General features: G+C 38.7%; 1 long non-coding RNA gene across 1 annotated transcript; it reads right to left on the bottom strand.

The window, feature by feature from the left end:
* Positions 1–17458: 17458 nt before the first annotated feature.
* Positions 17459–55942, bottom strand: LOC142056955 (uncharacterized). Its single transcript, XR_012660493.1, has 3 exons — positions 55889–55942; positions 36585–36665; positions 17459–18200 (listed from the first exon to the last, which is right to left on the bottom strand). It is a non-coding gene; the product is annotated as an uncharacterized LOC142056955 (long non-coding RNA).
* Positions 55943–72089: the final 16147 nt, after the last annotated feature.

The following is a 72089-nucleotide window of genomic DNA, read 5'->3' as shown; positions in this document are numbered from 1 at the left end:
CAAAAATTGGTTTTAATTTTTTTTTTTTTGCTATATTTATGTTTGCCCTTATTAGTCATAGCTCATGATTTTGCTGTTCTCTCTTCTGAGCTGCAATCTCTTCTCTGACATGCTCTATCTCTGATTTCTGAATCACCTCTGTTGGCGTTATTTTTTTTGCACTTTTGTCCTAACCATGCTTCTTAAAAAAAACCAATTAATTGGCGGGGCCAGCTCTTGCTGCCAAGGTAACACACTTCTATAATATACTCAATTGATCACCTTTTGGATGTCATGTTTTAGTACCACACTCTGAGTGGCTTACATTAACTGTATAAATGGTATACTTGCTCTCAGAAATGTCACTTGGCTGCAAGGCTAGCCATGGCAGCATTTTAGTTGTCTCAAAAATGTACCAGAGTGTTCTAACAGAGTCTCTAATTTTACTAAAAATACTTACAAAATTGAGTCCATACAAACGTCTTCTAATTTTCACTGACAAAAAATGGTGAGCCATGTGTCACAAATGCCTATCCAGGCATTCTGTAATCCGCTCACATAATGTGGTTGGTAAAACAAGCATTTAAAATACCTGGCATACGTAGTCCAAAAGCATAAGGCTAAAGAAAATAATAATACTATGATATCTAGCATAAAATGACTTTCTCATGGGTTCCAATATGTTATTAATCTTTCTAGCTGATATTCATGGCATATTTTCTTCTTTATTGCCTTCTATGCATTTCTTTATAGTCCAACTCAATGTTATTCAGTTTTTATAATATCCAAAGTCTTGAATATGCCAGATTCAAAATGTCTGCTCTTAGTTTTCAGAGTCCTGCTAACAAAATAATTTAACCTATACATTCATTTCATACTGCTGAACCCTGGGTTTGCAGCTTCATTTGCAGTCACTCTTCTGTCTGAACACATCTCCTCAGTTCCACCATTTCATAATTTTCTTCTCCCTGTCCCACTTCATTTGTGCTCATTTCATGAGGCATAGCATATCTTGTAATGCAGTATATATTCTTCTGCCCCGACTTGTTTTGTGGCAAGCATGCAAATGCACTGGTTTTGGTGAGCCGCCTTGATGTCTTTTCTGAAGTTATCATTGTAGTTGTAATCTTGGTCATTTTATATTTGCAGAAATTAAAATGTTAAAGAATGCAAGATTTCTGGTTACTTTGTAATTTAATCAAAACCAGTAATTTTACAGAAACAGGCAACTGATGTGTATCCACACTGATACAAACTCCCTTTTATTTCCTTAACAGAGGCAGTAATTTCTCACTAGGATATATTTTGCAGTCATGATTATTTTGGCATACAAAGACTTTCTTAATGCCACAGAGAGTCTTTGTAGTAACCCTTTTTTAACCATCTATCAGATTTTTTTTTTTTTTTTGGCCAGTGATTGGAAGGTGTGTGAATGTTTTTAATCTTAAAATTGTGAGTCCTTTAAAATCCTGCTGGTGTGATTTAGACTTATGGAGACTCCATTATTAGCTGAGTACTGTCAATTTGACTAAGGTATGGTAAGTGTTACATACAGAAAAAATAAGTTTTTTCTCTCTTCCTCCAGCTAATATGTGCATTCTTCCATGCTATTGTTTCCTTTTGTCTTAATAACTTATTTTTTATACCTTTTTTTCTAGTCTCAGTTGCAGCATACCAACCTTCTTACTTTCTGCCCAGATTCTGCTCCACTTCCTTGTCCCCCCTAAGTTACAAAGTTCCAAACCCAGTTTTTAACAAACCTGTTACAAACTTTTCTAAAGGTTTACTTGTCCCACAGGAATTTAGCTTTCATATTACTTTCTCTAATACACACTGCATACCTTGTCACTTCAGTTCCATTATGTCCTGTCATTTATATTATAATAAGTTATTCCTGAGTTAATCAACATCCCTACTTACAATGCTTATTAATGTGACACATTGTGGTGTTCCTTCTTCTGTGACCACCAAATTTTAAAAGCATATTCCTACTCCTCTCATACCTCTCCCTCTTTGAAAGTGATTTTTGTATTTTACTCTTTGTTTTCTCATTATTTTCCCCACCCTCCATGCTGTTTTAATTTCCTTTATCTTACATACCCTTGTCAAATGAGTTTAATATTATGGTACTTGTTTTCTATTTTTCTTTCTTTTTTTTCTTTCTTTGGAAATAATTTTCTTAGGTGCTTAAAAGACCATTTATCCTAATGGTACCAATAATTATTTCTATGAAGGTAAAGCCCGTGGGACCCAATCAGATGAGCTCCTATTATCCTAACTGCTGTACAAAGACAGTCGTTGCCAGAGGTCAACAGGACACAAAGTTATGATTTCTGTTGCACATTTAATTTAGAGAAAAGATGCAACAAAGGATCACAACAAAGGACAAGATAAGGAGGGTGAAAGATACCACTCCAGAGCAGTACATACACTTTGACCTGAACTCATATTAATTTTCAACACCTATCTGGGACATTTAGTTAGGCCTAGTTACACCAAGTCTCTGCAGAGTCTACAGGGAAAGACAACTGGAATGAAGCACTGGGAGCTATCAGCCTCCGCACTAGGCTCCTGTTGCCAGTGTGACTTGACACCTTCTTTTGGTCCCTCAGAAGACCTGGAACTCCTGGAAATTTACACTCAGACTTGACATAACTTGGTGTCTCAGTATAGGCAAATACTTGCACCAAGCCAGTATCAAAATCTCCTTCCTATGGCTAGTGCCCATTGCCATTTGGAAAGCCTCTTTGTCAGTATAGATCCAACAAATGTGGCATGAGGAAACACCAGTTGTTCAGCAGTCCCATACTCTCAACTGGGATATATGATGAGAAAAGTGGGTTTTGCCATGTTTTCCTCTTTCTTACAACACACAATTGCATTCAAGTTCTAGTTTAAGCTTAGTTTTAAAGGCAAATCATGGGTCTTTTTATCTTTTCTTGTGGAGGTTGTTAGGAATATTGCCTGATACTGAGATGAAACATTTGCCTGAATTATCTTGTGAACAGTTGTAACTATGGACTCTGTCATTTAAAAGAAACCTACCCTTTTCTTCTACCAATATTCTTCAGATATTGGCAGAATGTCAACACATCTTCTCTTCTCTACACTTTACTGCTGTATCTGAGTATACAAAGGACACTTAGTGAACTTTGCAGTTATAGTACTGCATGCATTTTTACCTTCTTCCTGCAGAAGTGGCAAAAAGAAGAAATTTCTTTGTTTCAATTTCCATTCAAACCACACCAATACACCAACTTGCAGACCCCGTTAGCTGGGGAGTAAAATACCATTACCACACCTACTTAGCTCTTTCTTCACAGGTCAGCCCATCCACATTACTGGTATCTTGTTACTTATCTCTGAACTGCCAGCAGCTTAATGACATCATTTTTATAATGCAGTGCTTACAAATAAATATCCAAATTCAGGGCTAATGAATCAGAATCCAACTCACAAAACCTACATTTGCATTTGCTTTTTCACTAACATATACTGTAGGCTTGTATCTACAGGTCTGGTCCATACTTGAAAGTTATATTGCTACAATTTGAATGATGATCTTGTTATTTTAAAATAGTGTGCATTTTAATGTGAAGATGTAAGTATAGATGTACTTTAGATAGAGATTGCTTAACTCCATTCCTGTGTAGAATATCCATACTATTATATAGCACCTTTATATCTATATGATCATGAGTGCTCAAAGAAGATTGCACAACTTTAAATATATATCTTAGAATTAAAGTCAGAGAACTTGCTGTTTAAGATTAGCTTCTTTGGTTCCTCTAATCACTCAGACTTTTTCAATCCTAAAAACTTCCAAGTTTTCCCTTCTAGTTAAATATTTGAGCTGCATATCATTTTTTCCTGAAGTATATTAGCTTTCATTTTTCCCATGTCAAATATCATGGGCAGTTAGCCAGCTTCTTTATTACTCCTCCTATAATCTTTTAACCCTCCCTTCATTTTCTGCTTTCTGAACCCTTTATGCTAGAACCAAAGTAAAATCTGGAACATATATACACACAGCTACATACATTTTAAATGCACCTTTTTTCCTGAAGACTGGGAATAGATTTGTTTTCTTTGTAGCTTTACACTGATGTGGTGTCACTGGTTTCCACAACATTGCTTAATGTGAGAGAAGATTCAGGCAGCAAGGTCCTGATTTGAAGTCTGCTATTGAAAAGACCCTTATTGACTTCAGTAGGCTTGGGATTCAGCCATAAATCTGTAAAATCAAATGCGAGGGTCAATGGTTTAGTACTCTATAAATTTTGTTTAATAAATGAATGCAAAATTTGATCCAAAGTGTCCCCATAAATTTATATCTCTCTTTTCTCATTCTTTAAATCAATATAGATGCAACACAAGGAATGTATCAGTGTCAAGCTATCAATATCTCTGCCACTGTTGTCTTTTGTTTTATATGCTGTTCTCTTTAAAAGTAGGAATACAAATATCTCTACATTGTTCATTTTTTATAACTATATAAATTCAAATTCAGAATTATTTTTCTGGTGTTATTTCAAATATAGCTTTAAAAAAAAAATATATGAATCCAAAATCACCTACTAAGAGAAAAAGAATCTGTCTGCAAAATTTTAACCACAATGTGATGTGTCTTAATGAAACTGTGTTATAAACCCAGAGAAAGAAAGCGCTGTAACAGCAGCAATGACAGTGTTAATGGTGCTACTGCATCATACAGAGACTGCAGAGGGCAAATAGGCCTTCTTCAGAAAGATATGGAAGGACGTTGATGGATCTCATAAAGCTGACAGGTCATTGCTATCCATTGTCTTGCAGAACAGATTAATAGATTCATTGGTTCTTACTAGACAAAACTGTGCACAGCAGATAGAATTTATCCTGAAAAGTTGCTAGATTCTGCTTGCTGGTACAAAATGCTCTTCAGTTTTCCATCTTTCAGTTGTTGGCAGGTACTTAAATAAGAAACACAGAGAACCCGTTTACAGTTATGGGTCTCTGTCCTCACTCATAATTATAGTTATTAGATAGATTTTAAAAGCTCTTTTTGTTCAGAATAGAACATTACATAGACCCCAGGGGCACAATTAATCACCCTCCAGATATGTCAGCAGCATGATACAAGAGTTGGTAAATTTAATACTTTTTTTTGTGCTGGATGGAAATCAGAAAGAAACTATTTGGCAATATGCCTCAGATCATTACAAAGTTGTCTGCTGTGGCACTCCAACCTTGACAGCCACAGACCAGCTCTGGAGGAAACTTGCAGAGCCAAAGGGGACTTGTAAAACCAAACCGATCCACTTTCTGTTATCCTGAATATTTTCACCTGAGGCACTCCGATGTATTTGTTATAATAAAGAGGGTAGAAAAGAAAGAAAAAATCTAATGCCTTTTCCATCAGTGAACCAAACAGAGCAGTAGTTTGATGCTTACTGATATTGGCGAATAGCTAGCATTTGTGTGAGTATTCTGTTTGATGGGATTGAGTGATGGCTCATCAAGGGCATGTGTAGGTTTCATAACCTGGCTCTATATCATCTTGGAACTGATCTAACAACTGCTTCATCATACTATCTGTGTCCACTACCTTTCAAACTACATGCAAAAAAATTACAAATCTGAAAAGATGATAGCAAACATTCCTAGTTTATACCCTGCTGTTATAAAGCAAATGTCAGGAGAATATATGTGGGCTCACAAGTTAATGCCTTTTACAACTGTGATTTTGTATTAAATTGCTCATTCCAGAATACTGGGAAATGTTTTGCAATGACTTTCTTATGGTATTACCAGTCTCACAGTGTTATTTGAGATAATGCCTCAAGTAGGCTTGATTACTATGATTGCTCCTTGTTCTTCTCTTTGTACTGTATCTCCATCTTCTTTCATTTAACTGAAGTGTGTTTGCAAGTCACAGTCTGAAACTGCTTCACCATACAGGTTTTTTGATCCTTGACTAGCAGGGGCACTAATGTTGGCTTAAATCTCCTGTTTTCAAGTCCATAGGGAAATCCCGCTGAATCATGAAAACAGAACTTCCTTGGGTTAAAGAGAAACCAAAACAATGCCAACCATATTTCCTTGTCTTTCCAAAGCTGAAGGAGAAACAAGCATGTATTTGCAAAAGCAAAATAATAATCTGGTTTCTGGACTTTGTTGCGTACAAAAATGACATCCACGAACATCATACGGGAAAGCTAGATCTTTTATAGATTACAGCAAATGGAAAGGCTTTGTGACAAAAGTATTGCTTCAAAAACTGGTGAGTCTATGGATTTTCTAAAGGAAGAGCATTCATCTTAAATTCTCCTAAGGCTATTGGCAGGTGACTAGCTAAGTGGTTGTAAACCAGGGTGAAAAATGGCTTCTGTGGAGGTAGAAGGTACTTTTGATGTACTTTGTCTCTCTTGAACAGTTCCATTTTGATGCTTGAGAGTGACACAGCAGTTTTTAAATGCTGTTTCTGTTTTGGTGAGAGATCATGGTCAAACTAAGACCATGCATCAGTGAATTGGAATATAGTCTACTAAATTTATGAAGACAGAAAATCCTCAAGCTGCCTTTTACTATTATTCTCCTGGGTGGTGGGTGTGAAGAAAATAAGATGTCCTCACTTGTAAGGGTTTGGGATAGAGCTTAGAGTATCACAACTGTGTGCCTGCATGTCGTCTATATTGTGTCCTATGGACTTATATATCCAATATGAAAACTGGGATGAGAGTATCCCTCTGATGCATAGTTGTATTTCAAGACTAAGTTATGATACTCTAATGCACTGAAATGCCCTAGATAGGGGCCAAATTAATGGTAATAAGGTGTGTGGATGGAGTGTAATTTCTTACTGAGGGATTTTGGTGCTAATTTAAGTTTTAGGTCAGGCAGGCTCCAGTAAATACATACTCAGTCTCCAATCTGCCAGTTCTGACCAGCGTGCATTCTTCCCACCAAAATATACAGTGCCATGGCTAGTCAGAGCTTCTAGGGCTTACCTTAGGCTCTAGTGCTATTTTTTATTTCCAGTGCTGCATCTTGCTCTCTGCCTTTAGGAAAAGAGAATATATGATAATTGGTTTGCTGTTTCAGAATTACGGGAGAAAAGGGGAGGGACAACTATACCTTGGGGCTTCTCTAGTTCCTTCTCTTACACAGAAACACTAATCTTTTAAACAAATCCAAAAATATGAGTTTCTTATCACTGAGGGCAGTAGCTCTCAAAAGGTCTTTTGCTATCCAAAAAAAATTTTAGACCAAATTTCTACATTTTAAAAAGAAATATAAAATCTCCTTCCTCCTGTACTCTAGCCTTCAAATTACTGTAGCTGTACAATAGCTCAATTTATATAAGTGTTCCAGGTGGTTTATAGGAGTTTAAGTGCTCTTTGGAGTACCCTGTCCATCAGGCTGGGCTACAAACCTCAACCTCAGTAAATCCAGGTTTAGGGTATGCAGAGTAGCTCATTCTTCAGATTCATTCTAGGTTTCTGGCTCTTCAGTCTGTACCTGATGATATCTCCGAAAGTTGTAGGCAGAGGTGTACTCTGTAAAATATCTGATAGAGGAAGGCTTTTAGTGATCCCAGCTTATCCATCATAACTCTTCTGCCAGAAAATATTCCCCTTGGATCCACTGTCCATGGCATTCTCCCTCACCCATTTCAGTTACAGCAAGTCAGATAAGCAAGCCCTGCAATTTAAATAGTGTAAGCCAACCTGGCTCATCTTCACAGAAATGTCTTAGGGAGTGATTATATGAGCAACGGAGTCAGGAGACATTAGGCTGAGCTTTGGGGAGGGAGGAAGAGGAATAATCTCTAGGAGATAGTCAGTAGTGAGCAGCTGTGGACACACTGGGGAGGGGAATTTGTTGTTCTGGCACAGCTGGACCTGGATGGCAACAGCTATCCAGTCCTGAGAGGCCACTGAGGCTGAAGCAAAAGATGTAGAATAGGTACCAGGGGGCACCAAAACGATTAACAACTTCCCTAGTTTAGATGCCAGGATTCAGGACCTTTCCAAGATTCAGGAAAGGTCCTGTAGTAAAGGATAATAGAATCATAGAATCATTTAGGTTGGAAAAGACCTTCAAGATCATGAAGTCCAACCATTAACCTAGCACTGCAAGTCCACCACTAAACCATGTCCCTAAGCACCACATCTACATGTCTGTTAAATACGTGCTGTGAGAGCAGACAGTGCCCACTGTGGAACAAGATGAGGCAGCTTTAGCTGCTCTCTTCATGGCCCTCTATCCTAAGCTGCTTGTTCTTGTTGCTCTGGCAGAAAGTCCATTCCACTCATAATACACGAGAGGGAAGGGGGTTTATGCATATTACTGATCCACTTTGCCAAAAAAGGACATTTCAGCCAAATTGTTTGACTTTGTACTGAAGGACATAAGAAATGCTCATGCAGCCACGTCTGCTGTCTCTGTTATGGGTGTTATGTTCTCCTGTAGATACGTAATAACATGAGGTGACATTTTAAACGCCCTGGCTGGTTTTTTTTTTTCAGTGAGCAGCTGACTAAAGCTTGACCCATTTATTTCTAAAGTGCTTCCCTGCCACTGATGCAGCTACAAAGTGATCAGCTCTTTGGTGCAGACAAAACCCAAACTGATCTTGAGGGCTTTTACTGCTGCACTTCAGAGTAGACTCTTTCTAGAAAGAACTGGAATGCAACTGGGACGCTGGCAGATTTGCCAATGTCATGCAAATTATGCTTTTGCAGAGGGTAATGTGAAATGAAAACATTTGCTCAGAGAAGTTCTGTTTTCTGTGTTTCCTAGTGCCCAAGGTGAGCAAACATATTGCAGGCCTTTGCCTGGGTCTAACCCCAGGCAGGTGGAGGCTGTGGGATGATTCTCTGGTTGAGTCACAACATTCTTGCATCATGAACAAGGTACTGCAATGCCAGGAGTCTGGATACAGTGTGCCAACATTTGAGATTTCATTTTCTTTAAAGACTGAATTAAAGGAAATATAAGCTCTTTCAGTCTCTCTCTCTCTCTCTCTCACCTTTTTTTTAAGAATAGAAAAAAATAGAAGCATTGCAATGTCACAGTATTAAAATATTTGCATTTTTATCTCATTTTCTTCGTACTTTCCCTTTGCCATATCTGTGCCTTCTTATTAGTGTCCCCTTTGCTTCCTAATTTTGTTTCATAAGTCCTTCTTCCCCTTTTCTTCCTCCCTTCTTTGCTTGCCTCTGACACATGACCTTTATATCTTCCTTTTCCTTGCAATTTATGAAATTCTAGTTTTCCATAAGATTTCTCATATTACAGGAGCACTATCTAAATGCAAATATTTAAGGAAAACCACAAGACGATAAAGTGAAGTACTTCATCACTGAAGCGTGTATTCAGCTGGCTTCAACATTAAGATGGTAGCTGCTAACAAAACACTTAATAGTTATCCTTAGTAAAAATTTGTGAAAATTACTGAATTTTCATCAGAAAGTTTTCCTTTCTATATCCCTTATGAATTGTTGTTTTCTTACGGCTTTTGGGAATATGCTTCAAAATAATATCATATGTATTCAAAAAGTATCCAACAATGCAACAGGAAAATACAAATGCATCTGTGAAGCCTCACTTGATCAGTGTGTTTCGAGTGCCAAAACCACCACTGTCTACTCCTCCACAGAACCCTCTGTTCAGGAATTTATTCATATCGCCTGTTTATGAAATGCATTCAAATTAAAAACATCATAATTAGGCCTTTATGCCAGAATTTCAAGAGAATTAAAGTTCAACCTTTTCCTATAATTTTAGGTCTGGCTAAAATCAGAGGTAATTGCTGAGCTGAAGGAGCTTTTTTTGCTCCTAGGATCCAGTTTGGATAAACCCTTTGATAATGATATGTGAGACTAGTTGATATCAAGAGATTTCCAATACAGGACTGGTAGTAACAGTGATAGGCACCTGGAATTACCTATGACAGATAGATAGGTCGGATAAGCAGTTTTAACTAATTTTTTTCTAGGAAATTAGATCTTCCGCTCCTAATATCTCCAGAGTAGTTTAGTTTCCACTGTACAGTTTCCATCTATAACAGCACCCTTTACTCCATGAGCTGTGATTTAGGCAGCCAGCATTTTAATAGGAAGGAGTCATTCCCTTACCACTTATGTTTGCAGAAGCCCTCTGATACCCTGGCTCAGCTCCCTTTGGCTCTCATTCCATGCCCACCCCAGCAGTCACAACAGCTGAGGCTCAGGATAGCACTGCTCCTGCTGCCCTGCAGCACCCTCCCACCTTGTTGCCACATATGATCACTAACTGTGTGCAGTTCCCTTTCAAGCAGAGTCATCCCTTTTGGGTATCTGCAGGTGCTGCTGAGCGGCTTCCCAGGCTGCAGCAGGACTATGGGAGCATCTGTGCCAGTGCAAATGTCATGCTGTGCTAGGAAAGCCGGAACCGGACCCAAGGGCTTTCTGCAAAATAACAGTACAGCTGGACCCCAAAAGTTCAGTGGGTAAATTGGAGATGATTGTGCCCAGAGGCACAATCTCTCATCTTTCACTACACCTTTGTCTGATGGACTTATTTGCTTCCACATGGTACTTCACAGTGTTTCCCAGATTCCTGTGAGTTTGGGAAGTGTCATGATCCCATTTCAAAGATAATGGTCTAAGGCAAAGGTGCACCTTCTCCAAGACTGCACCTACCCTGCCAAAGTCAGATGTCTTGGCCAGTGGTCCCTTGGCATAAGCTAAGTGACAGACTGATCATGCATTTCACATTGCTCAGGTCTTGCTCCCTCTAGAACAGATGGGATACATCCACACTGCCTAGCCAATGACCCTGTGTATCTTTTTGGTTCCAAGTGGTGGCCATAATGCATACACCTTTTTTGTGTGTGTTTTACACTTAAAAGTGCCTAAACCTGAGAACTGTCACAGGTCACTAGAGTGATGTTTCTGGCATGCCCCAGGCATTGAATAAAAGCTTAATATGGCCTTAGATTTATTGCCTTGGATATTTTACACAGATATGTTTGAAGGATTTCATAAAAAAAGATGAGCCAAACCTGGTAGTCTTGTCTACACTGGCTATAGTGAACTGCCACTTGAGGGAGGCTCCCCCACATTTTACCCAAATTAGATTTTGGAGAGAGCAAATTGAATTAGTCCCAAGGAGTAATCCAAGGACAGAATAACACACACATGCAGTGTTGCTGATCAGTGGACCAGGACCTGCAAGTGAACAGGTAAACCAAGTTATTTGAGAGTGTAGCTGCACTACAGGTATTAAGACACTTTATTTCTGTCATTCTCAATGGAAACCTAAATCCACATAAGGATATTGGTCCAACTAATTGTTTGAAACAATGGACAAGTTAACTTACTCTCAGCCTGCAAAGTATAAAGTCACTGGCTAGCTGAAAATCAGTTTTATGCTTGTACTCTGTTTCATTGGAAATACCGAGACAAAGCTCAAGATCAGAGTCCTGATGTTTCGCATAATGCTTTGCAATCCTAAAGCTAGCTAGAACTTGAGGCCTGAGCCAAAACATCATCTAAGCACACATGCACTCAAATGAAAGACTGAAAAAACCAGCCTCACTTCCATTTCTGATGGACAACAAGTACTTGCACTTTTTCTCTTCTTATTCTATCTGAAGTGGAGACAGACCAGGACAAAGAAAGCAGGTTAACACTGGAGTACTTTCCCGCTACCTTCCCAGGCTGACATTCTATGAGGAAGATATTCTTGGACCTTCCACTTGTGATGCTTAGTCCCACACCAAGATAGGCTTTAAGTTCATTCTCTGAAAGAAATATTCTCAAAAAGCAATATTTCTTCAGTTGTAACAGGGATTAAGCATTTGTCCTGTGTGCCCCAAGCTACCATTACACCTCTCGACTTTAAAGGGCAGTGGAGGAGAAAACAAACTTCCAGTCTAGTCTTACTTTGCCAGTTAGTCACTCAAAGAATATATCATCAACACACATGACTGAATTACAGGCACAAAGTTGGAGCATTTTACCCAGCTGTGGGCAGGGTGGAAGCTAACAAATCTGTATTTTAAGCATATCCTAAATCAATAAAAAGTGCCAGAAAAAGTACATGCCTAAGTGAAAAACCAAACATAAGGGGGCTGGCCTCAGGATATCATTATTTATTGAAACAGGTTTTTTCTTTTCCTCATGGTTTTAGAAACAAATGGCAGGTGCAAACAAAGAATAAAATTAGTCATAATTAGTTCTGCAGACTATTTTGAAACACACAGCTGAGATCTGGATAAATTATTCAGATTTTACTCGGTAAATCTAAAACCAAAATCCATTTATAATCTGAGAATGCTTATTAATCTATAGCTCTCAGGTTAACAGTTTGTGTCAATTACCCAAGCAGCCTTGCATCACTGTTAACCTTAAACATATGCTGTGTTTCTGTTCTCCAGTACAACAGAGAAGGTAAGAATTCACAATTTCTCTGTTTCATGCCAGTCAAGTTCTTTATTAGAAGATTTGTGAAAATTAGAAGCTGGGGGCTAAATTAAAACAAGTTGCTTTTTAAGGTCAGCAAATTTCCAGAATTTACCATGTTGTCTTTCCTGATATCTGTGCAGTTCTTGTGGCTGACCAACACCTTCCCAAGTGCTGCCTCAGAAATCAGGACCCAGGTTTCAGCATTTCAGCAAACTTCTATTGTAATTTTTGGCAAGTTCTGAAGTTTTAGATCCCCAAAACATTTGGAGGTATGGATAGTTAAGCACACTCTGTAGTCTCTGCTGAGCCAACCTGAAGGTCTTTGGAGACCATTGTGAGTACCTAATACAGGTATTCTTGACTGGAGAGGCATTCCTTAATAATGAAATGATACAATAGGGGTGGATCATCCTGTGCTGGGCTCAGCAACTCTTTCCTCCTCATTGTAATACATTCCTCCTTCATAGCTGATGAGGGTATGGGATGGAGGTATATACAGGTCAAGTAGAATAAACAATGGCAACAGACAGCACATCCAAAGTGTCTTCCCCACACAGGTTTGGTGAGGATCACACCTTCAGAGCAGGATGCTTGGTCCCACTACCTACTCTCAGCACTCAAGTCTCTCCTCTTCCCAGCTGAATATCCAGGGAAGGCATTGCTTAAGGTTACTCAGAATATTATACTTCCATCTAAAAGCAGAGTTAGTCATGCTGGTTTACCTGAGTGCAATTAGGTAGCTTGCTGAAATATTGAAAGGAACCAAAATTAGTTGCTGAGCTGCTTGGAAAAAGCAAGCCAGTGACAGCTTAGGACACTGGAAGAACAAATCAATCAGCTGTATGCTGGATACAATAAGTACTAACTAATAATAATTTGTGATAATAGATTTAGATGAGAACAATTTTTCTTGGTAACTTCTGTGTGGAACCTTTAACTTCTTTTTCAACATATCTTTTACCAGGAAATTTACTGTTGGATTTAAGACTCCAAGTGAGTGAAATTCATAGAATCATAGAAAGGTTTAGTTTGGAAGGCACCTTTTGAGGTCACCTAGCCCAACCACCCTGCAGTGAGCAGGGACATCTTCAACTGGATCAGGTTGCTCAGAGCCCCATCCAAACTGACCTTGAACGTTTCCAGGGATGGGGCATCTACAGCCTCTCTGGCCAACCTGTTCCAATGTTTCACCACCCTCATAGCAGAAATTTTTTTCCTTATATCCAGTCTAAATCTACTCTCCTTTAGTTTAAAACCATTACCCCTTGTCCTGTCACAACAGGCCTTGCTAAAGAGATTGTCCCCATCTTTCTTATAGTCCCCCTTTAAGTAGTGTAAGGCCACAACTAAGTCTTCCCACAGCCTTCTCTTCTCCAGGCTGAACAGCCCCAACTCTCTGAGCCTTTCCTCACAGGAGAGGTGCTCCAGCCCTTGGATCACTTTTGTGGCCTCCTCTGGACCCGCTCCAACAAGTCCATGTCCTTGTGCTGAGGGATCCAGAGCTGGACGCAGTACTCCAGGTGGGGTCTCACCACAGCGGAATAGAGGGGCAGGCAACTCCACCAACTGGTAAATTATTCCACAGCCCACTGAGCCTTGTGGTTAAAAAAAGCATGGAGTAGCTCTACTTTGAATCCCTTTTGCTGCAAGTAGTAATCAGTGCCTCTTTGCATTACATTTTCTGCTCCGTGTCCAAAGATCAAAAAAAATTTCTCCTTTTAAATATTTGTGGAACACAATTAAGTTACCTGTTCATCTGAACACAGGAAATGGACAAAGCTTCCTTAATATCCTGCTAAATATTTTGTATTTTAGATCTTGGAGTGCTTTGTTTTGAACCTTATCTAATGTATCAGTCTGTCTCAGCCTCTTTGATCTTTCTGAGGTTTGGGCCTAGGTACCAAAGTATTCACAGTAACAGGCTGAGTAAGGAATGATACATTCAATAGCAATAGCACTTTGTATTACAAGCTGCTTTTGCCCTGGTATCTACCCCAAAACCACATTCTTTGCTGCTTGCATCTCACCTCATCAGTCTTACTTTCACCACCAAACCATCACATGGAAATGTCACCATTAAAGATATAGTACTAGCTGCAGATAATTGACAAATATACAGAAGAGCACTAGAACTAATATAGGAACGGTCTTTAAATATGTGTGTTTTTTAATAACTATATATTTAAGGAGGTTCTGGGTGTTTGGGGGAATAATAGACCAGGAAGCTTTATGGATGAATGTAATGAATTAGTTGAAATAATAATTTAAAATAAAGTAGAGAAACACTTGGGACACCAGGGCCAAAAAGGGACCAATCAGCACGGTTCCTGCAGAGGGAAATATTGTTGTGTTAATCTCCTAGAACTCCTTGAATACGTTAATAAAGAAGAGCAGCTGGCGTAATTTATTCTAACCTCTCTGGGCCACTGACAAAATTCTTTGTAAGAAGGAAGCTAAGTAGTGATGGATCAAGAAGTGGTAGAGGGAAAAGAGGTGAAGAGAAGGATTAAATGGTCAATTTCATCGTGTCAAAGGATAACAGCGGTGGGCCCCAAGGTTCCTGCTCCTCTACTTATTTATTAATCATCTAGGAAATGGGAATTGCTATGAGGCAGCAAAATTTGCAAGGGATAAAAAATAGTTCAGCCTAAGTTCAGAGATGATTGTGTGCAACTTCTGAAACAAACAAAACTGTGTGACCTACTCACTCTGACAAATGAATTATCAACAAAAGCAAAGTAAGGTACACCGGGTGGAAAAAATATGAATTACTCAACACCTCACAGAGCTCTAAATTAGCGTACCAACTTTAGAAAGGGACCTAGTTATCCTTGTAAATTACTTTGGTAAAGACTTCTGCTTAATGTGCAGCTGTACCAGATAAGCAAACATATTAAGATGCATAAAGAATGGGAACTAATAGGGAAAGGATTAAACTGCCAATGCTATAGTCTGATCTGAAATACTGTGTGCAGTACCAGTGAGTCCATCTTATAAACAATAATGCTGATTTAGAGAGGGTTCAGTGAAGGACAATGGGAATGATCAAGAGCATTAAAAAGTTCTCTCATGAAAAAAGATTGAAGACACTAGAGCTGTTGACCATGAAAAAAGGGATGTCAAATTTACAAACTGTAGCGAAGGCTAAAGTGAAGGTATGTCTTATAACACACACACAAAGGGAGAGGCAAAGCAATTAGAAAGAGTAAAACGGAAGAAGAAATACTTCTTTATATAATTTGCAGTTAGATTCTGAAACTGAGGAAATCACTGGGGCCAGTAATTGAAGAGGATTCACAAAGAGACTGCTAGACAGAAATAGGGGTACCCAGAATTTTCAGAGGTAACGACTGATAGAAACAGCTCTTATCTGAGCCGAACGGCATTAGGGAGGGCTACATTGTCACAGATTATCCCACATCCCTACCCTTAGGTTTCTCTGACCACCTCCCTCTGAATCATCCTAAGTGCTGTAGAAGACAAAGTGTTAAATAAGACTGATTTGAGATGATTCCTACAGTTCCTATGAATCAGTTATAAATGCCCTCATTTTATATTTTATCCCACTGGCAATTTCTAATAGTGCTTTATTCATTAGCAGATTTTTAACCTATTTCATTAATTTTTTACACTGGTCTGCACTGAGTCTGTACAGTGTTATTTTTAAAAATTGTAATGTAACATAAACGCGGTAAAATTTATCACAGAAATCTAAGTATATTATGTCAACACTTTATCATCCAGACTTAGATGATCTTATGAAAAAATGATAACAAATTTTCTTGATCAGACCTATTTTCCATAAAACCGTATTAACTGGCATTATTTATGATAAAATCTTAATTTTTTTACAGACTGTGTCCCATACAAGCTTTTCCATGGTTTTAAGAGAAGCTGATATCAGACTAAGTAGCCTGTAGCTCCTCATACCACCTCATTTCACTATTTTTTAAAACAGTGACACTCTTTACTAGTCCTCTGGGACATTTTTTCCACAAATCAAGATTTTTTCAAAATCAACATTAATATTCAGAGACCTTCTAAGCCAATTCTTTAGTACTACTGGGTACAAGTTATCAGGCACAGTAGATTCTAAAATGCTTAATGGTTTTTGTTTCACATCCTCCCCAGTTACTAATGGAATAGAAAGTATTTAATTAGTCACTGTAAGAGATGAATACATCATGCTAATGATGAATACTTCTGTTTTTCCTGCATAGTGATTGACAATTTTGCAGTGCTGGTCAAGTTCTGGATCTGTGCCATTTGAAGGTTTTCATTTGTTTCTGATTTAGTTAAAACATTCCTTCTCAACCCCGTCAGTCAGAAATTATTCTTACATGCCTTCTAGCTGTCCTTGTTAATTGCCTGCTTCTTCTGACTGCTGGCTTGGGCTCACTGTGAGGACCTTCCCTGTGTTCCCCTCTTCTGTGTGTGTTACTGCTTTTGTGGCAGCTGCTTTCACCTTTCCTGTAGTGAAATGCTTTCCTTCATTGTATTCACAGAGAGTTCTGTAGTCTTCTGGCTACATCAAGGGGAACAAGTAGAGAGATGCAACTAGAGCAGACCTATGAAGAGAAGCGGGCACTGAGAATCCAGCATTCACACCACATTTCCCAGGGGTCTTTCCTTAGGACTAGCTCCAGCCAGGGTTCCTGTACTGAATGGGACACAGCAAGGTTTAGTGAATGGGAACCATCAAAAGATTCACTCCAGGAGCGCATTACTGACCTGAGCTGATATACTAATGTAGATGCACCTTGTAACACATAAAATCCTGACTGGGTTTTTACAGGATCTCTCTGACTCTCATTTATCAAATAACCATTAAAAAGAAGCAGAGGGATTATCTTTTTTTTTCCCTAATTGCAGTGTGGTGAAGATATCTTGCTATTTCTTCTCAAGAACCATGTTTATTCTTGCATAATGCACCTCTAAAACACCACTGAATCCAACAGAAAACAAAAACATCTGCTGAAATAACGGGACAAGAATATGGCTAATCTGCAGGAAAAATCAAATAGTCTTTCAAAATTGCAGGTTTGGGGTTTTTTTTTAATTTTTAATTAAGGCGGCTGAAAATTATCAAATGGACCTAAGTACAGGAAAAGTTTGAAGAGGTTGTAATAAGCAGCTTTTGAGTCAGAGGTAACAAAACATTAAATAAGCAAATTTCCAATCAGGGTAATTTTTAAATGACCTCTAAATAAAAAATAGTTTGATTATACACTGTTTGAAGAAAATTAATTATCCTTCTTTTCCTTCAAAGTATGGAAATTTTTAGGCCAAACCAATTTCCAAGCCAAAGTTAAAGAAGGGCAAAAATAGGACTTTAAAAGCTAGTTGCAACCTTAACCATAGGGAGAATGCTGCTTTTCCATTATAAAGAGAAGGCAGACATGACAAAACTGCCTGAGGGTTATAAATTTGATAATAAGAGGGGGTGAACCAAATTTTTTTAAAAAAAATCCAGCACTTGCAGTGTTTAGCTGAAACTTCTTTCATGTGTGGTGTTTAATAGAGTCTGAAATGGGACTAACACAGAGAGCTGCTCCTGGGACGTGCTGTATCTCCAGAAGGAAACTGCAATGTGCAAATATTAGCTGGGAAAATGGACGCCCCTAAATGCGGCACTGCATTTCCTCTTCTCTGAGACGTTACTCTGTAAGTAGAACAGAAACCCAAATGTTTTCTGTTCTTATATATTCAGCAATGCAAAGCTTGTTTCACACATGGAGCCACTGCTTCTCAGTCCAGCATCTTAACTTCTTCTGTCAGTTGGTGGTGGACCTGTTGGATAAAGATAAGATGACGAAGATTCAGCCAAGGTGAAATAGCATGCTACAGCTTAACTCAGGCTTCCCTGATACCATCAGGGCTGAACTTAACTGTTGGTTGCACTTTACTTTCTGGATGTAGTGAAGAAATACAGTTTCATTGAATTACCTTGAGTCACCCATTTCCTGGGCAGTTCAGGTTTCTAAAAATAATTTATTATATAGCTGAAATACTGGAGAAAGTCATATATCAGCAACAGAGCTGGATGAGTGATAATTCATTTGTGATGAGGGGCCTTTTTCTTAATTTTCTATTTGTCACTTTCACATGCAATTATTTGAATTTTTTGTTAAATAATTTCTATAAATATTTTTCATATGCAGGTTATTGGAGGCAGTTTAATCAAAGTGTCTGATATTAGAAATTCAAAAGGGACTCCTTTGATTGGACGTATCAGTCACATGTTTTTTTTCTAATTGGTTGAGGATATCTCCCAGAATCTGCCTGCTAGTAAAAATAATAATAATTACAAATGCAAAGTCATTACTGCATTGATCATTCCTGCCAATAAACTGATATGCTGGAATATTTGTGGAAAGCAAACACAAAACCAATGTGAATAGTTAATTACAGCTCATTCATTTGAGCAACTATTTGCAAAAAATGCTTGGGAATATTCCACCAAACAGTAGTCACTGTTATCTTGTTCCCTCTCTTGTCTTTGAGCCTCTTTGTCTGTGAAGGACAGATGCTGGCATTCAGTTGTATTTTCAGGACTTGTCAGAAAGCCATAGCCAATGTAAAACCTCAGGTTAGAATATTTAAACGGAAGGTTTTAATTGAGGATTCCCTGTCCCCAGTATGATCCAATGTAGAGTAAAGAATAATGGTTTACATTGCCCTGCATTTATTATCTGCATATAAAAAATATTTTAAAGGAATGAAAAATACCTGTTAGCTAACTTTTACAAGCTATAGATATTTAACTCTGGATGGATTTTCCCCAAAGTACATCCCTGGTGACTACTTATATGAATCACAAAAACTGAAGTGTGATTTATAACAACTGTCTCGTAGTTTGGGATTCCCAGCAGAAGACATATATCCCTTTATTTCAATGCATAGATACATGGCTCCTCTGATCCTCTTTACGGATGACTTCCAGTTAGCACATGGCCTAATTCAGAGAGTTACTCACTCTGCTTCAGTCATTAAAGTAGAACTGGAAGGAAAACTACTTGATCTCCATCCATACCCAAATGCTTCTGCCTCGCCAGCAAGAATTCACTGATTCCTTCTGGATAACTATATTACAGACCTGACTACACTGGGCATCAAAAAAGCTGAAGATAAAATCTGCATTACATTTACATATATTTGCATACATATGCCTGGCCAGAAAATACAGCAATTCACATTTCCACATCATAAGAGGGCTAATGGAAGTATTTTCTGTTCCTTTGGTGTGCCTTTCACTTTTTTTTTTTCTTTTACAGGCATCTGTTTTCCTCACAAACTCTCTAAGTTGTCCCTGTGCCCCAGGGACAGGGCTTTTGCTCAACCATGTTCAGAGATGACACTTTTTCAATTTTTGTTTTTACTCTGACTCTACCCACTCCACAACTTTCTCATCCCATCATGTTTATTTAAAAACATCTTATTTTGCCATTATTAAGCTCTTTGAAGCGTTTCCACTGCTAGCTTGTGGTAAAGTCCCCCAACTTTGTCTTTCACCGTCCCAGACCTTCTCTCCAGTTCTTCCTGCACAGCTCCTCACACGTTTTACAACCACTGTGGAAGCAGAACAGAACAGCAGGATGAGGAGAACAGTGCTGCACTCCCTGGGCTTAGGTTGGTGCCATTTAGATAATTTCAGCAACTTCCCCGTTTTCTGTTAGGCTAACACAGCTATCACAGACGGTGTGCTCAGTGATATTCGGCTACCATCCCAGGTTTATTGGTCTGAGCACAAAAGCTACAGAATTTATTAGAGAGATGCTGGAGAATGGAGATAGAGTTTCCAAGTCTGACTATGTAGTCAAATACATTTGGTGCAGTTTTCACCACTTAAATTTCCTAGTTACAGTCTGGTCAGATGAAGAGATTGCTTCAGCAAGCATGACGACTAGCATATTAAAGGGGAAAAAAGTAGGGAAAGGTTCCTTCTTAAAAATAAACTCAGAAAAAACTCAGGATTTAGATATCACTGAAGTCTACCTCATGTGCAGTCTATGACAAAATAAGGAGAAAGCTGTTCTTAGGTGACTGTAACCTTCATAGGAACAGAAAGGCAAAAAAATAACCTCTGAGCCTTTTCCCTTGGAGTCAAAATTACACTGCAAAAGATTCACTGATTTCTGTAAGGACATCCATACCACAGTTAGAGGTGTGCTCTCAGTTAGGCCAACAGCAGCAATATTCTTTAAGGGAGTCTGTTTTCTTATTCAGACTTTCAGCTGAGCCTAACTGCCAAAGCTAATCATGTTGTTTTTCCCCTAGAGCCCTGATTCAGTCAATTCTGGGGCAAAGATTTTGTATAGAATTTCTTCCCCAATTAGAGATTTCCACAGACTCATTTCAAGTGGCTAATGAGAATGTACAGGGATTATAAACACACTTTCTTCTGGGTATTTTGGGTATGATTAATCCTGTTTCCTGACTTCAGAACACTAATATGTATATAATGAATTCTTTCTACTGTTGTCCTCATTTTCTTTGGACTTCAGGTATGAAAAAAGGGGTAAAAAAAGGAAGTTGATTAGAACTGCTTTTGGCATTAAACAATTGAGTTGGAGTTAGGAAAATGCTTTTGAAGGGATTTTTCTGCCACTGTTCACAAGTTGCTTGAACTTACAAAATAGCCAATGAAGGTTTAAGAACCTTGTGGTAAATTCTCTGCTAAAAGCAGTTTTATATATTCCATTCCTCATACTGTCGCCAAAAGCAAGTGTATGTATTCTTGTATTAACAGTTTAAAGGTAGATTGAAGCACAGTTGCAGGAGAAGCACTTATCAAAGCTATAGTTAAGTAGTTCATTGCTGCTAGCTGTGCAAAAGAGGCTGTGCAGAGTGTTTGCTCTGTTTTTATTTAAACAGTATTTCTTAATTAATTTAGAATATGGACTGTCCTGGGGAAATCTAACAAAAGAATCCTGCAGATAACCTTCATATAAAGAAGTCAAACCTTGTAAACTTGATACTATGACTAGAGCAGAACCTTTGAGTGAAAAATTATTGTGAAATTACTGAGCAGTGTATAATGGGTTAACAAAGTCAAGAGAGGTATTGGATGAGTGACATATATTCTGCCACTAGTGAATGTATCACCTGCCTAGGAAAAGATACAAGTGTATACAGGCACTTCCTTCTTCAGAGTGATTGGCTTCCTTAAGGATAATGTAGGAGGAAGTGTGTAGATTTTTTCCTTTGAGGAAATGCATTGACACCCTTCATTATATTCCTCCTGCTTTGGAAGAAAACCCACATTTTTTGTTTGTGTGGATATGCTGTGTATTGAGCCAAAATAAGCGAAAGTTTTTTGCCACCTATTCTACCTGATTTTTTTCCACGCAGATATAACATCGGTTAGTACCTTCTCCCAGTCTCTAGTCAGGACTAAGTGAGTGAGGAAAAGGTTTTAAAATGCCTTTTAAAGTGCTATAGCTTTTTGTTCAAGGCAAATTCTTTACCAGATCTAAGCCTTCAAATACAACTGTTCTGTTTCTGTGCACATATGTTTCTATTTTTCTCTGTATAGTCAATGCTACAATTACGATCCTTGGTTACTGTCACTTTAAAAAGTTAAACTGAATCCATGGATGTACTCAAATTTTTCCAAGTCTAAAACTGTTATCCAGTGCTTAAACTGTAAGTTCTACCTTAAACAAGTGCCCTTTTATGAGTTACATTACCCAGTGGTTCACATCCATCTTTAGAGAACAGAATGAGAGAATTTAACTGATTGCAGAGGTTAATTTGGTCCATATACTTTGTCAATAGCAGGTCTGAGGAAAATTAGCACCAATAATTATAATACTGGTGTAAGTCATGAATCTTATTAGAGTGATTTTTAGCAATTTAAGGACTGAAGGATCACAAATGTCAGGACTTCAGTAATATCCTTGACTTCTAATAAATGGCAAACGTTGTTAAAATTTAGGCTGTTTCTGCTTGCAAGCTTAATCACTATCCAAGAACACAGGAGATAGAATATTCATTTTTAAATAAGTATTACAAAATTAAGAGATTCAAGCCAAATTGAACATGGATATTATTAGACTGTATTTATTATAAAAGGCAAACACTTAGTGATTTTCTGTACTACATCAATCAGAAATAATTTTCCTTTATTATCCTTTTGAATGACTGTATATGCTACCAAGGCACAGGGATTGCCACTTCTCATACAGGCCCACAGACAGAAGAGTTCTGTTTTATTATGCCATAACTTGCAAGCAGTAGGTGATTTAACGACCCAAGTATCTGTTGTGAAAGCAGTATGTCAGAACACAAGCTGTCCAGCAAGTCCATGAATGCATTGGAGAGACAATTTTTACGTGGAAGAATAGGAAAATAATGGGAGGGATGAGGTTTCTGAAAATGCCTCTAACCAACAGAGAATTAAGAAATGAGCATTGGCATGGACTGGTAGAGTTTAAAATGCTTGGGCTGGGATAGCACAAATAAAACCAATCGATTTCAAAAAAGACACGGTGAGGTGTCAAGTGATGCTGATTTCAGGGAGTGATGCTCAAGGAGAATCAGCAGATGCTTCAGACATAATATTACAGCACAAGCACAGAGGAAAGCTAGCAAGAACACTACAGCACTAATTTGATTGAAATATAAAATTCAACATGATATTTCAAACCTAATCCTCAGAAAGAGAATTTAGGTTAGGAAGTAAATGTAAGTATAAAAGTGCCGCACAAGTTTAGGGCTAAAAATGAGGAAAGCATGGAAAAAGACTGAAATGCGCTTAATAAGGGACATGTGGTATAAGAAGATAGCATTCTTTAAGGACCTGAGTATTCAAAGGCAAACTACAAGAACAACTACTCTCCCACTGAGCAAAATAAAAAGCTACTTGTTAGAGATGCCAAGATGACCAAACACAGTTTTTCAGCTTTCTTAGGTGGCTCTTCTGCTTATTTCCAGTGAAAAAGACCTAGAAAAGATGGATATTTTTGAGGAAATCTCAACACCTTCTTGACATATTTGTGTTATACTTCTACAAGGGTTTGTCCTCTGTCCAGTACCAGTCAATATTTCTATTACTAGTGACTGAAAGTCTAGAAAAATTATAATATTTATATGGCACCAAGTGGGGAAGGAATTCCAGCATGCTGGTGACCTGTTTTGAATCCAAAATAGACTAGACTAGACTAGAATAAAATGTTCTAAAATAAGCTGTTCTAATAAATAAAATGTTCTAGATACATTAGAAACATTTTATGAAATCAAGTCTCATAAAATTTGGGTGTTGAAGTTGCAGCACTGTAAGTTCTTATGAACAGATTAGGCTAACGTCTGCCCAAAACCACAGATAGGTACCACTGATCCTCCCATCCTGTGGCAAAACAGTAAGTCTTGAAGGTATGTGATTTGTTCTAGTTTCAGTCATGGATTTATGAATACATGAATGGAGTAAAGATGATGAGTTCCTCTTCTTGTGCCAGCAGAATCCTTATAGGCTTTCCAGAGTTGTTCTAAACATAATAAACAATTTTAACTTTTCCAAAATCAGTCCTTCAGGCACAAATGGTTCATTAGTATACTAGCATTTACCTTCATCAGATATCTGTGGAGACTGCCTCAGTCTCACAGCAGGGCCCTTGCATTTCTTCTACCCTGCCAGGATTTCAATCTGTTAGAGGCTAACAAAACTGATTTATTTTTATTCTGAGTTTCAGGCTTCTATCTTACTGGCTTTTCTAGCTTACTCTTCCAATTTATAGATGAATTTGCTGCTTCTAAACACACAAGCAACACTGTTGTAGACACATACACCTAAAATTTACAGCTACATGTGATGTCAAACATTGGTTTTGATTTGTCCACAACAGATGGAATTCCTTGTTTCATTTTCACATACAATATTTATACTAGTACCTTGCCCTACCTATAATTTCTATATTTCTACTATTCTAAGTTTGATTTAGTGCTATGCTTGAATTTCTTCTTGCTTTTCTTTTTTAAATACATCGACTCTTTGACTACACACTGAAGTAAAATTTTTCTGCTTAACATTGTCTCACGTGTGGTTATGATACATAATATAATACTTTTCTGGTATACAGAGCCTTAAATTTTGGCCTTTGCCATTGAATACCTCTTGCATTCTCTCAGTCTTATGGGATTTGGGCTTATGCAATTTACACCTGCACTTCAAGGATTTGTATTTCTTTTATTTCCTGATACAGATTTGATGTTATCTCTAATGTGATCTTGGACTGATGTCAGATCTTTCCTTGACAGCTGTAGAATATATTTACAGTTGTTACAGTTCAGAGCTATCTCTTACAGATAAGACATAGAGTTCTTTAGCTCTGTGATTTGACTGGACTCAGGAGTCTTTCAATAACTACTAATATTAAGCTTTAGTGTGATTTCTTGAAACAAAAAGCATTCCTTAGAGAGGCAATCCCTTTTATGTGTATAAAACCAGAATGCATTGGTGTTCAGATATTTGGTGCACTTGTGGAATTACAGAAGCGAAAATGGAGACAATGAATCATCTGGCTGAAATCCACAATGTAGTCAGTATCAGAAAAACATACTTTAAACCTTCTCTTTTTCTATTTATTTCTATTTTTCTTCCAAATAATATGGTTTGACCCAGACTTACAGATATTTGTTTAAAAGGTTCCCTATCAGAGACCTGCACCTGTACTGGGAAGCCACCCTGCACTGAAATTTTATGTGAGAATTAATGCTCTGTTTTGGCAGTTGTTACTGCAGGAACGAAGGTTATATGTGAATAACTGCAGTCCTAGATTTATGATTTAATGAAGACGGTAAGAAGGAAAAAGAGAAAGGTAAGGAAGGAAGGGAAGGAAGGGAAAGAAGGGAAGGAAGGGAAGGAAGGGAAGGAAGGAAGGGAGGAAGGAAGGGAGGAAGGGAGGGAGGAAGGGAAGAAGGGAGGAAGGAAGGGAAGGAGGAAGGAAGGGAGGAAGGAAGGGAAGAAGGGAGGAAGGAAGGGAGGGAGGAAGGAAGGGAGGAAGGAAGGGAGGGAGGAAGGAAGGGAGGAAGGAAGGGAGGAAGGGAGGAAGGGAGGAAGGAAGGGAGGGAGGGAGGGAAGGAGGAAGGAAGGAAGGAAGGAAGGAAGGAAGGAAGGAAGGAAGGAAGGAAGGAAGGAAGGAAGGAAGGAAGGAAGGAAGGGAGGGAGGGAGGGAGGGAGGAAGGAAGGAAGGAAGGAAGGAAGGAAGGAAGGAAGGAAGGAAGGAAGGAAGGAAGGAAGGAAGGAAGGAAGGAAGGAAGGAAGGAAGGAAGGAAGGAAGGAAGGAAGGAAGGAAGGAAGGAAGGAAGGAAGGAAGGAAGGAAGGAAGGAAGGAAGGAAGGAAAGAAGGAAGGAAGGAAAAGAGAGAAAGAGAAGAAAGTGAGAAAGAGGGAAAGAAAGAGAGAAAGAGAGAAAGAAAGAGAAAGAGAGAAAGAGAGAAAGAAAGAAGATGTGATCCTGTGACAATGTGGGGTTGCTGTTGTGAAGTAGCCTGCCAATGCCACTGCCATTTAGATTTCCCAAAATACTTGTTAACATCTCATACCATGACATCTTAAAAGGCATCATTACTGTTTTTCATGTTATGATTTGTAGAAAAATAGTATGTGACAGATATTTCTACGGAGATCATAATGACCTTATTGTCAATGGGAAAATCACAGGCCTTTCATGTGTATATTCTCTGGCATAAACAAAACTTAAGGACAAAATAAGACAGGAAATATAAATTGTTCAGTGGACTAAGATATAAACCTCTATTCAGATTTGAATTTTTTTATAACACCATTCTTTTTAGAGGACTCTTTCGTGTGTGTGTGTGTTCTCAAACATCTGGGATAGATACAGCAAAATGGATCACTGAAGTCTGAGTTGAACCAGTCCTATTGGATCACTGAACTTGTGTCATTCCGCTGTCAAGATATTTACTCATCTGTTCATCAAACCGCATGCCTTTCTGCATACAAGTCACTTGGATATGCTCTTTATTCTTATTTCACATTCATTGTTCTGCAAACCAAAAGTTTTCTAAGAGCAATTTGACAAGTAACTGGCTTTAGTATTCCCTTTTTCTAGCTTTTCCCCCTTGAGAAGGCTCCTGTGTGTAGAGCTAGCTAAGCCATGTGCTGTTGCTCCTGAAGAGGTGCTCCAGTAGTATGCAGCCTAACAGGATTGTAGGCATTTGGGGGTAAATAAAGAATTAATTGACCATTTTATCTTTATAGAAGTCTATAAAAATTAAGCATTCTGTGGGCCTCTGATGCTTCCAGCCTCACCATGTCCTGTTCTGAGTTCAGTGGAGGGAAACACAAAATTTTGTTCACGAACTGCATGTTACAAGGCTGAGACAGCCATTTTAATGAGCATTGACTGCCTTCATTTTGTGTTTTCTGGAGCACTAAACTGGCTTTAGTACCAACTCTTACGGAATAATTTGTTACACCTAAGGTTTGTCATAAGAGTAATTCACCTCCCTTTTGTGACGTATCTCATATTCTTTAAAAAATGTTAGAATCTTAGGAAGCACCAATAGGACAAAAAAACATGAATGCCTGATCGAGACGTGCTCTTCAGCCAGCCAAAGAAACTGCCTTGGAAACCTATGGGCTATTTTACTTGTCGGTTAAAACAAGGCTTTGCATTTTGGAGAGGCATGTGTGTGCCTCAGTTGATGCAAGCTTCTTCAGTGTGAGCGAAGCTATCTCCTCTTTTTCTACCTTTTACCTTTTTAGCTAGCGTTGTTACTGTCTCTAGCTTTACCAAATGCCAGAGAAGATGTTGCAAGAAGACAGAATGAAAAACATGAGGCAGTAGTTCAAATGCTGAAGGATGTGGGCAAAGCCAGTGGTGACAGATAAACAAAGGAGGAGTTCCAGGAAGGAACCGAATGAAAGAGCTTTTTGAGGAATAGGCAAGGGGGGGGTGTGTGCTCTGCACATGATTTGCACTTCCTTACTTCATTCTATTCATTGCTATATTTTCCTTTTCTGCTATGGAAAAGTACTCTGAACCCATTGTCTCAGACAATAACCTTTGTAAAAACTTTCATGCAAAATTATCCTTTATTATTGTTAAATTCTGTTAAATACTTTTTAATTATTTCCCAGTCATTAACTATCTGAATCAAACAATCTATGTGGTAAAATGCAAATAAGGGAGTTTCAACCCATAGACTGCTTCTAAGGGGCTCAGAAAAGCTAACTCAAAAAGGCAAGCCTGTTGCCAAAGGGTTCAAATTTGTTATACAGCAACTTGCACTTGAAAATATTTAGGGATCTGCGTGCAGAAAAAAAGATGAAAATCATTGATGTAAATGATACCAGAAGAAGCATTAGTCTTTTTGCATGGTTAGGGGCATATCCTTTTTACTTATTATTCCAGGTTCTTTGTGAAGTGCAATAGCTGTACTTGGCATTGTGCAATATTCATACAGCCTCTAGAGAAAAGAACATGCTTTGAAAAGGAGACAGTTGCAAATAGACACTGTGCCTTGAGAAGCACAAAGGAAGTTATAAGTAGGAGGGCTGACATTTTTTCTCTTCTTTTATCTTTTCTGGACATCATCAAAAAAGGAGGCCTTCATTTTGAGGATTTACAATAGGGCATTTTAGAAAAGATCGCTTCACATTGTGACACTGTTCAAGTGAGTCACCATGTTACGGCTCTTGCAAAAAAACCTGTGGCTCAATTTGCATTATTAATTATGAGTAAGCATAAACACACAATTGCAGTACATTGTTGGTTCCACTAGAGGGGTCAATTGTTCCTGCATGATAAATGCTTAGCCAGAGGACTGGGAAATAGATAGCCTCTTAATAATACCTGTCAGATACTACTTTTTTCCTATCTCTAATAAACAAACAAAAAATTATTTGCCTTAGTGGCAGATGAACAGATAGCTACTGGACTTGCATACTCCGCTTGTTTTACAAAGCCCATAGGAAGATTCTAAGTCTTATGGCTTGTGCTCCCATTTGGAGTTGGCAACTACAGCGTCACTTCAGGATATGCTATAAGCTTAGAATCTCCTTCCTTTGGATCTGAGTTATTTAGTATTGGGGTAAATTGGAAGATCTGCTGAAAGAACTATGATATTAAAGGCAGAATTTGGAGGATGCTGCTCCAAAGGGGATTTACCTGGCTCTAGAAGCAGCCCCGCAGAAACCAAGGTGAATGAAGTGAGCGCAGTCTGGCTGAAAATCTGTACATGCAAAAGCTACCCAGGATATCGCAGTCGGAAAACACTTCTGATTGTTTTTAACTTATGGGATTTTCAGTGGTGTTATTTGCCTTCAGAAAGCTATCAAATAACCCTTAGTTTATAATTACAACTTTGCTTTGAGAAGCAGTCAGTTATAAAGCAACCTGGTAGACAGAGACATGGTAAGACTCCCTGTCTTTGTATTCGGGGAAGAGGTGGGATATGGGCCCAGATTTCTTCTATTTATTCCCTCTGATTTTCCTAATCTGTTCTTAACTGGGCACCTGCTTCAGCAAATGAGAAAGCATTGGAGGAAGAGGAAATGGAAATGCTGCAGTACAAAGTATGGTTAATAATATTTATTAATGTATTCAGAGAACTATTAAATTAAAAAAATTAATGGAGGTCAAAAGCCAGCTTCTAATTCTCTTCAGGCAAAAGAAAGAATTTATTAAAAAGCAGAAAAGGTATCCACAGAGAAACTTTCCCCATTTGCTTTATGTGCATGAAATATAGACATCATCTTGACATTCAGTTGATGAAAGAGAAGAAAAGAAACTAAAATTAACACTCAGGCAGTTAACATTAGCCACATTATGGGAGGGGGGACAAAAACTCAGCACACTGTTTTTGAGACAGGCTGTTCTAGAGATCTGTTAAAGTTTGCAGAGCACCATTTCCTAAGAAATCTTTTTACAGAACCAGCTTTCATCATCCTCAGTACAGATAATCTTGGCATGGCATTATTTTACACACTGCAGCTAACTGAAATCTGAAGAAAGGATATCCAGATCTTCTGGCTGTGTGGATATGACACAAAAAATTGGAGCACAGAGGAAAAGAGTCAGAAGCATGCATCAAGCATGCCTTTTGTTACTAGAGGCATTCTTCTCTGCTGACAAAAATATTTGTTTAAATTTTCACATTAAGACAAGATTCAGGTGTAGTTGATCAAATAACCTAAAGCTGCCCAATAACCAAAATAGATTCCCAGAAAGCACCTCAAGTATTTTTTAATTTCCTGTATGTGGGAAACATGATTCTCAGTATAGTTCCCCTGCAAAATCCACATGAGGACAGAAGAAAGAAGATGATTTGAACTCGTTGCTACATTTTACAGAAAGAGTTTGTCGGGGTGGGGGGGGGAAAGATTTAAAAAATGTCCCTGTTCTTCTACCACTGCCACTGAAGACAACTGTAAACCTCCATAGTTTTCTCACAGAGGTGAAACATATACATGTGCGTAAGGACAATGTAAAGGCTGGTGCTGCTTGGATCTTGCTTAAGATTTTGAAAGAAGTGATTCGTACAGTGTTTGGGCAGGACCCTCTGCAGAGGTGAATTTCACCCTCGCAACAAATCAAGGCCATTGTCTCAAACAGAGGTTTAGGGGGGTTTTGTACTTGGTCTTCCTGGATTAAACTGTTTGTGCTTCACCAGTCTTGTCAAAATCTGACATTACTTCCCCTGATATTAACCCCCAATTTATCATTTACTCAAGACTGCACAAGGCTCCATCCTGGGAATAGATTTTTCCTTCATCCGTTTCGTTAAAAACATAATTATCCTTTTGTAGGAGTTCACTGTGATCGGAAGTGTTCCTGGCTTCACGAACACACAGGAAGATGAGGATCTTACATTCTAATTACAATTGCAAACAGTTAAATGTGGGATCTAAGACTAGGAGCAGACCTTTAAGAGGCAAGAAACAACACTGACAAGAAATATAAGGAAATGCAAGATCCAAAATCAGTCATGTATAATATTTACAACATGACTGAAGAGCAGGTCTATCATTTTCACTTTCTACTTCTGCTTGTATTATTTAAAAAGTTATGTTTTACATACAGAAGTATAAGGTCTGCGTTCATTACCTCACAACATCCTCAGCAGGACCTTTCGTCTCAAGCTCAGCACTGTGCTTGCGCAATTACACAGCCCCTACCCTGCAGCTGGCTTCTGCCTTGGCACTTTGGAGAGTAGGAGGAATATTCCACCACGTAGACATCTCATGTAGGTATATGAATTTCCTTTTCAGTCTCTGAATAGCCTTACATAAAAATACTGTATTGGAGGCTAATATCTATCTAATCAGCAAACAAAAGTTTTTCCACAAAAATAATCTAAGAGGTATTCATAACAGGCTCCTGCAGCTGTTCTAATCCAATCTGTTGTGCAAATATTACATCCAGGGCTGAAAGGGAAGGTGTCTGTATTGTCCGCAATGATAAACCGGGAGTGTCAGCCTGGATGTGCAGAGTGATGCACGCAATAGAAGCCTTGGATGAAGGCAGTGTGAAACTGCCAATGTCACCAGCGGTGTCACAGGCGTGTTAGGGTGTGAGGAAGCGCTCTGAGGTCATGCCTGCATGGCATTCATTAGAAAATCTGTAATTCATGGGAATTTTCTGCTTCTGCAGCAATGTGCATCACAAAATCTCTAGCTTATACTTAATTTTTATGAATTGAGTGCTGTTTCACAAACGAGGCATTTTTGCACTCCCATGTCTTATCAGCATTTGGAGACGTAACATCAGGAGATTAATCATCCCAGTCAAGCTGTCTTTATTTCATGTCTGTTTTCCAACCTCTGTGAATGGCCAGTGTCAGACAATGAGATTAATATACTATAACCAAACAGCAAAATCCATTAGTATTTTGTGAATGTTTTCCTTGGCTTTTGTGTAGTTTCAGAAAGCAATGGCAAAGTCCTGCAACCTGCTTTCCAGGTAGACCCCTCTTGCAGGCAGCCCTAGGTTGCAGGGAAAAGTGGTCCAGGCAGCAAAAGCACTGTAGCAGAGGAATACACTTTGTGAAGGACTGCTTTTGCCGTGCATCCCAGTCAAGAGATACCCTTCCTAGGTGCAGGGCACAGACAGGATCCTCCTGCTCCAAGACCCAGAATATGAAACATATCTCAGTTTTTGCATACAGCACTGAGAGCAAGAGGGACAGTGGTGTTGTACTGCCAGTGCTGCAGAGAAAAATACAGGAAAGGAACAACCAAAAGGGTCACTCCTGGACCTGATGGTGCTGTTGACTTTAGGAGTCCTGATTATTTCGGTATGACCCTGGGCACAAAGGTAGTGCCAAAAGCAAAAAGCACAAGCTTTGGGACCTAGGAGAATACAAAACTTGAGCTATAAATTAGAAATGGTTTCATTTCTGAAGGAGGCAAGGATGTCTCTGGTTTGGACAACATGACACCAAAACTACGGAGGGGAGAGAGACAGAGGAAAACATAGATACAAAATTATTATGAGAGCATTGATTTTGTGCACATGTATGAGTGTGTGTACAAGCTTCCATGTTACACTGTAGGCTATTAAACCATCCCATTTCATTACACTGGAATATTATTTTGAAAGGTTGTGTTGCTCCAATTTTAAATTATATAACTCAACTCGATCAACTTTCAAAAACAAAGACAAGGCATTAACTATAGAAAGCATAAACACTGGGAGGAAACGTATTTAGTCATCTAACCCAAGATCTGCAAGTACAGTATTGTTGAACGGGATTGTTATTAATGATCCTTTCCCTCCTATTTGTGTGGGGGTTTTCCATTACCATGCAGGAGAAGACATTTGGGATGCTGTGTCTGCCCTCAGAGGTGCCACCACAGTTCATTGTCTCCTGCTTCTGCTCTGCACCCTCTCAGCTGAGGGGTTTGTTTCTTTGGCAGTCCCCCAATGAAGTCCCAAAAGACCAGTGCCACACCTAAACAGGGATTATTCCAGGGCAAAGCAATTTGAGATAAAACAGAGGACCCATTTCAAACCTTTTAATGTACAAATGCATTAACAAGCCCCCAAAAAACCCCATCAAAACTAGAGTTTTGAATATTTGCTTTGTATTTAAGTTTTACCATTGATTAAATTACTCTAGCCTTGCTGCAGAGTGGGTTTTTTGTTGGGTTGGGTTTTTACAGAAACTGCTTTAGATCTTTGTCATTTTCCCCCATGCTAAAACTGCATTCACAATAAGGTAGAATGTAAGTCACATAATTTTTTAAATGTTTTTCACTTATATTCTTGAGTAAAATAATTGAAACTATTAAATGTTCCAATAATGCAAAAGCTTTTTCCTCATAAAACTGTGCAAAAAAAATTGACTCCATACTTAATGTAACGTGTCCAAATTATTTTCTGTTTCATAAATACCTTCCTTTTGTTTTGAGGTTAAGCTTTGTAAAATATTCTGAGTTACTTCTCAGGAAATTCACATTTTTCCTTCCAGAGCCCCCAGACTGCACTTTCATTCTTTCCTCAGCTGAAGCAGCTGCCCATAACATTTCCTTGGCAGCCCCTTCCACCCCAGAAGGCAGGTTCCTCCTGAGGGCACATCCCAACAGCCCTTGTTCACGGGAGGGAGCACATCAGCAGCCCTCTTCAAGGTTTTAGTTAAACATCTCTAAAACACCTATGTACACCCCAGCCTGTCTCTGTTGACCTTTATTTTTATTTGTCTCGCATTGGCCAGACTAGGAAGAGTTTCCCAATCAGAGTAAAAAGTCCTTACATTTTGTCTTTAATTCTCTACCCCCACTAATGTTTCTTATTTGATTATGTTTGTCTATATAATTTTATAATCTTTTATTCTTAAGAATTACATTTACCTTCTAATATGTACAAGGAATTTCAGGTTTTTTAATTATTTCCAAGGCCAGTATTCTTTCCTGGCTTTCTTTGGGACACATTTATGTGCGATTCTAAGCTATGCTTACTTTTTGACTGCATGCCTTCCCACTTCATAATTAATCCCATCTCTCTGAACCCGCTGCCCCCACACATGCACACAAACACACACCCATACCTTCAATCATTTCTTCATGTCTTGAGTTCCCAGATGGTTTGTTTTGCTTTGGTTTTTTTCCCATCAGCGACTGGTAAATGAATGTTATTAATGTCAGATCAAATACCTTCCTCTCTCTTTCTAAATTGGATTGCCTATGACAATAGGCTCATGGAAATTTCATCTGTTTCATTTCTTTTTCATGGTAGAGTCCTTTATCGCATTAGCGCCTCTCTATATACAGGGAATGAGCTACAGGTTAATTAGATATTTTTGTTGTGACGGTTTAGTTGTCTGCATCTGGATTTTGGCACTGCCTAATAAGTGGTATGAATTTCCTCCTTTCGTTCTCCAGGATTAGAGTTCTACATTTTTCAGGTGTGTCAATTTGCTTTTCTTGTACTTGGCAGGTAGGCAGCACCCGAGACGGGCAAGTGTCCAGAAATAAAGTGGGTTTGTGATACCCTTTACACCCCTTTGCAAAAATGGCTGCCTAGAGTTACTTGACAGCTCTGCACCGTACTACTTACATAAATGGCCTAATTTTAAAATAGTAATTATTATTGTTGAATATCTAACATCTCCCACTAAATGGAATGAACTTAAATTCTCAGATCAAACAGAATTACATAAAAACTCCAAGGTAAACGCTAGAATATATAACTGAATCTAAGCAGCAGCCACGGATCTACCTATTAATTAACATCACTATATTGAGTTCTGTTATTTTTACTTCATGTAAAACCCTACTTAGTAAATAGATTTAAATACTTACACCTTCAACAGTGGCACGTTAATGTAAACTATCACTAAATAACAGTCACCAAAATATGCACGTCCATCCCAAGTGAATTATAAGATGATGTAGCTTCAACCTTTGCCTGTATCCTTTTGCAATGATTTGCAATCACACTCAGCACATTAAGATTTGTTAACAAAATTGAAATTATTTCCATTCATAAGAAATAACAAGTGTATCAATTTGCTGCATTTTATTTATTAGGACTATCTTTAATGGGTAATTTTTCAATTATATTAGCAGCTCTGCTTCAGATTTGAAAAATACTCTTAATCAGGAACACAACTTGCCTGATGCACCATAGAAAAGAGGCAGACACATCAATATGAGTATACAAGCAATGGTGAAAAATAAACTATAGGATGTTTTCCCTATATACCTGTTTGATGAAACATTTGTTGAATAATGTTTATTTAGCCTGTTGGATTTGTTTATACCCTTTTTTTTCCATAGAAAATGGCTAATATTTCAGCAGGAAAAATAAGAACAGATATTTTAATAAATTGCATTGTTCAAATGTAATCTTACAGGCAAAGTCCTCTAAGGTATTTAATAAAGTAGGCCAGAGAACTCTCCTTTGTGGATAAAACTCTGTTGCAAGTTCCAAGTTGTTGGTGAGATAGATCTATTACATTATTAGCTCTGGGGTAAGGTTTCCCAGTGCTGCTAAAATATGCTCAATTTAAATTCTATATTATATCACCCCGTCTGAATAATTTTATATCTATATTTTACTTTTAAATGCTTAGCTGACTCATGTATTTTAAAGAATTATAAATATCTTTTAAAAAAGAAGAATATACATCTTTATGTTACCTTTCTTTTTTATTACATTTAACTAGAATAAGAGGAGGATCAAGGCCAAGGTTAAAAACGGAGGTTGCACTATATTTACATTTTGTTCAATACCAGCACTTAAGAACAGAGGCCAAGCATTTAAAAATAGGCTGAAGGGGATGAAGAGATTTAGAGGGGAATGCCTGGCTGTCTCAGAAACTACCAGGTGAGTCATGGCTTTGCCACTGCAATGAGCTCTAGGCAAGGAAATTGGTACGATTTAGCTCAGGGAAGGGAGACAGCAAAATACAGAGGCAGAGCAGGACTGTATTTCGATTGTGTTAAGAAATCCTCCCCACTCTAAGCTGCATCTACAGAGCCTCCCAGGACCTCTGCAGATCAATACAGGATGCTGGCACCAGTGTGCAGGTTTCTGTGGCAGCACTAGGACTGTCAAGGGCAGAACTGGTCAGTAGCTTAAGACACTGCCTCTAAGTCATCCATCTGCACCTTTTCTGTATCAAAGGGTAGGGACCGGCAAACTGTGCTCTACAACCATGTTCCCATACCCACACAGACCACTTAATGCTAGCACATACTCTGAGAAACCACACAATAAATGATTTATGTTACTTGTCCCCTAAAAGGCAATGGGGAAGGCACGTATAGTTGTTCTGTCAAAGAGCCCTGAATCTAAGGCAATCTCATAAATTCATAGGGTTGGATTTAGGAAATTCTTAAAAGTGAAATATTTTTCTTAGCTTTTCAATAAAGATGGATTTGATTTTGATGGAAGTGGCATTGTTTCTGACAGAGGAAGCTTGCTTCCTTCAGTACTTTCAGTTTGAAGTATTCTTACAGAGACCATTTTCTTCAGGTAAAACTCCAATCTGTGTAGAGTAAACTAAGCAAACCATGGTACTTCTCATAAGAAAAGGCTATATATAGATTTAGCATCCTGGCCAAGGCTGAGCTTAGGTAAGAATACTGCTTCCTTATCCAAGCTAACTCTCACAAAGAGTACACTTCATCTCTTGTTCTGTACTGAATTATCCCAGATTAGTGCCCAAAGATGACTACACTTTTGCTTAAAGCAAACAAACAAACAAAAGTCTAACAGCTAAAATACATGTTCAGACTGGGTCAGGTAAAAGGCACTAAAAAAAACCCCACAAACAAACAACAAACCAAAACCAACACCCCAAAACACCACCCAAATCTCAGCAGTTTATTCTAACTCTCAGCAGCTTGTTAAACATCTGCCAACACCCAGGCTCTTGACTCATGATAAATGTGAGTTCCTTCAGGACCAAAATGACCCCTGCTTTCTAAGTCTACATCAAATAGAATAAAGGGCATCTTATACTTGAGTAAAAATGATATAAATTCTCTCTGTGCCTTATACTTCATGTTGTTACCACATAATAATTTTTCACTTCCTGGGGCTGCTAGTGGCTAATTCCAATTTTTTTGTGTGTCTTTGTCTTTTTTCCCTTTGTTTCAAGGGGCTTATTCCCCACAGGTAATGCCAGTATTGCGGCAAAGTGTCATTCAAGCCCACAAAGTCACACATTTTCATCTGGGAGGTGGGTCTGATTTCCTAATTACCTTTTGACACTTCCAGGTCTCCTTTGGCACCTCGGCACAATAAGTCAGCCATTTCAATATCTGCTCATCCTCAATTTAGACCTGTTTTGAAAATACAAAAGAACCTTAAGTGATCTGTCCACAGCATTGAAATACCAACTTTAGTGGATACTTTGAAAACTCAAAGGCTTTACAAGATGAATAGCAAACTGTGGATGACAGCTCCTGTGGAGCCATTATTGAATTGCAGCAGTGATGACTGCATTGCCTTGGATTTAGATAAAAGACTCCATACAAGACAAATGGTAGGAGGACATCAAACAAGACTGTGTCCATGCAGTGACAGAAGCAATCCAATTGAAGAAGCTGTTGATTTCCCCAAGGTAACTTACTATTTCTTCTTGAGTAATTTATATTAGGGAACTAAAGATTGTATATTCATGTTCTATTTACACTTTTCTCTAAAAATACTGCTTCTAGTTGTCAAATATAAGACTTGCTTAAACTATTTGCCGGAAAAGAAATACCAGTATCGGAGCTTGTTAATTATTTTGCATCTGTGTTTTATTTAGCTACAATATCACTATGTCTAAAGGTTATAGACTGAGAGTTACAATCAATACTGATCAGATAAAGAGATTAGTCAGCAAATCAATAACATACATACCAGGAAGCACTGTGCACTCAAGACAACAATGAATACAAAGGGTATAGATAAACATTGTCACCTTTATTTAGATGAAGGCTGATTCTAGAGCACTTCCACTATCTCATTAATAATGCAAAAACCTTTTTGAGTCTTAGTTTGCTCTACAAGCATAATGTAGATCTTGAATAAGTTTCAAGATGTGACATAAAATAGCTTTGTACAAAACCATTGGATTTGGGGTTTACTGACAGCTATACAAGCTGTACCATGGAAAGGACACAGAATCTTGCAGAAAGTCTACATTAGTATTTGAGTCTTCCTGTTATTCCCACTTACTGTGCCTTGCTGGTTTACAACATTCAACGGACCTGGATCACTCAAACCAGCTTGCTTTATAACAAGCTGAAGAGGGAGATATATCCTGTAAGCACACATCAGGCGCTCCAGCTGGGAAAGACCATTCAGCCCACAGGGCTGGACTACAACTTTGCCTGAGCAGAACTGCCTGAAATGCATGTAATGCTGTCAATGGGCCTTTAATACACACTGGTTCACTCTACAGATCCACTTTAATTTGTCCATCATAATTTCTAACAACAGAGACAAAGACTTATTCTCTTAGAGCACAAGCACAGATGAAGCATTTAGTTTACTGTGGCTTCTTAAAAGTGTATATTTGCATTTTTGAGATAAATGTGGGCATTTTATGGGTGTGAAGAGATTAAACATATACACACACACACAGGTGTGCATAGAAGCATATGAAATTTCTGGTAATTCAGATTTTTTTCTATCTGTCCTCCTCGTACGCTGTTTTGTACCACTTTACACCTTGCTATGCTTGCTTTCTATTTTGGATCAGATTTAGTTGCCATCATCATATTTTCCACTCTTCCCCAGTGTGTCTCAGCACATTTTTCTCTCTGCCTGTGTTTCTCTTCTCACCTTCTAACATCTTTTCTTTCTCAGGTCTTTCTTATTAAACCTAGAGTAAGCTAAATTGAGATTAAAACAAATAACCTTCAGAGAATATGCCCCTCTTTTTCTGATCCTTCTACTTCTTTCTCCCACACAAACCACCTGACAGACAGATCATGGTCAGCTGTCATAAAAAATTTTACCTGTGATGCCACTTTGCCAGGACACATGGTCCAAAACCTTCCTCACCCTGATGCAGCATTTGCCATTCTTGATGAAACTTTAATCTAAATGCCCACGGATGTAACTCCCTAAAACCATACCCAGTTTCAAATGACATTAGAGCAGAAGAAGCCTTTAGCCTGTCATCCCCTAACAATGATGGAAGGACTCCCAAATCCAAAGAGTTTGGGGAAAAAACCCTGAGCAGCAAATTTTTTGCCTAATCAAGAAACAGATCCCCTCCACCCCGCCTTCAAATGCTTGACTAATTTAATATGTGCATGTGAGTCTCTGAACTCCTTGCAATGATCTTGGTCCCAGCAGGAATTATCTGCATCTGCTCCTTTCCTTTCAGGACAGTAAGAGCAACATACCAGAGAATCTAAAAGCTAAGTTTGTTCTGAGCAGCTTCATTGGAAAGAACAGGTTTCAATAAGCTAAACTTAAAAATAGCTTCAATAGTGTCTAATCTGTGATTCCTGCTTGGCACTGATAATTAGGACTTAAAAAAAACAACAGAAAACTAACATGATTGATCTCAGTGAAAACAGTTTTGTTTTGTTCTCTTGAAGCTACCCTCAGAATTCTACTTTGCATGATTACTTACAGTATTTTTCCATCTTCATTTTCACTTTTCAGAACTGGTGAGTTTGTCCAAGACCCAAATAACCAGTAAGTGCAATTGCTAGCCTAGGGAGAAGATCCAAATGAAATTATTTGCACTTTCTTTTTTTCACCCAGGTCCTAATGGGAGCAAGGCTACCTTTCTCATTACAGAGTTTTTACTCTTAATTAGCTCCTTCCTTTTGCTGGCATGGGCAGTACTTTGCCCCTGGTGGGGAGGGTGGAGCACTCGGCACCTTCTCAGCTCTTCCCTTGGTGAGCCAGCTGGAGAATGAAGAACTGAACAACCTCCTTCTCTGAAAACATAGCGTTAGTACATACGGCTCCCCTGACTTCATCTGTATTTATGGCTGCTCAGCATCTTAAGAAAGCCAACAACAGCAACCTTTATGCCTTGTAGTCAAAAACTAGAGACCTTCAGGATCAAGCTGTTTCCTCCCTTGTAGGAAATTACATGTGCAGAGCATCATCTATGGGGAACCACATAGTCTTCCTTAACATCCATATGTGTACTCCTCCTTGAACATGAGGAACTGTAAAAAGAATAAAAACAAGTACCCTCTGAATCTTTTTTCAAATAATCATTTGGGAAGAAGAAATTTGTTTTATTTTCTACTGCAGAGGATTCCGCCTCTTTGCCCTCCCCTTTTTATTGCTCATATTGTTGGCAAAATTACTTTTCCTCCTAAAGTAAATTTATGATGTGGATTTTGTCTTTTGGATTCTTCCTGTCCACAGACTCCTACCTGATTACACAGAATCACAGAATGGTAGGGGTTGGAAGGGACCTCTGGAGATCATCTTGTCCAACCCCCCTGCTTGAGCAGGGACACCCAGAGCAGGGGGCACAGGGACGCATCCAGGTGGGTTTTGAATGTCTCCAGGGAAGGAGACTCCACAGCCTCCCTGGGCAGCCTGTGCCACTGCTCTGGCACCCTCACAGGAAAGAAGTTTCTTCTCATGTTTAGGCTGGAACTTCCTGTGTTCCAGCTTGTGCCCATTGCCCCTTGTCCTGTCATTGGGCACCACTGTAAAGAGTCTGGCCCCACTGCCCTGACACCCACCCTTTAGATATTTATAGATATTGATGAAATCTCCTCTCAGTCTTCTCTTCTCGAGGCTGAGCAAACCCAGGTGTCTCAGCCTTTCCTCATAAGGGAGATGCTCCAGTCCCCTGATCATCTTGGTAGCTCTCCGCTGGACTTGCTTAAGCAGCTCTGCATGCTTCTTGAACTGGGGGCCCAGAACTGGACACAGTACTCCAGATGTGGCCTCACTAGGGCGGAGTAGAGGGGGAGGATAACCTCCCTCGACCTCTGGCCACACTCCTTTTAATGCGGCCCAGATTAAATTCTTCTGATCCAAAGAAATTAGTAGAAACTCCCTGATGGTGATAGGCTGCAATTCCTCTGCAGCTTCCTTTCTGGAGAGAAAAAAAAAAAAAAAAGGAAAAAAAAAAAAAAACACCCCACCCCCGCCCCATACTCCAAAAACAAAATAAAAAAAAAAAAGAAGAAACAAACCGCCTTAAAGCCAGTGTCAAATTCAGGTCTCAAAAGCATGTGTTGATTCCACAGTACAAAGTCACTTTAAATCCCCTAGTCCCTCGTTTCCACTCCCCAGGAGGGATCAAACCAAACAGAGAACAGCTTACATTGTCAAGACCTGGGAGCTTGTTGTAAGAATAACTAGTTCTTGACATTTGAAATTACTCTGGTTCAAACATTTTTTGATCTTTCTTATTACCCCCGTGTCCTGAGAAATAAAAATATGATAATCAGAAAGTACATAATTGGGCTCAGGGTATTCTGTGGTCACCCTTGCTGGCTCTGGAGATAAAGGCACTTTGAAAGATTACACATGGATACCTAGAATTTATTCTGCACAGTCTGTGAAATGACAGATCTTTTTTCTTAATTATTCTGGCTATCAGTCTAACACCTGTAGTTAACCATTCTGTCCTGAGGAATCTCTTCTGATACATTTTATTCTTCCACAAGACACGTGGCAGCAAAACAGCACGTGGATGCTGAGACGTTTATTACTGCAGACGCGGAGGCTACCTCGAATCCCCACGATGGCTGTTTTACACCACAACGTCTCCACCGCCTCCGGGCTTGGAGGGGCTGTCCGCAGAAGGTGCCGCCACACTTCCCCAAGCATTATGGACTGGAAGCTACAGTTTTACAAGGTGTTTGGACAGAAATATATGTGTGTTAGCCAACCCACGCAACTTCTAATTAGATGTTTTCTGGAGCAGCACTGTGTGGCCTGGCCAGCCCTGTGCATCCCTGGAGCAGTGCTGGCACACAGTTTCCAGTGCCACTGGCTGACAGCCGCCCCCACTCCCTGCTGCCCAGCCCACCACCCGTTCTTCTTTAATCCTCCAACAGGACCCTTGCTGCAGCAATGAATCACGTGCTGAGAGCTTTCCACAAGCTGGGTTTATTGAGCTGTATTATAGGAAAATATAGCTCAGGCAGCCCCACTGCAGCCAAAACAATCTGTCATTTTTAATTCTTTCTGTCACCTCATTAGGTATGTAGCTCGAGTGACAGTAAAAAAACCCAAACAACAAAAAAAACCACCACCAGCAAAACCCAGAACACAACGTTTCCACAACTCCTGCTCAGACTTTTGCATAAATATCAGGGCACCAAAAGATTCATTGGCCAAACATATGTGACTCTGTGCTGTATATAACAAAGTGACATGCAGAATGGTCTCAATAGGCATATAAAGCAATTAAAAATAGCTGTGCTTCAAAGCATTGTGCTATAACATAAAAGGTCATCCCTATAAACATGAAAAAGGTGACTATTTTTTTCCTACAGACACACAAATACTCAGCTAAAGGTTCAATTCTCAAAAGGTAATCTTTAAAAATCTCTGAAAATATGCTATATCCTGTATCCTTCTCCCTCAGACCATGTCTTTTCATCAACTGCTAACATTTTAAGTTAATACAATAGGCAACATTATGAAGGCCAACTATACGTCAGAAGACAATACTGTACTAAATACAAAATATTTACCACGTGCATACACATGATAGTGAAGGAAACCCTGCCTAACTTTCTGTGAAAATGAAAAGCCTATTATTTTCCCTCCTAAAGCTTGCTTTTTTTCATATTAACACATTAAAGTTGTATTCAATGGAAGCTGCAGAGAGAACATTTTGAGGACTCTGATAATTTTTTCACTAACACTCTGAGTTTGTGGTAATAACGTTTATGCACAGATGTAAAGAATGTGCTGGCTGATTAAAAAGGAGTCAGATGGTGTTTGCACAGTGTTCAGTTTTATTTAAGGGGAGGGGGTAAAAAAGAAAAGAAAAAAAGAAGTGCTACACCTGGCTATGAACAAACAGCTTTTACAGAAGTGGAAGTAGTTTTGTGTATTGCAACTCCATAAGACCAGCCTGGATTAATTAAAAAATTCAAGATTTGGGCACATCAGCAAATCACAAGCTTTTGTTTTTACTGCAATTAGAAAGTCCACTTTAAATGATTGTCCTACTAATAATAAAAGAAATCTTAGTCCAGAGAGCAGTATTAAGTAAGGATGTGTTCAAAAAGAAATATTCATTTATTGCAGAGAAGATCCTTGCTATGGAGACCCTTCTTCCTTGTGTATTTAGGCTATACTCACATTCCAACTGTACTTGGAATGCTGTAATGCCCCAGGGGTATCTTGAAGTATAGTGAAGGTAAACATGTCACATATGAGCATAGGTGTCTACTGTTTCTTAATACACAGTTATGGTAGTTTAAAGCTAATTCATGTACTGAAACCTCATATTTTACAATGCCATAGCATGGGAAGAGATTACAGGTAATGTCATTTGCTCTCCAACTGATCAGAGAGACTGCCCTGATCAATACCTGCAGAAGTATGCAGCAGCTACACTTGGAGGAAACATACTGATTCAGGTAGAAAAACAGAAAACGCTCATGAAGAGAAAAGAAGCAGCAAAATATTCAGATGGAAGAAACATTGATTTGGAAAATTGAAGCATGCAGAAACCTGCAGCTTCACAACAGAATCCGCAACTGCAATGGGCAAGCTCATTCCATGCCTCCCTTTTTCAACGGATTTGCCTTTCAACCTAATTAGAGCAGGGACAGAGAGGTCAGATGTTCCTTGCTCCTTTTGAAAATTGACCGGGAAAACTCCATATAATCAGGAGGTATTTATGATTTCCATTGACTTTCCATTTTCTTGGTTCATCTGTTCCCTTTCAGAATGTTTGATGCTAGTCTGTTCTAAACTGTATGTTGAATTTGCTTTAATGAGGTGTCTTTGTAACAAGCATTAGGTCATTTGCTGTTTGATTTTTTCCTGTGAAAATACAGTCTTTCTTAGTTTCAAAAGTGTCCTTTGAAGAAAACTGTTATATTCCAGGCAGAAGAAAAAAAAAAAAGAAGAGGACCGGGGAGGGAGGCAGGGAGCAACCCTGTAAATCTGTCCTTTCCCCACCACAATGGTGGGGAATCGTGCACAGTTGTGGGCAGGGTCCTTTGTACCCATGATTCCCCCACCCCTCCGCAAACTCCTTTCTCCTACGATCTGGGCTCAGTCACTGAAGCCAATTAGCATAAGCAGAGCTTAATATTCAACTAGACAATTACATACACTGACAAGTGCTAGCTCAACCAAATGCTCTTCCTAGTTTTACACCTCCTCTCTCTGGAGCCTCCTTGCACCCCCGCTGCCCTTGGGTGCTCAAGTCCCCTTTCACCTGTGCCATACCTTACTCCCACCCTCACATTTCAGCTCCTCATCCAACCCCACCTTTCTGGTGGTCATTGCAGTCACCTGAAGCTCCCCTCTCTTGAGCTTTTTCCACAAAAACAGAAGTACTGCTTCTCACAAGGATATTCTAAGTGCTGCATTCACTAAAAAGCTACTTCGCTGAGGCTCTGTGGTGGGGAGCAGAGTCTCATATGGTCAGTGGATATAGGTCAGCTCAGGTAGGCTGAATTTCCTTTGGAAAGGCAAGTCTTTCTCCATTGCCTGTAGGACTCCAGGGTAAGTATGCTCCTTAGTTTCTAGCCTAGCAAGTCTTAATGAAGCTGAGTCTCTGTTTATTTAGCTTTCAAGTTTAACTTAAAAGAGTATGTTAAACTAGAAAAGTTAGCTGCTTTACTTGGCACTGAGAACTTCTCTGGAAAGTCACTGTCAAAGAAAAATACAGTCATCACTAATAGACATATGTCTGCTTTTTAGAGGGAGAATCCCATATATTTGAGATTCAACTATAGTAGGTGATGAACACCATTGAAAAAAAAGCCCTAAACCATCTTGAAAATCTATTTTAATTGTTCCTAATATACATTTTTAAGATTAATATCCCCCTACTTGCATTACAAAGGGGGCTCTTAAGATATTGCTGTTTGGGACATGGAAAGAATAAATTGTGCCAACAGAAAAGGTGCTGAGGTAGCTGGTAATTGACAGAGTTAATGAAGTATGTTAAGCAGGTATAATACAGATGAAGTTGTCCCCTGCAGGGTGATTGGCCACTGGGGAAATAGTGTGAGAGTTGTCTTTGTGTTACACCTTCTTTGCCAGATCCTATCTGCAATGAGAGATGAAAGAGATCTTGCCAGGATACCTAAGTCATCCTACGGCAAATACTGCGCTTGAAGCTGGCAGGTAAAGGACAAGATAAAGAGAAGGCAAAGAGTGTAATGGCTATCTGTAAAGCAGTTAGGCTATTTCCTGCAACCAACGTATGAATTATCCACTATTGAATAGTAATAATTTGACAGTTTTTTCTTTAATCCACTCTTATAAACTACAATACACTGTGGTGCTGCCTGAGGATGAATGACAACAGATTTTGGCCTCCCAATTTTTCTGGAAGTTGTTTATTTTTAGATATTGTTTTAACAATTAACTAAGCAGTACAATGGATCTATACAGCCAAGGATGGTTTTGAGAGTCATATAGGTTTTGTATTATTTTCTCAGTCTATTGTATGTGAATATTACCATTGAAACAGCAGGGAAAATATCAAATGGAGATAGAGCTCAGCCTCTCCATTATATGAAGCTGTGCGGTCAGTATTGGTTCCAAAGAAGGCATGTAGACCACGGAGTAATGAAAAATCATTGATATCAGTTTGGTGTCTATATAGTCTAATGTGCTATTCCAACATTGTTCTTACTAAAAACACCTCAGAAGAGTAGTTAGCCTTCCTTGGCCATCAGATCTCAAAATATCCTGAAGCTTCCTTGATTCTTTCAGGTGCTGACAGTATTTTCATGTCACGGACACATGAAAATTATACATTTTTTAATTATTGAAGTTTTAGCTGTTGATATTTTCTTGATTGATATTTACCTGCTCATAATGAAAGTGAGTTAGTAGTTATTGGACCTTTGAGCTTTTCAATATGGTTTTATCCTCATCAACATCTTACAAATCCAAGACAGAAAAAAGAGCTTTACCAACAAATGTCCTTTAAAAGGTGTCCTTCAAACAGAGGCACCAAAGAGGATTAACTAAGAGTTCTTCTCAGGATTCTCAAAGGCAGTGATATTTACAGAAGGAAGTGATTCTTAGCAAACATCTGAGAACATAAACAAAGAAAATATTTCTAAGCATCACATGGCAAACAATCTTTTAATATTCAAAATATAGGTAGTGGGAAAGATTAAATGGAAACACTTGTTCGTTGTAGGATTTAGGCTTAAAATAATCACGATCTCTTTCCCCAATAGTTCTTACAGCTGTAAGATTGGTATAGCCATTTGTTATTAAGTCGTCAAGAACAACCACCTGGATATGAGAATATTTTCTACAGAGCTTCTTACTATGGGAATTTGAAAATCACTCCCTTACAATTTGTCACGACCACAGTTTAAAACATGTTTGTGCCCGAAGAATCTCAGGTGATGCCATTAAGACAGCAAAAAATACCACAAAATACCAAGAGATCAAGCCAACTAGCAATTATCTAAAATATTTTTCTGGTATCTACCCAGATTTGCCTTTTGGGAGTGCTAACTCAGTAAATAATCACTATACATAAACAAAGTATTGGCTATAACTCTTAAAAGAACTTAAAATCCGCTTCAAAGTGGTTTGCTTTGTTTGATAAAATACTCTTTGGGGATGTACTAATGGACAAAACTAAAGATTCAAAGAAAGAAAACTTGATCAGTTTGAAAGAGCATAGAAGGCTGAAGGAAGCGAATGTAAAAATATGCTGGTACTCACTTAAAAAGTGCTAACTTCCTCCTGCAGGTCATCTCACGGGCCCACCTTGTACCACAAAATAGTGTAATTAAAAAGTGCTGATGCTGTGCTAGCAAGTGTTCTCTTTTCAACCCTTGTTTAGGACTAACCAACAAGACATTATGTTATACACAGGGTTGTGAGTTTGTATCTTACAGGCTGCCTTAAAAATAAAAGACACTATAAAACCCCACAAAATCAGATGAATGAGAGTGCTCCTAATCTATCAGTAATAATTAATAAACTCTTAAATTATATTTTATATCTGAAAGCTTTGTACAAAAATATCCATATGATACCTCTGTAATTAACTACAGCTGACACAATTGCAAATTGCGTGTGCATGAGTGAGAAACCCACATGCTCAGACTGACAGTATATCCTATACAATGTAATGCATAAAATTGTCCAGTATAATCTTACAAAGCCCAGCTAGAAAAAGACTAGTCATCTCTCCCTCCCTTTCATCTTCTTGCTAAATATACTACTACCTTTTCTAAATCTGTATGCAAGTATTTGAAGAGAAGCAAGCCTGGGCCGGTTGTGAGGAATTCATTGAACATACAAGGGGACTGTGCTGTGTGCAACATCTCAGTTAGCTTACATGTTAAATAGGTAATGGCACTTGACTGTTATGTCGTGAAGGAACCTGTTTGTTAAAAGGATATTGCTACTTATTTAAAGGATACTGTCTAAGGTCTGGCTAAATAATAAGGATTCCAAAGTGGGCAGAAATCTGAATGGTATAACAGCGGAGGCTAGAAGGGAAAAGACTGCCCTTCCTCCTGGTTCAGATACTTTCATCTATTTCACAGTATTGGAATGAAATTTGAATGTTTTCTCAGATTTGAAGCACTGCTGGCCACAGATATGCAGACAAGGAGCCAACCACTTCCAGATGAAAATCTGCAACTATGATATCCTATGAAATCTGTGAAAGGTTGGTTTTGGTTTGGGATTTGTTTGTGGTTTTTTTGCTTGGTTTTGGGGTGTTTTAGTTGAGTTTTTTCTTCTTCTCTAGTTAATAACCTTTCAGATCTCTGCTGAGCCAAGAACAGAGCTGAGATATCAAATATATTTCTCAAAAGAATCAACAGCTTCATGCTCTTCCAAAAAGGTACAGTTTTGTTTGCTCCTTCATTCCAGAAGTAGCTTCCTTAACAACAGGGATAACTGAGCTTGAAAGGGTTTTGCTCTGAAATGTCAATGTTGTTTACTTCCACTGCTCTTCATTTTGGCATTTTGGCCTGAATTTTCAGATCTGGGTCTGTGGGAATCATAAATCATGGGTAGTAGATACGTAGAAAATGAAATAGTGTGGTCCATGTACTTAGTTTTCAAGGAACTTTGAGTCTATAGCTCCTCAGTTGTCAGCTCCCAGCTTTTGTCCAATCAATTTTTTATTTTTAAAGGAAGCTAGACCAAAAAAAAAAAAAATTCACTGCATTATCTGGTTTTCCCCAAAGTTTGAAGAGAGTATGTGCTGATCTGGAGTTCTGCTCAGGAACATGTCTAATTTTAATTAAAGCAAACTATTACAGAATGTAAAGGCTGCATGTTTCCGTTTGATTCTCCCTTGGTACAGACCATCTTATAAACACAGTGGCATCTCTCTGAAAGTGAAACATACTCTCTAACCCCTTGCAGGATTCATAAAATCCTGCCCATATGTCATGTGGCTGCCGCCTTACCTTCTCATGGGACAGAAAGTCCTGGCAACCACTTTGGAACTTCAAAGAGAGTTTGTTTGGGTTTATTTCACTTTTTAAAGAAGGTTTATCAAATAAAACCAAAGCTTTACATTGTTTAAAGCATCATCTGAGATTCTTCTTAAAGGATAAGTCCTTTCCTTAGTGCTTAGCTCACCCTTCTCAGCTGGATACTGGGAAACTAAGTGGAAGAAAAGGAAGAAGGATTTTCTCTGTAGATTGTGAGAAAGACATTGCTTCTGCTTAAGACGTTACATTGGTTTAGTGGCTTCTGCTCACTCTTTTCATGTGAAAAAGGTCGGGGGACACTTTTGCAAAGTTATTTGGGCATTTGAAGATGTTTCTTCATCTGCAACTGGAAAATGCCTTTGCAGAAAATGGAGGCTGCTTTTTGAAATGCTTTTTCCAACAGGTGATACATTAGCAGGAGGTCTGCATCTCATAATGCGATTCTGTAAGTGAGGATGGCCCTTTGGCACTGCACAGATTTCACTGAAGCCATCAGAGCTGCACCCAAGGCCAGGAACTCCCTTAGATCTCATGGCAGGACTGATAGTTACAGTTTGGCTGCTATTTTTGCAATGGTCTGACATACTTGCCTGTATGGATTATGGTCATCTTTTACGTTTCTACGTGTACAATCAACAAAAGGGGAGTGGAAAAAGAAAATTTCTCTGTCACATGGAAGCAGAGGCAAGCATTGCAAACAAAATGCATTTCAATAAGCCATAATTACACATACAAATTCATCAACTAAACTTGGGCATGCAATTAGTGGAATAATTATGCTGTAATTGTAACTGAATACCAAAACAGATGACCGTGTGCCAGCCTCCACCCTACCCAGTTGTCTTTGTGCTGTAGCTCCTGTGCGCAGTGGTGTATCTGCTTTTGTGTATCTCCTGCTGAAAATATGTACCAGATGGGTAAATGCCATTGGTTTCTCACTTAAGACACCAATTCTCCCAATTTACAACCAGCTTGTTGTTATAATACCTGTGACTGAGGCCCTGTTGTGATGTGTTGCCTCACTAGATAGTCAGAGACAGTCCCCAGCCCAGAAGCTTAGAGTCAAAGAAGACAAGATTTGGAGACATGCTGTTGTCCTTGTTCCACATACAAGATCCTGAGCTATGGATAGATAGAAGGAGTGTTAATTTCCACGGATACTGAGGTGCTTAATTGTCTTTTACATTAACAAACTTTGCAGTAACAGTCTTTAATGACAGGTTTCACCAAATGTAAGATACTTTGTTGAAATGGCCATGTTGGTTGTAAGCTCCCAGAATAATCGATGTACAGTCACCTCCGCCAGGAGACTGCACAGAGAGCACAACCGAGCAGAGCAGTGCCTTGCTTACCTTCTTGGCATCAGCTGGGAGGAGTCCAGGCCTAAATTAGTCCTCTAAGTACTTTATCCAAGATCAGGTAAATAGTTTGTAGCAGAGAGAAGAAATCAACCCACACTCCTCTTTTTCTTCACTTTCAGGAAATTATTTCCTTGTGATATATGGCTTCCTTATGTAAGTTTGCCTAGAGTTTTCTGAATATACTGATGCCATCAGCAGCATCTAAATATCAGTATTTTGATTACTGTTAATATGCATATGTTTCAAAAAAATGAATTTAGCTAAGAATAAAAATACCTTTTATACAAGATATAGCAATTTTTAGAAATATATTGATTTCATGTACTTAGTTCAGTGAAAAATCTGTTGGTTTAAGCTATCTGCCATTAGTTTCAATTAAAATATATTGATCTGAGCAAATGTTGGTTAGATTAAGTGTTGCCTGACTATGAAAAAAAATATTTGCTTAAGCAAAAATTGTATGAGTATTTAGACATGTATTTTAGGTTGGGGAGTCTTCTAGCATCAGTAGAACTGTTTAGGTATCAATAAATTTCTTTAAACATAAATGAAAATATCCTTTCTGAAATTAAAAAAGCTGATTACAGTAATATTGGGACTAGCATGCATATTAATTCAAATAAAATTGGTTTTGAAAGAGTAGGCATTCAGGCAGGAATATTGTAACTTGAAAACACGGGGAATTCAAGCCCTCTGTGAGAGAAAACAGGCTTTCCCATGGAAAGGTTTTCTTCTTCAACCACAAAGCTAAGATTTCCTGGTGTCCTCTAAACTGATTTTTTTTTGAATAATAAAATAATCTTGGTATCCTTAGATAGTAGGACAACACAGATGCAGGCTAGTACATGCAGCTCTTTTAAAGTACTATATGTGCATTATTAATGGGATTAATTATAATTCAAAGCATCAAAAATATATATACAGAAATAAAAAGCATGCAAGCAATAAGGCTGATACACCAGTCCTTTATTAGTTCTATAAAGACTGGAAGCCCTTGGGACTCTGAACTGCAAGAAGCAGAGTACCCTCACCTTGTGATAAAAGATGGACTTGCCTGCCTGACTCTGCCCTCAGCTACCTGCACTTGCACCCACATGATAACTCCCCAGCACGGCCAGCCAGAGAGCAGGCTGAGTCTTTCCCACAGGGGTTTGTTTACAGCCATGCAGCAATTCAGCTCTAGGGTTCAGATTAAAAAAATCGGGAGATCTGGAATGGTAGTTGTACATTTATCCTTCACAGACATATATGCTGTCCATTTGAACTGTTTACACTAGAGTTGATTATTTTAGACACGTTTTTTATTTTAATCTCATGTATTCAGTTTAAAAAAAAGAAAGATCCCTGGGTAGAAAATAGGAGACACTTGTCCTCACAGGTTTGTCTCTGGGAAAGGTACTGCCCAGTGTCTCTCTTTTTCTGTGTGTACAGAGAAGAAATCTTACATTTGTAGGTTTTTGTACCTGCCACCTGTTCTGTATTACAATGGCACGCTTTGTCTGGTAGAACTGCATTTACTGTGACAGTTCATTCACCAGCACCAGGAGACTGACAATTAAAAGCACCAGCACAGTAGTAAAACAGTTTCTGGATGGCAAGGGGAGTAGCCAGCGCCACAACAGCACAAAGCTGTGGTGCAGTGTTCAGGGGTGTCACAGTTCAGGCAGGCATGCACCATGCAATTTTGGGGAGTCCAAGAGGAGCAGACATGCACAGAAAGAACATTTGAGTGCACGTTTTCAGTGCAGTGTATGTGAAACACACAACCTCCGCTAGCTTTAGTAAGCTTTACAAAGCCACACCCCTACATCTTGTACTGCAAATGTCCCTCTGACCGTCAAAAATACACAGTGATTAAACAATCAATAGACAAGTATTGAATTCTGAAGTAAAGAAACAACAAGTAATGATTGATGTCACAAAGTGGTTCCCAAAACAGGAAGGATTAATAAATCGAACGTTTGAAGCTTTTGAGGGAGGAATAAAAAAAAAGGATGGGTGCTTTCCTTTCCATATTTTCTGGATCCCAGATTTTCAAACTACCCTTATATCATTGCTTTCCAGGATTACTTCTAGAACTGCTAAGGTTAGAAATATATTGAGTTTTCTAGTAGAAACTGAGGTTTTCATGTTTCCAATGTCTGTGACTGTAAAAAAGGGCACCAAATCTTGAAGTCTCGTGATCATTTTGTGACTAGTAACAGTGATGTATACATGAAGTATCTATCCTGTTAATGACCCCGGCAGATATCAAATTTTTACATTTAGCAGTATACAATTTCCACTAGAGAAGAAATAGATGAAGGAGCAAGATGTTGTTGGGTCTTTTTTTAAGATGATCTTAGCTGCAGAGAGTCTGCAAAGTCCTTTCTCTGAACACAGTAGATTTTAAGCACCCATGAGTAATTTATTTGATTATGGCTCTACTTTCAGACAGGACTTTATTGAGCAGGTCTTTCCTTTTAGCCATTACCTGTTTCAAGCTGCCATTGGTTGTACCAGTTATATGTAAATAGTCCCTGGCTTTGTTGTTTCCTTTGCTTGTAAAGACATATACAGTTACCATTCTCAGTTCCCCAAACTTTTTGATTGTTAATTGGAGACGTGAAAAAAATCTCTTTAGCTGCATGGGTCACAGTTGTGCTTTGGGCAGAGGTTTCTATAGTTTCAGCTAGCTGTTTCCATAAAGATGTGGATTTAGACTTCTTTTAAATTAAGAACTCCTGCTCAGTGGGTTTTGTTTAAACTCTGTAGTAACAATAGTTAAACCCCACTACTATGCCCTTGCTTAGCAGAAATAGGAATTCATACCTGAAAATGTGATGTGTATGAACTTTCACACCGGGATAGACCTCTCAGACTGTATGTCACATAGCAATTATAACAGCCATTATCAACCAAAAGGAAAAACTATGCAAGTGTGAAAATGAGAGATGAAATCCAGGTGCATTCCTACACAGGAGTGTATGGATCAGTGAACAAGTCTTGGGGCAAGACAAGGCAGGAAAATCAGCCACAGCACTGAGCAGTCAGCATCATATGTAGTACTTGATTATCAATGTCAAGCAAAAGTAAGCTGTGAGCTTCATAAACAAAGAACAACACAGATGAAAGGCTGACCCAAAGCACCCTACAATCCAACATCTTTTCTAGGGCTGGGACATTAACACAACTCTGTGTTGATTTCCTTCAGCTCTAATTTGGAGGAATCAGCACAGACTGGAAAAGAGAAGGAAGAATCAATTCTCTTCCTTGATATTCATGTTTGTTTTTATTTATTAATGTTCTTACCCATTGCCAGCCCTGCTAACCTGGCAGAGGGATTTACAGCACCAGAACAAATCTCTGCTGGCTTTTTAACCCAAGAATGTTAAGAGATTTCTTCATTCCCACCCAAAGTACTTATTTATCCACTGAGTTAACACTGCAAAACTGGAAAGCTATCTACAAAACAGGCATTTCTGATTTAAAATATAGAGGGACCTCCCCCCATCCTCCCCCCCATTCACTTCAGTGGGAGTTTCTGACTGAATAATTAAAGACAAAGATGTCTTCAGAGGTTGAAGAATTAAGTCTGCTTTTGAAGCAATGAGATAATGGGTATGCGAGAACTCTGAGGACAAAGCTGCTTACAGCATGATCCCAGTCACTTAGGGGGTAAGTCTCAGAGACACAGAAGCTCCCTTAACCAAAGCCAGCCCCAGTAACCAAAATCCCAGCAAAACACAGATGATGGGCGGAATACAGAAAAGCAAGAATACTTACATTATAGGATTTACTTTAATCCATATCATAAAACTAGGTCAGATGACTATCTAAGCAGGTAAGGATTAAATGATGAACAATAAGTGCAACAAATAAGAAATAAAGGAATCAGTAAAAGATAAGGTGAAAGAGCAAGGCAAACAAAACCTTGTACTAGGCCTAAGCAGCAGAACATGTGCACAGAGCTGCTGGAAGTTTAACATGCAGTACTACATGTGAGCATAAACTCAAGGAAGGAGACCAGAAGGTGGCAGAGACATTTTTATTGTGACAAATGTAATGTCTTTCTTTTTTAATATTCACAGTTATAATACTTTGATGCCATCTATACCAGTTTCAGACAGCAACACCATATTCCCTGATACTATTCCAAATATTTCATGGATAGTGTTTTGCCCAGCACGCTCAGGTGATGTAGGGTAGCCCAGTGTCACACTTGCTGAGTTAGGGCACAAGAGTCCTGCAAGGTAAATCAACTGTGGGATCATCTGCCTGTGTTCATGAAAGATATATATTTTACCAGAAAGCCAGACGTTTTTCATAAGCACACATTCTTTTATCTTTCCTAAAATTTCAAATTTCAGGAAAGTTTTTCCAAAGCTGAGGAGACCAGAGGGTGGGCAAACATTCATGAGAAAGGAGAAAAGTTATTTACAGTGAAGCTGAACTCATTCAGATAAGTGACTATTCTAATAAATGTTTGACTTCTCTCCCACACTTTATGGAGAGAGATTCAGGCTTAAGAAATAAAGTGCCTAAATTAAGAAGCTTAATAATTTCTGCATTTAAGCTGACTCGGTGGTTTGTGGGAGTGCTTAAGGTTTATGCTAGAAATTCCCTTGCATCCCAGGCATCAGTAGTGGAAGCTGATAAGATAACTTGAAGCATGGGAGCAGCATGTCTCACTCCACTGGCTCTGCCTTCAGAGAACATTAGTAGCTGGCATGAGGATGAGTCTAGCTCTCTTTCAAAAGCATAAAAAAAGCAAAGGCAGTTAGCTACAGTATACTGCCTATAGTTACTACCACACACTCCCTTAAGCACAGGAACTCATTTCCATTGCTTCAATGACCTTTTCCAGATCTCTTCACCATGGTGGACTCAATGTCAGACAAAAGAAAAGGGAAAAACCTTTGTCTTAATTAGTATCAAGCATTAAATAGCAACATACCACAGACCTCACACTGAGAACTGGAAAAGTGCTGAAGGCTTGCTAGAGGGGGTATAAGTACATAGAATCATAGAATCATTAAGGTCGGAAAAGATGTCTAAGATCAAGTCCAACCATCAAACCACCACGCCTCCTAAACCATATCCCGAAGTGCTGCATCTACACATTTTTTGAACACCTCCAGGGATGGTGACTCTACCACCTCTCTGGGCAGCCTGTTCCAATGCCTGACCACTCTTTCAGTAAAGAAGTTTTTCCTAATACCCAGTCTAAACCTCCTGTGACACAACTTGAGGCCATTTCCTCTCGTCCTGTCACAATTTGCTTGGGAGAAGAGACCAACACCCAGGCATGTCTGGTTTTCCTGGCCTTTTCTGCTCAGTCTCAACAACCAGCTGGAAGTGACCAGGAGGCAGTAGTTGCTTCAAGGCAGTGTCACTGTGATTGAAGTAAGGAAGTGGGATTATGCTTTCACTGTGCAAACCCCAGACCCAACCTAAGAACCAGCCCTACTGAAAAGATCTTTTCTGAGCTCAAAATTCAACCATTCTGTGATGATATCTTGGTGTGATACTCTTTCATTCACGTAATATAACAACATTGACTTGTATTATTCTTGTCACCCATTATAACCCCTAAATCCTTTGTAAAAATGCAAGCGAACAAGAAACTCCCACAACTGTATCCCCTCTTTTATAGGATTTTTGCTGAAGACAGGGAGAAGAACAGGGGCAAGAGATTTCAGAAGTTTCGTGCACCTGTTACACCACCCTGCATTACACCTGTGAACTGCTTTTCACACAGACCCTCTGCACACATGTGGAAGTACTATGGTAAGCGCAAAACTGCAACGTGCATTGTACTGCTCAGTTACTTAGATATTGCATTTAACTAAAGACACTTAGTCGCACCAGTTAAGGACTAGCTAGTGTGACTGCATACTGCAAAATACTCTCAGTGAATGCTTGCTTCAATTCCTAGGCAAATTTGCTCGCAATCATGTTCCTTCTGCCTACACTTCTCACAAATAGGCTATTCATTAATTTTATGCCACGCCAGGAATATGTGCTGAAAATGGAGATGCTCAAAACAATTTCCAGTTCAACATAAAAAAAGGGGAAAGGGGGTTGGAAATTTTGACTGTGTTCTCAGATATTAATAAAAGAAGTTGGAAATAAAACTTGAGAGTGAGTGTTGAATTTGTAGCTATGGCAATGGTAAGTCTCTAATGGGCAGAGACTGCCAGAGAGTAGCACTGTTCTGTATGTTCCACTGAATTAGAGGCATCATTGCAGGTATTTAGCAAACTGACCCCAAAAGGCATCCGAGGCCATCCAGGTTTAAGGCAAAGGCTTGAAGTTCTGGGACGAAACACAGTAATGTCAAAAAGGAATGACAGAAATTATGTTTCCTATTGACTTCTATCCTCCTCTGTCTTCTGACTGTAAGTGCGTCAGGGCATGACTATACATATGCATGTTTCCAGATAATAGCAGCAGAGGCAGGAAAAAATTATAGCGTGGTTGAAAAGACTTGATCAAAATGGTTGAACAAATACAATTGTGAGTGTATTTTTATCTTCAAATTACTCATAAAATGTCTGGGAAGGAGCTCTGAGCATTGTTTCAGGGGGTTTTGTAACCAAAACTTACCTTAAGAGTTGGGAGGATGTGTCAAGAGGAAGAGGTGAAGGAGGAGAATCACAGCAGCCCAAGGGTTAAAGCAACTGGAAAAAAAAAAAAGGCCAGGAAGATGGTAACAAAGCAAACACCTACTCAGCAGAGTGTTTAATGCCAAAGATCAAGTTATGGCATACAGCTGGTAATATTGCTGAGGTCAAGAGGCTGCAAACCCTTTAGAGATGGTTATCGCTGTCTCTCAGCTTCACATATTTTGACTTTACGCTCCATTTTTCTTTCACCAGCCCTCATGGTAAGTGCCTAGTTGATGGCTATTCTGCTCAACCTTTAAGGAAGCAGGGTAATCCCCAGCCAGCATTTCTGTGGCTTCTGTTTCCTGTGTCAGCAAATAACTCCGAGTAACAAATGCATTCAGGAAAATCAGGATCTGTTCACGGACAATTTGCAAACATAGGAAGATTCAAAAATTCAATTAATAACTGACTTGTTATGAACTATTATCTCTGCCTCTTATGTTTGCAGCTCATCCACTGTGTGCGGCCAGTCAAGCCAAAACACATCCCCAAAAACATGAGATGAATCACTTCTGACCTTGTTCTTCCTGTGACCTTATAACACTGGCTTGCAGAAAAAATATGCGTATACAAATATCTTGGCATAACTTCAAGAGCGGTTCAGTAAGTAGTTCACAACTGCTGACCATCTGGCTGTTAGATCTAAGAGGGATCTATTAATGTTAGAGCTAGATCATTGCCAAGCTGCAGCAGAAACTGCATAAGAGAATAAGTACAGGCCATCTTTAAAACCTGATAGAAATCATTGCAATTGTTTTATCCACCCATTTACTCAAGTAATGTCACATTATTTCTGGTGCCATCACATCCAGAGGTCCTATCCAGGAAGGAGCTCCATTGTTTGATAGTACAATAATATGCAGCCCAAAACAGCTTTAAACCTGAGTTTATGTCTCCATGAAATGCTGGAAAAGACAAATCTTTGTGCATCCTCTTGGTCCTTCCTGCCCTTTGACATGATCAGAAGCAATGGAATAGACATAGGTGCAGTTAACATAGTGCCAGGCTCGGTTAGAGGCAACATAAATTAAATGGAGCTCTGCATTGTAGTATGGTTTTACACTGCTCTTGCTCGGCTTAAAGCCTAGTAGAATAAGTCTGCATCATCCAGCAGTTTACTGCATTAACAGAATATACAATAAGCAAAGAACAAAGAGCTGGGAGGGGGAGATACATGAACGTATACAGTTTATAGGTGAATTTATGCAGTATCATGGGGGCTGATGTACAAAATCTACATTCGGACATGTCTCACTTTTATTTCATTGGTGTCACAGAAGAAATGATCCTGAGGGATTTGGCAGTATCATCTTGCATGTCAGTTTAGGAAGGTCTTTTCATTCAGTGGGAGCAACAAGAAATAAAAGCTATGAGAAGAATAAAAATAACCCCTGTATTGTGTCGAAATTGTTACTAATTTTACAAAACATCAAGTCATTTTGGAAGCAATAAAATGTGATAATAGATTCTGCATTTGCCCTTGAATAATATTTTGAAAACTGTCTAAACACCCATGATTTCTCTTATAGATTAATTTAAATGTATTTAAAATGAGTATTGACTCTCAGGCCCAAGATTAAAATGTATTCTCTAAACATTTTCTCATTTTTTCCCACTGGGCTGATTGGTCTAACTTAAAATATTGCCTCAAAGTATTTTTCCCTCTTATGTATGCTTCCAATGATCAGATCAGTCTATGAAATTTAGGGAGTTCATCTGAACTGAACCCAGTATAAAAACCTTTTCAGGTTTGCCCATCACTGTTTACAATGCTGTTTTGAAAAATAACCTCAAGGCTATTTAATTAATTCTTCATTCTTTTATTCTCCCAACCCAGGTAGATTAATACCTACACTGCCCACAGATCAATGAGTTCTGGAGTCTCCTACAGATTAGCACATCTGTAGTTTAAAGCCATTTTGCCTTAAAAGGAAAGAAAGAAGGAAAGGAAGAAAGAGCAACCGTATTCCCGGGAGGAACCTTTCAGGGATCAATTCATAAGCAAAGGAAAACATGCTATTCTCAGCAAGGAAACAATGTATTTTTTGTCTGCTACTGTGATTAATAACATAGCTAAAGCCTATTTAAAGGGATCCATCAATCCATGTAGGCCAAAACCTGACCCACTTTAAATTCTTAAAATACGTTGAGAATTGCCCTCAACATTTTTTTTTTTAACTTATAGAAGCAAATGGAAGCTGTAGAATTACCACCAACAATTTCCTCCACCAAGAAAACTGTTAGAGGCACCCAGAAATGGCGGTAGAGTTTAGCAGTACAGCACTATGAATAAAATCCTAGGGTTCTAGAGAAATGAGCTTAACATTTTCCAAAGCTCAGGGCAGATGAGAACTGCAAAGTATCATGCTGTTGTTTTTTTATGCATACAACAATTCAGAAGGCGGCGGCTTTTTTTCCAGCCTAAATTTCAAAATCCCAAACAATATTCTGCCTGTCTTCTGGCTTCACAGGCCATAAATACAGACCAAAAAGCAAAGTTTTGTCTGCCTGTTTCTGCTAAGAGAGGTGGTAACATTCTTCTGGGACTGATGCCTACAAGCATTCAGGGGCTCCAAGATTACATCTTAGGTTACAGTTAGTAGAAACAATCCTCAGCCTTGAACCTTCCCTCCTCCACATTAGCTGGAGATGAATATTTGCTGGTCTTCTTGGGCCATGACTCTGAAAAGGAGTAAATCCTTCCAGTCAGTAGCCCAGGCAGTGCTTGTTATCTTCAAGGATCAGATCCTTGAGCTCTCCTCCAGCGAAACACTCATATAGCTACTGAGATGGTGAGTAATCTTTATGATGTTGGTAGGACTACTCAGATACGCAAAGTCACATTGGGATTTTAGCAGGCAGGGGACCTTCTGAATAAATAAATTTATAAATCCTTAAAGTATGAGAAGGCTGAAAAAATAAATTTTTTAAAATCATCAAAATCTTCAGTGAAAATAGATAAAAATCTCGTTTTTCTCATCTAGTGAAAAAGTACATTTTATTGAGGACAAAAACTGAATTATTAATATACAGCCAATAGCCAAACATAAGATAGAGCGTATGCTAATTTCAGAGTTCAAATAGGCATTTATGGTCCTAAATTTAGCCTTCCATTAAAAAAATACCTTGACCAAGCTGTTTAAAAACACATCAAACCCATTAAGTGTGAAGCACAAAAAGCTAGAGCAGTGTCTTCAGTCGCAGACCACCAGGCAGAAAAAGAGCTATACCTCCACCCATACCATTACATGGACAGCGTGCAGTGGGAATAGTCAGTTGCCAACCCCACCAGAGGTGACTAAAAAAGAAAAAAAACAGTAAAGTTAGCAGGGCTGATGACAAAATAAAATGCTTCATATAATATGGAATGGATAAAAATTAACACAAAATCTTGGGGCCCAAAACTGGACAACTGGCTTAAAAATATCCTGCCATAAAAAAGGCTGTGAACTGCTGGATGGGGAAGTGCACCCTAATTCTGCAGCCTGAGTATGCATCTGGGCTATAGCTCTTGCTGTCAGGCCAGGACTGAGGGAGGGCAGCAAGCAAGGCAGAAAACAAGGCTGCTTGTTTCTGTGCTCCAACATGCATTCATCCGGTCCCTTGATTCATGAATTCCTCAGATCTGTCTTTTCCACCATCTTGTGAACAAGGACTTCATGCTCCCTTTGCTCTATTTTTCATGGGAAACTCATGCAGTACTGTAGGTCTTTAGCTGTCTTCAAAGGATTTAGGGCAGCTTACAGCATCTCTGTATCAGCCCCACAGCACTTCCAAAACCGGGGAGCTTAGGCCTATATGACCTTAAAGTGCTGCCCAGATCTGGTCCTACATTGGCAAAGTGCGTTGGGTTAACATTATCTTCATGCAGCACATAATGAAATTCATACTTGAATGGCAAGTACTTTAAGTGCTTTTTTTGGTGTGTAGTATATCACCAATGTATTTTCTCACTCTAGTTATTACTTATTTCTAAAACCTTCATTACAGAAGCAGTTAAAAAATAACTTTCTCCTTTTTAAATGTTGATTTGTTTTTCTTGCAGAGAATGTGCTGCAAAATGTCGAGGTAAGCATTAGTTAAAGGGCTACTACACCATGCCAGCAGGAGCAATTTACTTCTTATGCATATATTCCTGAACATTATTTTGTTCCCTTTCTCTTTGTGAATGGGAACCACTTCCTTAGAGCAGCCGAGCGCTTTCATCCCCCATCTCCAGCCCTTTCTTCACCTGCTCAACATCAGGGGCATGTTGAGGGCATGGGCAGTGGAGGTACACGTAGCAGGTCTGTGCATTAATGGATACAGTTGCCCCAGATAAATGCAGACATCATTTCAGGCTTAAAACTCAACATTTTCTGTGTGTTAAAACTGTGTTAAGCTGTTTAATTGTTTTGTGATTACCAGAGCACTTACCTTGTGAGGATATTAATTATCCAGGCATAAAGAGACCAAGTTTTTCTGTAAGGACAGAGCCATTCTTATTTTTTTTTAAGTTATTCAAGTTTCTTTTACTCATTCCAGCTAAATAGATCTTGCCTGGGAAAGAGGAAAAAAATGGGTCTAAATGCAAATTAACATTACTGTTTAAATATCACAGACCATTTTCTCTGAGCCCAGTTACAATAACTAGTAATTATAAAAATTGCTTGCCTTGGGCTTCTGGCTAAGCCAATGCTAAACTTGTCCTTTTATTAGATCTGTCAGACTGAGTTAATTATCTTTATGATAATAGATGTGCCTTACCTCAAACAAAACAAATACCCTTATAATTAGCTTTTTAGTTAGAATTTTAATTTATTTATAAAGACTGTTTGTTTTGTTTCTTTTTTTGCTTTACAAAGAAGTGTGGGTTTTCACAGGTTACTAGTCAGCTTAGTTATGTTTAAGAGAAAACATACTCTTTAGGTTGACCAAAAGGTTTTGTTGTTAACTTCGAATCTCATCTAGCCACTGTGAAATCTATTGGGCTCTGTGAATGTGCTGGTATGTATTTGTGTGAAAGACAAGGGAGAGGGAGAGAGGCAGAAACAAGGCATGTTCTTTTATTCTAGAAAGTTCTCTCTGAGCTGACTTTTGAAACAGCACATTAACTGAATTTAATAGTGAAGCGTGCTAGCAAACACTAATCCTGGCTGCATGTTTTCTTTTGAATCCTTTTTCTGAAGTCAGAGCTGAACTTCCCTTAGACTACTGAAAATAGAAAGCATAGTCTGGTTTAATATATCTCTGTCTCCACAAAATCCCTTTCAATCTCTCTCTTTTTCTCTCCCCTTTTTTTTCTTCTTATCTTCCTCACATATTCTCTGAACCGATCCTGCAAGCCCTCCAAGCAGAGCTCCAAGTAAGAATTGAAGGCTTGCAGAATGGGGGTCTGTATTTTATTCAGGATTTCAGATATGTTTCTTCCACTAAATAAAAAAACGTGCCTTATGCATCAGGACTATCTTTTTTTTTCCAAACAGAAAAAAAAGAGTTTAAAGGTCAGTGTTGGTGTAAAATGCACCTACAGATAAAAGAATTAAAGAACATGGTTAAGAAACAAGTTCCTTGTGTATTATTTTAGTTCAGTCACAGTAATAGGATGCAGATTGGATTTCTCAGATGAAGCCTGTATAAATCAGAGTTATGGTGCAACTTCTCCAGATCTGAGTGTCCCCATGTGAGTAAAGCAGTCCTATCTGAAAACATCATCAGGGTCTCAGTTCATTAATATTTCTATCAGCGTTTGAGATCCAAGGATTAGATGAGGCTAACTAATACTGGTTTATCATCTTATTCCCTCTTTAGCGTATCTTCCTCTCATTGAAGTAGCTGAACAGGTTTGATATTCAACAAACATAAGGGGAATGTGGATAAAAATGTGCTAGCAATTACAGTAGGAGGAGATATTACCAATATTTACAACTTTTTCAATTAATAAAGTAATTTCAAAAGTCAACAGCTTTGCAACCAAATGAACGCAAATGCAGCTGTTTGGTAATGAAAAAAAAAATAACCATTGCTATGCACCTTGTGTAAGCATGCATAAGGAAAAAGGGCCCAGTTGAAACCAACACAGATATATCTTTCTACTCGATATATATACAACAACTGAACTTACAAGCTCCTCAGAAGTACAGGAAATAATACTTAACAATGTGAGAATGTACTATTAAATAAAAATAGTAGTGATAGCTAATTGAAACCAATTGAAATTGAAACCAACCCAATACAGATGTATTTCTGTTTGCAATTAAAAATGTCTTCATTTATTTTTCATAAGTCAAAGCTCTTTGGTGAAAACGAATATTTCTGTGGCCAATAATTAAAATTAATGTGACAGAAGGTTATATTTTCCTAACTTTGTGCAGTCTATTTGAGTGTTCTAAGTCATCATTAAGGCTGGATGTTTATTCTGTCTTTTTGAGAGATGGCAGGAGAAAGGGAAAAAGAAGGAGTGAGGAAATCAAAATAGGAATGGAAAAGTTTTAAATGAGAGAGTGAGTGAAATATAATGGCCTTCCAACACTCCCTCTTAGAAGGAAGGTTTTGTTGCCAGCCATATTTGCTTGCAGTTCTATAAACGCTGTAAAATCTTTTAATTAGGAAGACCAAGTTTATAACTTTTTAGGTCTTTCTGTAGTCTTCCAGTAGGTCCCTTGTAATTAATAGGGCTGTGCCTCCCCTTTTTCTGGCTGGTGAGGGAGGCAAGGAGACACCCGTGACACAGTCAGCGTTTTTGTGAAGCCGGCGCCCCTGAAGCCGGGTCTGTGCTGAGTGCCCACGCTAGCTGGCAGCCCTCTGGGCAGGGTTTCTGCACACAGAAAGTCCTAGTGATCACTGATGCAGTGATCCTCCTCAAAACTGATGATGATTTGTTTTCCAGCACATACATTGCATCTAGAAAAAGATATTTAGAAGAACAGATATCCTTTCCCCACCCCCCCACCCCGTCATACCCAAACTTGGCATTTTGCTCTGGCCTATAGAGGAAAAGGACTCTGATGTGGTGCTTCTCCTGGGGCCCCAGAAAGCCCTTTGCTGCTGCAAACAGAAAGCTGATGTCCATTTTTCTTAACAAGCCGAGATGCAATGTCATAACAACATTAGCCAAAATAAGCTGATGCTTCTTCAGTCACCCCTTATTCCCAGCTTGGAGTTTCCTGGTCCTTTCCATCAGCCCTGATGCCTGTCTGATCCTGTGCTGAGCTGGTTCAGGGAGCTGAACTAGTAGAAAACTTTTTTTGCTGGGTCAGTTTTCTACTAGTGTCACTCTCTGACCCATCTCACTGTGGTATCAGACGAACACTGGTGCCAGTACAGGTGGGAATACAAGGCTAGAGGCGAGCTTTTAATCACTTTTGCTCACAGGACTGCAACCCCAGGCATTGCTGCTGCACAGCTATGCACCAGCTGGGGGTTTTTCAGTAATTGCTGGGATCCTCTTTACCCAAGCCAACATTTTAACTTGATCAGATATGAAATACATGATACATGTGATACAGATTCCAGTTGGGAAAAAAGTTAATTTCTTCACAAGCCAATGCAAAATACCCTAAAAACATCTATTCTTACAATTACATGATGAATTACATAAAAACAGAAAGCTTCTCACCACTGAGAAGCCATCTTCAGGAAAGGTCAAAGCTGTACTTGACTCTGTTCTGCTCTGTTACCACTCATACAGATCCTATGCTCTGTCACTGTCCGGCAAGGACAAATACACCACAACATGTACAAGGCAGTGTTAGCTCTTAAAAAGTGTCACTTTAGAGTGGCATTTCAACATCTTTTACTATCTTAAACTGAATTTCAAAATAGAATGCGGAGATTTGTTGCGTATTTGGTCTACAAATGATGAATGGATCCATCCAAATATGGATGTTCAATAAACCAATGAGAAAAGAGCTTTACTAAGGTGGCAAAGTCAGATCTTCCAAAGTTAGGAAACGTCACAGTTAAGGCTGCAACTTCAACTCAAGCCTCTTGGGCATATGCATTATGATAGAAGTTTTAATTAGTTTCCGATCCCTTTTTTTCCACAAGACTACTGCTTTGCAGGATGAAGACACAGTACATGTCACTGCTGGCGGCCCATAAAATATAAGATTATGAAAAACATTGTTACACAGGCTAAACTTTATTTCTGAAACATCTCAGTGAAAGGTAGCTGGTATATATAAATTCTTTGCATTTGTATCTACTGTAGATTATTGTGAACGTTACTCTTCTCATGAGATTAATAATGTCAATTAGGCTGTCAAGGATGAGCGAGCCTGTCATGTGGGCTTTGACAGAATGCTTGGATTGATTAGCTTCATGCGGATATCATAGCTTAATATTTACATTTGAATAACTAACATTTTACAAACCCTCTGTGAATTTTTTCTGCTTACAGAAATGCATTCATAAATATGATCTGTTTCGCAAAAAACATCATAGCATACTGTACATCACTTAAATATGTTCATTTACCTAGGTTACAGGCATAATTGTGAAATCAAGATTAAAACATGCTTTTGCATTACTATATGAACAGGAAAAAAAAAAAAAAAAGCTGAGTGACTTTGTTTAGGATTGTCAAAGACAAGACCAGGTTTCTCATCCCTGTATGTAGTTTGTAGGAGTAGTCAAGGCTGAGTGATATTTAATTCTTACACTGCTGGGGAAGGGAAAATCTGCTACCTGCAAAGGAAAAAAGGCAGACAGTGTCCCGTTGGCTAGACCACATATCAGGCTCAGCAGTTGGTCTAACCCTTAGAGCCAATGGAAGGAGCCACAAACACACCTTTTGGACACCACATTCTTCCTCTTCATTTGTCATCAGTGGACCCTCTTTTCCAAACACCAGTCTCCCAGCTTGGGAAGTGGACAGGAACTGCTCTCCCCGCTTCCTGCAACTGTAATGGAATGAGGTCAATGTATGAGGAGGTGTATTATTTACAGGAGCTGGCAGCATATGTCCTGCTTTGCTCTGCAGTGCAAATGCAGACAGGACCTGGATTGTGTTTTTTTCCAATTCATAAAAGAGATCTTAAATTTTTAAAATGATAGTACAATGTGTCAAAGGCAGATTTCCTTCAGAATGTCATCTATCGCTCTCAGCAGGGCTTTTAGTTTTCAGTGATTTCTGTTATATATGCCATCTGCTTTCAGTTGTGCCCTGACCAAATCTCCTCTTGGATGCTATTTCAGGGCTGTATATCTTAGACATTGCAAGGTCAGAATTCCAGGCAAGGTACTATCACTGTGCCAAAAGATAAACACCTTCTCAATTTTTATTTGGTCTGTGCTCAAATTAACCTCTCATTGACTTCAAGTCAGGACTCTGGAATTTGGCCCAGAATAATAGTTTTTAAAAAAATGAATGAAAATCCAGCATGAAAATGGATTCACAAATAGAGCCACGAATGTATGCAGTGTTTTAAAACATTGAATAAAACATATCTTATCCCAAATACCTCCTCCATGGCGGCTAACACATGGTCTGGGTTTTCTATTTTGTACCATGAGTTTTCTCTATTCTGTTTCTGTTTGGGTCACGTGTGCTCTCCAGCGAGACAACAGGGAAGCTGGATGGAGGCTCAGCGCCTAACTGCCAGGCCTTTATAATCTCAGTGTAAACTTTAATCTTTCCTTACCTACTTCTGTCCATAGCATGAATGAGAATAGCCAATGGGCTAGTCTAAATTAAGGTAGTAATAGTCATTCTCCCTCACACTGTGACATTGAAGGACATGACACAGGCTCACTAAGTGAGGCAAGGAGAAGGCTAGTGGCTCCTATGTTGGCTTTTCACCACATCCAATCCTGCTGTGTCAGGCATACTAGATCACTGTTATGGGAATTAGTAACTATGTGGGAAAATCAGGAGGACAGTTCAGAGAAGTGTATTTTAAAAGAGGATTGGAAGAAACACCAAGAGAGTAAATGAATAAAACGTGAAGAGGCAATCAGAGAGGTAAAGGAGACAAAGGGATCATTGAAGTGAAAATATTAAGTGAACGATAGGGAATAAAAGTTACATGGAAAGTCAAAATGGAGATGTGGCATTAAGGCAAGATATTCAGGGACTTCGCATGTTCAGGTCAATAGCTTGAATTTCTTCATTATGTATTTGCATTGCAGTCATGCCAACAGCAAAGACAGTGAGCAGTAAGGTGGCACATGACAAAACATAACATTTGGAAGTGAAAAAAAGGGTAGATGGGCTGGCACCTTTAGAAAAAAACAGTCAGGAGAGTACCACTCTGGTAAAATTTCTTGAATATAATTCCAGAAACGTAAACATAGCAGACATTGAGCTGAACTCCCCATTTTTCACACAAAACATCTTTACACTTCTCAGCTATTAGGGTCACTAGAGAGATGGTGAAGGAGAGAGAGAAAGGCTCACATTAATTACAGACTGACTATGTCAACTCCATTATAATATGAAAGAACAAAAGCCAATGCTGTGAGACAGGTAGGAAAAGCACATATAAAAAGTGGAAAGGTCTGAGAAGAGGCCTCACAAACTCCACATCCCTTACTGCTCCCTTCGCAAAAGAGTAACTAAAGCCAAGCTCCAGTGAACCGGAGGCTGTAGCTGTGAATAAGAAATTAGAGAACAGCATTCTCACTTCTCTTATTGCTTATTGAGAACCATACTTAAGCAGAAGATGACCAGAAGGGGATCATTGAAAAGAACCATACCTTTGCAGGTCTGGCAACGTCTGAAAACTGATATTGGTACAAGGGACCTATCAGTGGAAGGTATGTAAAGATATTACAATAAAAGGTCTCCTTGGTCAATTCCCAAGCTGAAGAATTACCTACAATTCACCAGTTAGTTCACCCCGTCTTTACAGATTGAGGAAGTTTTCCAGGGGAAAAAAAAAACAAAAAAAACCAAAAAAAGATGTCACTGGATTATAGTTATTACAAAGCCAGAGGGGAAAACTGCACAGTGAAGCAGGATATTTATATCTACAGAGCCATAGAGAAATGAAAAAAAAAAAATACCCCTAAGCAGTCTAAATTGCATTGCAAATAAAACTTTATATTAAGAGATACATTTGCATACCAGGAAAATTAGATGTGAAACTTATAGTAACCACAGATCAAACCATTAAAAGTAAAAAGTGGTCTGTGGCAATCTTGATGGAGTGATGACTGGGAAAATACATAGTAGGGACTTCAAAATTTGACCTAATAATAGAATTTGCATGTCCAGTTTTAAAATGAAACCCCATGGAAATAATTTTCTCTTGATACATACACATGCTTCAGTCTAACAGTAAAGGGAGAAGCATGAACACATTAAGGATAGAATATATCATGTAAGTATCCCAGAAGGACTTAACTGAGTTTAATTTAGATTAATAGGATACTATATAAATACTTCTTGCTTGTTAAGCACTTTTTATTAAGATATAACTACTGTCTAATACTTTTCCATCATTCACACAGTAAAAGCATAGAATGAATAACAATTTCAAAAGTAATGAAATTCCATTTTCAGAAACAACCAAGACATTCAAAGCTGAGTTTGTTTTTAAGAGCACAGAAGTGGGATTGGTCTCCTAATTTTAGCTCTCCAAAGGACAGTTTAATCTTGTCATTTAATCTAACCTTAACTAACTGTCTAGGTTTCCTCTGCAATCAGTGAAGAGCGATAAATACCTCCAACGAACAGTTCGTCCATTGTAAGAGTAGATTAGAGTAGGCGGATTGTGTCACTCTCTGATGATGTTTATGAATATCTCTTCATTAACATTGAAGTAATGCAGATGACCTTAGGCCAGACTCGAACCTTTACACAGCTGAAATGAAGTTAGAAGGTCCTCAGCTCACAGTGTAGTTTTCAAAATCTCCTCACTACCAATTATTTCAATACTATAGGTAGATTTGGCCCTTAAGCACCTTCGGGTGGGGCACTAGTTCTTTTAAACCATCTAGATTATGTAATTCCTACTGTTTAGAAAAACTATTAAATGTGCATGAGGACTGGGACATGCTTGGGAAATAAAACCAAGCCTTAACTTCTCTTTCTTTTGTATGTTAAAAGAAAAATATTTGCACTCAGTTTCACTAATTATAGTGACCAGATATATGTGATTATTACTCTACAGAAAGAATACACTCTAGTTCCTCTGCCATGAGCCATGAGAAGGACTGATCACTTCCCTTCCAAGACAGTGAAAGCTGCACATAGTGGGACCCTAGTTTTAAATGTATATTTCATGAATATTTGAGAAATGCCTGCTATGAACTGGAGTGGGCAGGTGATGAAAGACAGAAGGCCAAACACAACTGTTTGAGTATTGAGAGAAGTGTAAAGGAAGGCTGATTGCTGCTGGTGGAGAGAAATATTTGCATGTGCATATATTGCTTCCATAACTGTTATGTCTGAATGTTTTTGCACAATTAACAGGTATATCTGCACAGAGAGATTAAAGACTTCAATCAGAAAAACATTCATTAGTGTGCTAGACTTTACTGTCAATGGGATCTGTAAGCTTAAAGCATGCTTGGAGCTTTGCTCAATCCAGACCATAACTCTCTTTTCAATTCTTCAAAGTAGCTAGTAACTAAGATGGATATAAATTGCTGTTTAATTGTGTACATTTTATAGCATTTCTATAGGACCTGATTTATTACATATATACCACTATTGATTGCATCTTTATTTAACTCCATTAGAATGCTGTTGAGAATGAATGAATTCAGAACCAGCTTATTCTTACATTTAAAATCCATACCAAAACAGAATATTTTTGATGCTTGTAAAATGTGAGATAAAGATTAAAAATACAATTTCTAATAGACCCATAGTTACCTGTTGTCACCCTGGACAGAAAGAGTAACAGAAGACAAACTGTCATTGTGATATTTCTGACACTGCAGGAAGTCAGGGAAGCTTCATGAATGTCCTTTTCCAAATCCTCTGCTCCCAAGATGTAGCATAGAAATGGCTAAAATATCTTTCAGATGATAGAAGATTCTTATGCAACTGGGGCAACAACCTGTTTTTGTAAACCTGTAGAAAATATATGTTTATTTCTTCTATTTTTACCTATCTATAAGCAAAGTATCTACTAAAGTGTATAACAACAGACCCTTTATACTGCTAGAGGAAAACATGGTCAGAACTGCTTGCAACCACCATGCCTCAATAGCCAGCTAGCAAGTTCCAGTCTTGCTAAGTCTAAAAATTTTTGGAAGAGGATTCACACATCTGGATGACTATATAATTTGAAACCTCAGGCTTTATGACATTCATCTATTACTCATTTCTTTTCTTTCTATTTGTTCTGAGGGTTTGGGGTTTTTTTTTTTAAGTAATGAAAATTCTCAAGGCAAAAGAGGATCTTCATCAATAGTAGGATAACAGTAAGCATTTCATTAAAAATTACACTTTGTCTGGAATATGGAAATATGGGATTAAATTCTGATCTCAAAAAGGGAAGTAATGTCCACAAAGCCACTCATGAGCCCAATGTAATCAATGTCAACAGAATGAAATATTCATTGTTTTGTACAGTTCCAAATACCTTGGCCCCTCTTTTTTCATATATCCACTTATGTTTAGGCATAGCCCTATTGCTTACCATTAAGAGCTGCTTTCATCTGATGAGTGTTGGTGACCTCCTTCCAGTCCAACAAATGTCAGTGATTACAGTAAACAGAAGCTCTTTGAATCTTTTGCAATCTTCAACATCAAAATATCGTAATCACCATTTTTCCTAAGACTCACTCTCCTGCTCAACACATTAATGGTGTGTGCTTTAATCTTACCATTTTCAGTTTGCGACAGAGTTCAGCTAACCACAGTATCCTCAATTCAACACCACCCACCGTTTCTATCCATTTTGTACTGTCAGAAGCACATCAAGCAGCCTCTGAGTGTAATCACATCAAAATCGATTTTCATGGCTGAGAGAAAAATAATGGAAATTTCTCTAATGTAGAAAATGTATGTGTTCCTTTTGGTTAACCAAAATAGACTATATATCAGGACTGTCAAAATTAAGTTTTCTTGATTCAGTGCTCTTCCCCAGACTTGTGTACAAATTAAAAGCCCTCACTACAGAATGTCTTTAACATAATCTTCTGTTGGACTGCCTCAATGTGGTTCCCACAAAATGAACAGTCTACCCTAGTGATAGACTACAGATCATTCCCCAGATCAGATCCACAAGTAAATTATTCCAGGGGTTATAAACAGAATCCCTGAACCTACACTGAAATGGGAGCCAGGTCTTTATACCTGCATGGAGCCTCATGACATTGCCAACTCCTGCATAAATCCTACTGGAGGGTATAGAGGCCACACATGAAATCACAGATCAGCTCTGTGCATGTATAACCCCTCAAGAAATGTGAGACTCTCTGTGCAATATTGTACAAGCGAAGCTCAACAAAACTTTCAAGGAGAATAATTTAACAGCGGTATGCTCTAAAGGAACAAGAGCCTCTTAAATATAATAATTGTTTTTAATTATTTGGCAGCATTGTTTGAGAATCGTGTTCAAATGTGAGTTTGCTGTTCTGAATATGTTGATCATCTACGACTACTCTAATCAATTGTGCAGTACTATAGGGTGAGACCTGCTTACCTTCTTTAAACAGGTTTGAAATGTTCAAGTGAATGTACGTGAGCATACTTGTAGAGATTCTGGTAGGAACCAGAAAGAGAGAAAAGGCTCAAATAGTTGATGCTATTTCCTAGGGTTATCTCAGAATTAGGTGCCAGAGAAGAGACTGGCATCAGTAATAGGCACATGTACTTGGGATGTAGCAAAGGCCACAAATATTTATTAAACTTTGAAAATTAGTGTGATAGTGACCTCCGTTCTTAAAACAGGATTAGTTCATTAATCTTGAGAAGTGTTTTTTCTGGTGAATATGGGAGTGGCAGATTTTGATTTAGAAAGGCATTTGTTGTTGCTTTGCTAAGGAGACACAGTCTAAACAAAACTATGATGTCATGGATGAAAACTTGGGTTAGGGAACTTGGGTTAGTTAGGGAACCCCTAACTAACAGAAAGTAGTTATCATATGAGGTTCTGCAACAGTCTTTTCTGGATTTTGTTCTGTTCAGTCACTAACAATTCAGACAATGGAATAGTGAATATGCTTATTAAGTTTGTAGCTGATGCAAAGATGGGAGATATTGCACATACATTTAGGGACAGAATTAGAAATCAATATGGTTTTAATAAACTGAGAAAAAATCTGAAAAATACGTGGTGTTATTTAGTAAGTGTGAAGTACTAATGACAGGTAGGAATGACCAGCTGCATAATAAAAGAATGAGAGCAGCTGATGAGTTCAGGAACTATTCAAGAGGGCTTAGCTCTCTTAAGCTAACCAGGCTCCCCTATGCTTTTAAGCGTAGGGGGCTGCAAGATGAACATGAGGAGCAATACCAAACTGATATGAAAAAGGTTAACACCATGTTAGGATGCATAAACTGAAGTTTAACAATAAGCGGTATGGAACAGTCCTTCCTGCCTACTTAGTCCTAGTTAGGCTTTGTTAAAATAACACGTCCAGATTTGGGTGCTGTACTTCAGCAAGAAGTCAACCACTCGGACAGACTTCCAGAGCAGAGCAATCAGAATGAGTAAAGCCCTAGAAAAACACAATATAACAGAAAAGATTGAAAGACTGAGTTATTAAACTTAAGAAAAACTGTCAGGAGACCTGACAAGGCTGTTGCACAGTGGAATGGAAAAATAAATTCTCCATGATATCTCACAGGCTAAGAAGAGATGATCTTAAATTACAACACCGAAGTCTCAGGTTACAATTTAGGAATGATTTTCTAAATATAAGGCAGTGAGGAGATGATTGAGCTTCCACTGTCAGGGGTCTTTAAGAACAGGCTGAGCAAGAATGGCACAGATTTAGCAGATCTCACCCATAACCAAAAAGGTGGACCAGAGGAAGCTCTTTCCAGCTCTATTTTTATATGTGCTGATGACTGCACTTAAGCGTCTGTGCACAGGCACTTGGACAGGTCTAACCAATTAACTTGGTCATGATGGTGTGCAGCATCTCTTAGTGACAGAAGCACCTGAAAAAAGCATCAGGCGGTGTTGTCAGCTCCTGCAGTTTTACATTGGCTCAGCTCCTGAACTCATACGATGACAAGAAAGCCTTTCTTCTCA

Source organism: Phalacrocorax aristotelis, chromosome 4 (genome assembly GCF_949628215.1).
Source record: "Phalacrocorax aristotelis chromosome 4, bGulAri2.1, whole genome shotgun sequence".
NCBI lineage: Eukaryota > Metazoa > Chordata > Aves > Suliformes > Phalacrocoracidae > Phalacrocorax > Phalacrocorax aristotelis.
This window is presented reverse-complemented; position numbering and strand designations above follow the sequence as displayed.